Source organism: Wyeomyia smithii, chromosome 2 (assembly GCF_029784165.1).
Source record: "Wyeomyia smithii strain HCP4-BCI-WySm-NY-G18 chromosome 2, ASM2978416v1, whole genome shotgun sequence".
Lineage (NCBI taxonomy): Eukaryota > Metazoa > Arthropoda > Insecta > Diptera > Culicidae > Wyeomyia > Wyeomyia smithii.
In genome coordinates this window covers 202,278,849-202,350,937 of record NC_073695.1, presented here as the reverse complement: position 1 = coordinate 202,350,937, position 72,089 = coordinate 202,278,849, and the positions used below count along the sequence as shown (strand labels likewise).

The 72,089-nt window shown below is 39.0% G+C and overlaps 3 protein-coding genes across 6 annotated transcripts in view; all 3 read right to left on the bottom strand.

Moving 5' to 3' along the window:
* LOC129722787 (sodium-dependent nutrient amino acid transporter 1-like) overlaps positions 1-5,304 on the bottom strand; it is a 15,900-nt gene extending 10,596 nt beyond the window's left edge. For 2 of the 3 annotated variants that reach the window (XM_055676538.1, XM_055676540.1), the window contains exon 1: positions 4,385-5,304. In XM_055676538.1, the coding sequence (XP_055532513.1) occupies positions 4,385-4,793 (409 nt within the window). In that variant the 5' untranslated portion in view covers positions 4,794-5,304. The remainder of the gene's footprint in view (positions 1-4,384) is intronic. The other variant, XM_055676539.1, reaches the window with a different exon arrangement.
* A 23,055-nt stretch (positions 5,305-28,359) lies between these two features.
* LOC129722373 (sodium-dependent nutrient amino acid transporter 1-like) lies at positions 28,360-52,075 on the bottom strand. 2 transcript variants are annotated; one of them, XM_055675769.1, is made up of 8 exons: positions 51,906-52,075; positions 51,688-51,844; positions 30,337-30,643; positions 30,056-30,275; positions 29,727-29,997; positions 29,559-29,662; positions 28,871-29,499; positions 28,360-28,801 (listed from the first exon to the last, which is right to left on the bottom strand). In XM_055675769.1, the coding sequence occupies exons 2-8, from the start codon at positions 51,748-51,750 to the stop codon at positions 28,545-28,547; spliced, it is 1,851 nt and encodes a 616-aa protein (XP_055531744.1). In that variant the 5' UTR covers positions 51,751-51,844; positions 51,906-52,075; the 3' UTR covers positions 28,360-28,544. The 2 variants fall into 2 exon arrangements, with proteins under 2 accessions (XP_055531744.1, XP_055531743.1); XM_055675768.1 differs by having other exon boundaries at positions 51,688-51,855; positions 51,906-51,973.
* Positions 52,076-52,161: 86 nt separating this feature from the next.
* On the bottom strand, positions 52,162-60,122 carry LOC129722374 (sodium-dependent nutrient amino acid transporter 1-like). The gene is made up of 5 exons (XM_055675770.1): positions 59,896-60,122; positions 58,237-58,658; positions 52,838-53,201; positions 52,519-52,780; positions 52,162-52,451 (listed from the first exon to the last, which is right to left on the bottom strand). Exons 1-5 carry the CDS (start codon positions 60,016-60,018, stop codon positions 52,201-52,203), a joined length of 1,422 nt encoding a protein of 473 aa, XP_055531745.1. The 5' UTR covers positions 60,019-60,122; the 3' UTR covers positions 52,162-52,200.
* Positions 60,123-72,089: the final 11,967 nt, after the last annotated feature.

Sequence of the window (72,089 nt, the reverse complement as noted above, 5' to 3'; positions counted from 1 at the left end):
CAGTGAGAAGAGACCCACGCTAAGGTAATCTGAAACGATTTTTCGGATAAAGCACTCAGATGTTCCCGTATTTTCCCCAGGAAATACGGAGAGTGCTTAACATCTTTCATCGATCGGAGAGCCTCAATGGAACTGAGACTGTCCGTAAAGATGAAATAATGGTCCGTGGGCATTTTTTCGATAATCCCTAGGGTGTACTGAATTGCAGCTAATTCTGCGACGTAAACAGAAGCAGGATTATCGAGCTTATGGAAGACGGTTAAATTGTTATTGAAAATACCGAAGCCAGTGGACCCATCAAGAAGTGATCCGTCAGTGTAGAACATATTGTTGCAGTTGATGTTCCGATATTTATTGGAAAAAATTTTGGGGATCTGCTGTGGTGTTTACTATTGAACTATCCAAAAAAAATTATTTACATGATTTTTTATTGTTGGCAAAGACTTGTGTTGTGGTAACATTTTTCAAGTTCAGAAGTTTTGTTTCTATTCGTTCCACTGTTTCTGTTTACCCCGTTTCACGGTACTGAATACAAAATTGATTGATATTTTTAAAATGAGTGCTGGCCTTCGTTGAGCAAGATCCAGTCACTACTTCAAAAGGTTCTGCTTCTTTTGATCTCTTCATTGTTTTGATGAATTTATTGATTTTTTTTTTCATCTGAAGAATTTAGAAACAAAATAAACCAACTTAACGTATCGCAGCTTGTTGTTTTGTATCTGCTTGAACCGATTTTTTGTATGCAATAAAAATCGCTCTTAATTCATTTTATTTTTAAAATAATATTTTAGCAAGAAATACACTCTTTCAATAGCAGGAAATTTATGGATAGTAGCAATGTAGGCATATCTGAACACAATCAGGGAAGATAACGACAAATATCGAGCTCTCTAAGCGCTTTATATCACAAATTCAAAAAAGAAATAGAATAATCAAAGTCACCCCAGTCCACCGTACTCTTCTGCTATAAAATATTGCTTCTGGTCAAACTAATTGAACTCTTTTGGTAGATGGTGGGACGGACGGACGGACCTATATAAGCAGTAGCGTAACGGATGTGGCAATAGCAGCAGCGGGGTGGCCCAGTATCAGCTTTCCGAATTTGCTTTCGGCCTAAACAAATCACTTACCTGTAGGTCACATATCGCAGCAGCAGTGCGGTATTTTTCAGTGTGTGTTGTCAGAGTTCCTAATTTACTCAGTAGTACAGCAGTAGAAAAATCTTTTCTATGGTCGTGGATGTAGCTCACATAATATAACGCTAGCTTAGCATGTGAGAAGTACGGGTACTGATGCCATTGTGACGGTGTGGGATATTGCTTAGTTGAAATGAGTCGATAGCAATGTTTTTTTCCCGATCACAGACATATCTTTCATACTCCAGCACGGAATAGCAACTAATTTGTCTACCACTTCAAGTAGTGAAATATTACTTTGAAATGTAATATTATTCACGTACAATGGACTTCAAGTTAATTTATTGAAGAGTTTCTTGATACGTGCAAGCTATAGTAGACTTTGACTGATGACTCCGAATTAGCGAATTAGCGGAATGGTGCCCACCACTGCTGTTTAGGTTTTTGTGTTAGTTGAAATATGTACCCGATTCTGAGCTGAAATATGTACCCGATTCTGAGCTTTTTCGCGCTTTCACGAGAACAGTAACGTCAGCTTAAAATGTGGCTTAATGCGTTCCTCGGAGCCCCGGAATCGATTTGACCTTGCTTGAAGGGTTCTTTTCACCTCCGTAGATTCCTCAGCGATTACAAAATGAACATTCAATTTGCTACAATTACAACGCGCCATATCGGAAATGACTTTAGCGGTTTTTTTAGCGGTTGCGGTGCTTCGCAAACTGGCTTTCGCTGTCTAAAGAATTGCTATTCAGCAGGAACTGGTAAATCGTATTAAAATTAATTACATCCAATGAAATTTTATACCGCGAACCGTGGTTTTGGTTGAATTTTGTAGTTGATGGAATCAGTCAGTCAACAAACTTTCTTTGAAAAATTTAAAAAAAGTTCAATTTGTAACCGCGGAGGAATGCACGGAAGTAAGAAGAACCCTAGAAGCCAGGTTCGATGCGGTCAAACTGTTCGAGCTGACTTTACCGTTCTCAAGAAAACACAGAAAAGCTCATAATCGGATGAATATTTTAATTTAACGCAAAAAGTTGAACAAAATTCATTACATCACTTACTATCAAGTTTTGTCAAGAAATGATAGCAATGAGGGACCCAACATAGAGCGAATCGAAGTGATCCATCGCATTTGCCTAGTCACTTGATATGGCATCACTCATAATCAATTCCAATTCCACTGAGAGGCATAGATTCTATACCGTGGATCGTATGACATCTTTCGGTTTGAGGAAGAGATCAGCGAAACTTCACAAAGATAGAGCTTTCTTCAAGTAGTATGTCAAATACCGTTTGACTCTTAAAAGTCATGAGGTGAAAATTAGAACAATAACTCCATCTTTTCTCATTTAGAAGATGGAATTGGGATGGATGAGAAAAGTATAAAATTTAAAGTGCTACACCCGTCATTCGAAAATGGCCAAAGCCGAAAGTTGGGTTGGATTTAGGTAATAAAATTTTTTTTTACTAATTAGCAACTACAAACAAGGGTAATTACAGTCGAATCGCTCTATAGCGACATCGCAAGGGACCGTCGTTATAGAGAAATGTCGCAATAAAACGAATAAGTTTTATGAATATGAAGCAAAAGGGACCATTGAGAATGTCGCTAAAGAGGGATTTGTCGCTATATGAATTGTCGTAATAGAGAGATTCGACTGTATATTGAGAATTTTGTGATCAACCTTCTATAAGTACATAAACCTAGTAAAAAATGAAAGAATTTTTCTCTACTGTGGGTGCACCAACGGAAAGATTGGCAAAAGTGTTGGTTGATGTATGTCATTTCCTAATCAATCTGTTAAGAATACATGAGGTTTTATTGAAAATTTAATATCATCGGGCGGTATCAATTCTGACAAGATAATGTTTTTCTTTTGTGTCACAGCGCTCTTCCCAAGTGTCCCAGTGAAAGAAGTCGTAAATCTTTTAGAAGATTGGATTCGCTACCAGCGATGTGACAATACTTAGAAAACTTAACTAGACTCTCGATGGAAGACACTTATTTTTTCATTTCGAGAGGAATTTTACAAACAAACAAAAGAAGCTCCTATCCTATCCATGTGACCTTTCTATGGCGAACTAAAAAAATGATGTGGCCAGGATTGTTAGTGAAGATACGTATATCATAATTTTGGCTTTTTCTAAATTTTAAATACTCACAAAAGTATCCGTTTTACTTTAGAGATGGATTTCGTTTAAAATCTTTTTGCTTGGACGTTTTCTACTGCACTATGACCGTAAAGAAACATTTCCGTCAAACTTTTTTTTGTTCAGGTATTTTGTGCCGAACCAGGTCTGCAGAACCCCAAGTGCCTCTGGCATTCAGTGAATTTAAATCGCTTTGATTCAAAGGTAACCGGTGAAGTTTTTATAAAGTTTCGTAACTTTCCATCAATTAGCTTAAAAATGTTATTATTCTAACGGAACGATATGAATTGCTTTTTGTAGATAAAATATAGTTCCTCCAGTGAATCATATTATCACTTATAACTAAATAAAGTGTTCATGAAACTATATTTATCGACTGAGAAATTCAGAAGACAAATTACTCTTGCCCTTTCCTAGTTTCCTAACAAATTATGCGGGTATCACTGCACTACTCACAAAGCATAACACAATTGTAGTGCATATTAAAATACTCAAGCCAAAATATATTGAGAACAACAGAGCGTACTAGTAGATGACTGAGCAAACGGTCTAGATACACAGTTTGTGATTGGAATTATAAATTAAACAGTCGATAAAAAAAGATACTCTCTATTCCTATAGATAATAATACTTTTCAAAACAGAGCAGATCGTATTTAAGTCTAATGATTGTAATCAATAACACACTTCATTATCTGTAATTAAATCCAGTATCGAAACGGCTTACGCAAACATCTTTTCACCTTGCGGAAGCATTTGTAGATTGCCACCAGGTAAGATTTTTTCTAATCGCCCCCCGTGATTGCAAGGCAATCAAAACCTCTAGCACCTGCTTCCTGAGCAGGAAGCTGTCATAGCACGAGCGCAACAAGCAACCAATCTAAATTTGTTTGATAAATCAATTTACACACAAGGAGCCGCCTGTTTTACTGTCGCCGAGGGCCACATCCAGTCAGGTAGAAAGAAGTAATTTTCCATTCCATTGCTTACAAGTAAGCTATAGAGTTAAAGTGTGCAAATAAATTCCATTAATTTAGGGCTACGTATTTTGCCCCGACCGGCAGCGAAAGGATTGATTGGCCGGCTGATACTTACCCCTCATAATGGGTGAAACGTCGTACACCTTGACGCTGCCTCGGCTGGAGAACTGGCCCATCACCATTTCCAGGTAATACACCGGCCTTCCCACAATGAGCAGCACGATCAGGTACGGAATCACGAAAGCACCGCCACCGTTTCTGAACGCAGTCGAAGGGAATTTCCACACGTTGCCCAGACCTACGGACATCGCAATGCAGGACAGCAGAAACTCGACGCCTTTGTCCCATTTTTCACGCTCGCCACTGCCGGAACTGTTATCATCCGGGGGTGTCTCCACTAGAACGGGAGGTCCACTACCGTTGATGGCAACTCCCGCTGGGGTTGACAATTTATCTGTTCCACGCTCGGTTGGGTTTGCTTCATGATGATCGCCGACGAACGATCGATTTACTACCCCCGACATGTTGGCTTAATGTATTTAGTACACTTTGCAATGCCGACGCTGATGATTATGATAATAATGACGGGAAGAATGCGCATACGTAACACTAATCACTAGGTGTATTCACTGTTAGCTAGCACGAGCGGCGGGTAATTTGTTTTGACACTGACATTCACAACTTTCACGTAATGTTGGGCGATTTTATTTAGTAACGGTGCGTCCGAGAAGTTTTCTTCAGCCACAGAAGGTTTTCCATTCACTTTCATCCGCATGTGTTTTCCACTAGCAAAAAATCACCTTTCTACCCTGAGAAACCACACAATAAAACGATTATAGAACGTCGGCAGAATTTAACCACGTATAACCCATTAAAAGTTGTAACAAAAAGTCCCCGAAACAACTAACTAACCGTGCTAGAACACAGACCACTTATTAGTCTTTGTTCGTTTTGGTCTTACTTTTTTCACCCGGATCGGACGCACTGTGCAACGACCGTTCTGAGTGAACTGCACTAGAATAGTAAGATCGATAGTCGAAATGTACCGAGGATTTATATGAGGGAAGGCCTCACACGAGTAGCGTACGGGTTGTGGTTATCCAACTAATACCTGCTCGACCGGCGGCGGTCGGGTTTTTGTTGACCGAGCTCGCACGCTGTGGGATTGTCCGATTGTCGATCGTCTATTGACTATCGAGACACAGTCGCTCTCTGGTTTGCACCCAGGATAGATAATGAGCACCGTTATAATTAGACTAGGAAAATGGCTCCGGTCTACGCTACGAATAGGGGAATTGGAATTCTTATGACTTCGGCAGCCGGCGTGCTTACCAGAGCAGGGCTTTGTTTCAACGGTCGGCTGACTTATTATATCAACTGGTCATATTTAGTATTTGATGGTTTGTTGTTTAATAAATTTGGTGTAGTTCAACAATATCATTTATACGGTAGGGTTCTACAACAAACATTGCTAAACGATAATTGTTTACCGAAGACAAAACTGCTGCAATGATCAGATTAATACATGGGCCGATCAAATGGAAATCAGGTTGATGTATAAATAAATTAACGATATCGGAACAAACAGCGAAGTTCGCGCTCTGGCCCGGTAGAAAATCATAGCGGCCTCGGAAATTCGGATTAGATCTGAACCGCAATCTGGGAATAATGACATTGGTAACATATTCAGTTCTATTTTTTTTCGCAATTTTCTGTCCTCAACTACGATTTCAATCGAAACTATTTTCAAATCGCTTGATGTCTCGAAAGATTTTAAGATATTTTGTAAAGTTTTAGGTGAAGTTTGTAATCATTTGTTCGTTTAAGTGATCTCCCAAAAAAATTTCTTCAAAATTTATACTTGTTTTCCTAACTCTGAGCGGTTGACACAAATTTTAAACCGTGTTTAGCACGCACTCTGACTTAACCCTCTAGTGCCCAGTGCCGCCTTTAGACGGTCTTCAGTTGAACCTCTAAAAAGCTTCAATCAATTCTTAAAAATTGTTTACAAAAATTCATAGTGATTTTTTCGAAGTTTGTCTTAAAATTAACTTGGGCACTAGAGGGTTAATTTTAATGGTCTTTTTTGGGTTTCTCAGCATTTTCAATGCTCCAGGTTTTGGTTTTGCCTCTATAGCCGTTTCCAGTGATTTGAAACCCAATTTGGAAGCCTTTTTCGTTTGTAGATATTCAACTTTGTTTGCTTTCTTTTCATATTTATTTACGCCGCACAGTGGGATGAAATTAAAAATAGTAGAACATTGATGTTTCTCACGAAACGTATGTTTTTAGCAGTTTCTCAGTTTTTATGAGTAATTTATTTGGATGGTAAAATTTTTTGCTTAAAGGGGGTGTAAACCCAAAACGAAAAAAAATAATTTTTTTATTTCCTGATGAACTTGGTAACTTTTTCACGACGCATTGTAGAACTAACTATTCCGAGCAAGTTTGTAGTAAATTGGAAAATTCTATCTCCTGACCTGACAAATTTATAAGGTATAAAAGTCGAAAAAACAGGCCTCTTCATGACAATTCTGAATTTTTTGATGAATTTTTCAAACCAAATAGCAAATTAAATATTTTCTTCACATTGCTTCTTTTTACCTTTTTTAAAGTCTTTAAGCAATTTCAGTACAAAATAAATATGTTCGGTATCTCCATGAAATAAAGCGTCATAGACATGCTGCTCTGCCAAGCTATAAAAAACATCGCACGTTTCTAGCAAAGAACCAGTTGAGACTCGCTAGTAACAGATACAAACTGTACAACCGATTCCTGTTACATTAAGCGAACTCAAAGAACTTAACGTCGACAACCAAGAAAGTTCTTTTTTTCTGTTTGGTCCATACGAAAGGAAGATGGATTACTAGTATTGATGTTTTTCAGTGATTTGTCTGCTAACACTGATTCGTCCAAGTGGGTGGTATTTGCTGAGCACTCAAAAGTAGCTTTTCCATCTGCATTTGCTACGCCAGATCAGATCGCTGCTGTGTTACGTGATACTCTGCAGGACAGCTTTGATTGTGGAGTATTCCAAAGAGCAGGTTTTGAGCGCAATACAAAAGCTGGAACGCTCCCGAAATCAATGATGAAAAATTGCACGAATGGTGCCGCGTAGTACCTCTTGTCAAGCTGTTTAATCTCACCCTGCAGCGAGGATTGTTTTCTGCACGATAGAAAAAAGAAAGCTCACACCAATTCATAAAAAAGAAGACAAATATAACATAACCAACTATCGAGGAATCACGTTATTGTGCGCTTGTACTAAAATTTTCGAGGTAGTATTCACCATAATACTGTTTGAATCGTGTAAAAATTACATTTATTCCACCGCTTCTTCTGGAGTGCCGCAAGGAAGCAATCTGAGCCAACTTTTGTTTTCACTTTTCATCAACGACGTTACTGTTACTGCGCAAGGTACACAACTCCTCTTCGCGGGCGATGTGAAAATTTTCATGACTGTAGCCTGCCGTAATGACCTACAAGTGAAGACCTGTCGTGACCTACAAAAGTTGCTTGATTCCTTCGGTGACTAGAGAGACCGAAATCTCCTGACTCTGTGCGTAGATAAAATCCTCGGCTTCAGCAGAAAGCCACAACCAATCAGTTTTCCATACAGCTTGTCTGGGCAAGGACTCCAGTGCGTATGCCAAGGCTAGAAATTTTGGCCTAATTGCGGATAGCCAGCTTACAATCCGAACACACTACGAGCAGGCCCGGATTTGAGGGGGGCAAAAGGGGGCAAATGCCCCGGGCCTCCTAGTCCTAGGGCGACCTTTTTTTTGCTTGTCACCTTCCAGAACGTTATCTCTAGATGTTTTAAGAAAAGAGGGCCTCACAAACAAATTTGCCCCGGGCCCATCAGCGTCTAAATCCGGCCCTGACTACGAGGATGTCATCTCTAGAATCAAAAGGTAACTGAGATTCACCTTCAGAACTACCGATGGTTTTCGAGATCCAGTGTGTTTCAGTGTGCAGTTTTCTGTACCAAGGATTGCTAGTACAAGATAATTCTTGACTTTTCGTAGATCGTTTAAATGAAACACTGATGATGTGATAAGGCTTATGTCAATGAGAGTTAAAAGAGGCTGCAGATCTGTTAGGCTTCAGCGAACCCATCAACACGTTTTTGCGTCGTCTAAGGATCCGCTAAAGATAATTGTCTTATTTATTTTACTCATCAAGAGGAGCATTGTCAGATAAAATAAACATAATATAATATAACATAACATAACATAACATAACATAACATAACATAACATAACATAACATAACATAACATAACATAACATAACATAACATAACATAACATAACATAACATAACATAACATAACATAACATAACATAACATAACATAACATAACATAACATAACATAACATAACATAACATAACATAACATAACATAACATAACATAACATAACATAACATAACATAACATAACATAACATAACATAACATAACATAACATAACATAACATAACATAACATAACATAACATAACATAACATAACATAACATAACATAACATAACATAACATAACATAACATAACATAACATAACATAACATAACATAACATAACATAACATAACATAACATAACATAACATAACATAACATAACATAACATAACATAACATAACATAACATAACATAACATAACATAACATAACATAACATAACATAACATAACATAACATAACATAACATAACATAACATAACATAACATAACATAACATAACATAACATAACATAACATAACATAACATAACATAACATAACATAACATAACATAACATAACATAACATAACATAACATAACATAACATAACATAACATAACATAACATAACATAACATAACATAACATAACATAACATAACATAACATAACATAACATAACATAACATAACATAACATAACATAACATAACATAACATAACATAACATAACATAACATAACATAACATAACATAACATAACATAACATAACATAACATAACATAACATAACATAACATAACATAACATAACATAACATAACATAACATAACATAACATAACATAACATAACATAACATAACATAACATAACATAACATAACATAACATAACATAACATAACCTAACATAACATAACATAACATAACATAACATAACATAACATAACATAACATAACATAACATAACATAACATAACATAACATAACATAACATAACATAACATAACATAACATAACATAACATAACATAACATTATATAACACAACATAACACAACATAACATAACATAACGTACCATTACATAACATTACATAACATAACATAACATAACATTACATAACATAACATTATATAACATTACATAACACAACATAACATAACATAACGTAACATTACATAACATTACATAACATAACATAACATAACATAACATTACATAACATTACATAACCTAACATAACATAACATAACATAACAAGAAATAACATAGCATAACATAATATAACATAACATGAAATAACATAGCATAACATAATATAACGTAACATAACATAACATAACTCTATGTCCATGACCATTTTTGCAGGAAACTCCATAGACAACTATGCGTAGATGAGGCGGCGGCCTAGTGTGGTAGGTAAAGTTTCCGCCAACCACGCTCGACGCCTGGGTTCGAATCCCAACGCCGACATAGGTGTCGATAGTTGTGGGGTGGCGTGATCTACTCACAACCAACCCAACTGGTCTAGATTCAATCTCAGCCGACACCGGGAGATTTTCTAAGGCGAAAAATCTCTGAGATCACGCCTTCCATCATATGAGGAAGTAAAGCCGTTAGCGCCGTTCCGTTAATCAACGGGTCGTAAGTTAGGGTCCTGGGTTGAGTCGCCTCCCGGGCGTCAGTGATTGGCACAACAACAGTGGCGGAAGTAGACCGACGGAAATAAGCGAGAATAAAAAAACTATGCGTAGAATAGCAATTCAGTTATACCTCGATTCTACACACCCTCGATTATACGCACCCTCGATTTTACGTACTTAGATTTTACGCACATTTTACCTCGAGTTTACGCACACTTTTTTCAAACACATTTTAAATTCTTATGTTTTCTTCATTAAATTGTGCGTAATGAAGGGTTATATATATTAGACATGGTTCTCTAATAAGGGGCCGGCCATATTGACTGGGATATCTACCGAAAACCGGAAGACAGTAACAACAAGACCTCTTTTGCGTAACAGCGAGCATTTTCAAGGTTGTATACGTGTCTAACGCGTAAAATATTTGACGTCGTACGCACACAATCTCTTTTGGAGTAATTTACTAAAACTTTTATATAAAACGTGTACTGTTACAAGATAGAGGAGCTGTTTTCAATGCCCCCTTAGGATTAGTATGTGGATAAAAATAAATGTGTGAGTCACACATCTCTCTCTCTCACACACACACACACGCACACGCACACACACACATACACATATACGCACACATATACGCACACATATACGCACAAATATACGCGCACACATATACGCACAAATATACGCACATACACACATATATACGCGCATCCACACACATATACGCACATACACACGCATATACGCACATACATACACATATACGCTCATCCACACACATATACGCACATCCACACACTTACACACGTACACACACTTACACACGTACACACTCAAACACTCATTGTTTTAAGTAATTCCTTTCAAGCATTTTACATATGTTCTGGGTGAGTTTCCCACGGCACATTAGAGAACGTCTATTATATACGTAACGCAAATAATTACCTTCTTCGACCCCGCTCCTATGTAACTCTCTTATTTTGGACCCTTAATATTGTTTCTATGAGCTGTCAAGCTTTCCAACCCCCCTTTAGAACGTTACATACTAATTGGATGACCCCTACATCTTTTCTAGCACATTTCCGATCACGGAAGTTAATTTTGGGTTATAAAAAAATAATAAAAATTTTGATTCGATTTTATGCACAATTCGATTTTACGCACATTTCAAAAACGAGAATGTGCGTAAAATCGAGGTATACCTGTATATCAAATTATAATTCTTCTTCACGGTTTTGCTTTTTTTTTAACAATTTTCGACCAAATTTCAAGCATTTCTTACCATCGTCGACAATTTTTTCATAGTGAGATATTCATTTTCCTTCGTTATCTGCTCTATGGTTTGTTATCCAGTAGAGTAAAAATTGTATAAGAATCTGCACATACACACACACACATATACACACACATACACACACATACACACACACATACAGAAAATGCTCAGCTCGTCGAGCTGAGTCGAGTGATATATGCCATTCGGCCCTTTGGAGCACTTTTATACTTTCGGTTTTGCAAGTGATTGCTATACCTTTCTACTGCCGCTATTCGCATAATAGTCCTATGTAAAAGTTGCCAGTCCTGTGTAAATTCTGCGAAAATGGGTCCATTTTGGCATGTTTTTCAAGAATAGCCATTAAAAAAGTGAGGTTTGATTCCCACAACCTCGATTTTAATGGCTACTCTTGTAGAGCATGCCAAAATGGACCCATTTCCGCAAAATACAAGAAAACATAGGACTTTTACGTGGGACTGTTATGCGAATAGTGGCAAAAATATATTACATTCAATTCAAGTAAGAATACCTCTTAAGCAAATATTGCTGCCAGGTTTTGCTAATTCAAAGCTTGTTTTTTTTTCAAACTACAGAACAGAAAACGAAAAACAAATTTTTCTCCGGCCACTTTGCACTGCTTCACAGATTAATTATGTATTTATAAACCGTGAATCGCCTGGTTTCAATCAAATTCGAAGCGCGTTCAAAAAATTATAAATTATTGATATATCATTTTGTAAAACTAATCGAGAGTTGAATTCTCGCAATACCGATTGATTTTTGGTACTTTTTATGATGCGTATCTTGAAAAATGTTTCAAATTGTTAGACATTAAGGTGACATTAAGGGGACGCATTAACTGTTTTCGAGTCTTGTGCATTTGAAAATTCGAAGTAGTGACTCAAATTCGGCCATTTTTGGAAATAAATAATTCCAGTACAAAGCTTTCGTTTCACTGTACTGATATTCTAAAAAGTAAGGATATAGAAAATTTCATTTAAATTGTAATGTAAATATATTCTTAACAAAACTTTGCATATGCTATGCACGATATTTTCAAAGATATTTTTCAATATACATTTTTTCCACTGATTCAAAACAAGTAACAATATCACGATATACATCGATACGTCTGTTTATTGATGCGGTTGTTCCTCAATTGTGTCGGCAAATAATTACATTGCGGTTTGCAAGTGTAAACTGCACCTCGCATTCTGAGTATTTCTACGAATTGTTATCTTCGACAGAATTTGTGCTTGTCAGTTCGTACTATCAACGATCTGGTACCGATTAAGCTGATCATTTCTGTTTGGTTATTCGAATGATGACTTTGGTAGCCCATAATAGTAAAAGTCCATTCTGTTGCTATTTGTTAGGTTGAACGTTGAATTCACTTCCAAGAAGCATAGTTGTAAATTGTGAAATAGTATCGGTTAGCATGATTTAGTTTATTTTAGTACTGTAGAACAGCTACTCATTTCTCAAGTGAAATGTGAAACGAAAATACGATCCAAATTACGCAAAATCGGCAACAAAGTCTCAATGTTCGAGTAATTTTGTATAATATCAGGGGGATTGGGATAAGATTATCCCAATACAGTTTTTGTTCTAATGTAATTAATGATGCTTTCAACGGCTGCGATTATACGAAATGTGATTTAAGATAGCAGATCCTTATAATTCAGATAATGGTAGTCTTTCAACTGTCCAAATCATCAAACTTGTCTCGTTCAATTCCTGTTAGGTACAACAGGCTAATTACCAGTTTAGTTTTATCGCAATGTCTCTTGCGTTCAACTAATTTACGGTATGTCGGTGAACCTGTCAAAATGATCGTAATTCAACGAATGTTTTTAAACGTGACGTGACAGGTTATTAGCGATGACTGTAATCTAATCGATTGAGAATATTCACCTATTCGACTAGGATAAGCAGAACGTGCCTCAATGTGAGATCAATTTTTTCTGGTGTGGCACGTTTTTCATAAAACAACGTGCTTTTATAAAGAAAGTATGCGCCTATCAGAACAAGTTTAATTAACTTTCTTAATTGAAGATTTTGAATCTGAATAATAGTATGTGTTTTTCCACGTGCAGTACTATAAAAAAAAACTTAAAATAAGCAGAGTACTAAAGTTATCCCACAGTAACGACACCACAAGCAATTAGTAAGCTTATTAGGAATGTGAAGATGTGGTTTGCACAGTCTATGTTGTCACAGCTGACTGGACGCTGTACGGTATTTCTGAGTGAAAATAGTTATTTCATCACACCACTTAGACAGCAGAGGAGACTGGGCAAAGATGTATGGAACTTGGTATTCTGGTGTATACCGATGTCGATGTGTATAAGGGTCTCGAGAGACGACCTAAAGTTACTATGGGGCTATTTTAAATTTTATTGATAAATAGTGTTGTAAAAAGTTATTAACATTGAGAAGATAGTCTATCGTAATCTTAGCGTTTATCAAAAAATTCGCGGCCACTCCTGAATGCAACAATGCAACGAACAGCTCTATATCGGTCCCATCATTCGATAAAATAATAACTTTTCAAATAAAATATAAAGGGTGATTTTTTAAGAATTTGGTTTTTCTTTAAAAAAACGCATAAAAATTACAAAACTATATGAAATATTTATTTGAGCCGATAAATTGGTTTATGCCATTTACTCTTTTAAGATAATTTCATTCAAATGTTGGCCACGGGTACGTTTTAAATGGTTTTGAAAGTCCAATTTTGGGTCACTTCTTCGAGCATTTCGGCTGGTATCTCGCGAATAACCAAGGCTGGAATTGTTGTTGGCTTACCCGCATAAACGAGAGACTTAACGTAGCCCCAGACGGCCAATTCACCGGTCCATTTCGTGAGGTGAATTGCTCACCGAACTCATTCCGCAATATGTCCATTGATTCGCGCGATGTGTGGCACGTTGCTCCTTCTTGCTGAAACCACATGTCAACAAGACCCAGCTCTTCCATTTCCGGCAAAAAAAAAATAGAAATCAACGCGCGATAGCGAGCGCCATTGATCGTAACGTTGCGATTTTGATCATCTTTGAAGAAGTACGGACCAATGATGCCTCCAGCGTGTAAACCGCACCAAACCGTGCATTTTTCTAGATGCATTGGCGATTCTTGTATTGCCTCTGGTTGCTCTTCGATGCAAATGCGGCAATTTTGCTTATTAACATACCCATTTAACCAGAAATGAGCTTCGTCACTGAACAAATTTTTTCGGTAAAAAAGTGGATTTTCGGCAAGTTGTTTTAAGGCCCATTCACCAAAAATTTGACGCTGCGGCAAGTCGTTCGGCTTCAATTCTTGTACGAGCTGTATTTTGTAAGGCTTTACATCAAGATCCTTTCTTAAAATCTTCCATGTTGTCGAATAACACAAGCCCAATTGCTGCGAACGGCGTCGAATTGACATTTCACGGTCTTCCACACTGGCTGATACGGCAGCAATATTTTCTTCTGTACGCACTCTATGTATACGTGTTGGTGGGTTTATGTCCAACAGAGTAAAACTGGTTTGAAATTTCGTCACAATAGCTTGAATAGCTTGCTCAGTAGGTCGATTATGACGACCATAAAATGGTCGCAATGCGCGAAAAACATTTTTCACAGAGGACGAATTTTGGTAATAAAATTCGATTATTTGTAAGCGTTGTTCAGGCGTAAGTCTGTTCATGGTGAAATGGCAAACCAAACTGAGTACATTAGACTTTGACAGCTGTCAGAAATTCCGCGTGAACTGTCAAATCTGAATACACGAGAAACCAAATAGCAAAAAAATCACCCTTTACATTGTGTCCACAAAAAAACAATTTGTTGTTTAATTTGATATCGGATATGATGCCGATCGCATGCCTGTTTGAATCAGACACTTTTCTCATAACACAGTGGAAATGTGATTTCACACTGAAAATTCAACGGCCGAATAATTTTAATTGCCAACATTCCCAATTGTTTGAGGAAGAGCTGGCCAACACACCCACCGCTGATTCTGCCACTACTATACAAAGACAGCTTTTCACTAGAGGAAAAAGTAGTGCCGCTGCAAATACCGCTTACGCTGCTACCACTAGTACTACTGGTACACGCTGCTACCATCCGCTGCCGCTACTGCTAGTACGCGCTACTGCTTAGTCAGGACCATCCTAGTGGCCTTCCAATAGTGAAATGATTGCTTTGAGCAGAAGCAGACTCGTATAATGCCCTAAGAGTGCATTCCCGGTTTACTAGGTATAAAAGGGAACCTATTTTAAGTAGCTTGTATTGAGGTAAAATGCCCGCAATGTGTATGGAGACATACAAACATAAGTATATCAATTCGTTTACTACCTTTTCTCTGTCAGTACTTGTTTTCAAATGGTTAAACTGATTTAGATTTTTTTTCAATTGATGTTTATTCAAAGATATTTTGTGTTGAACAAAATTTTATACATTCGTAAGAAAGCTAGTTAATTAGATCTCATCATAGAAACTGTCGATTTTGATCGAAACCCGTTTCTCAGACTGATTAAAATGGGCGTCACTACTTAAGCCATTCTTTACCCCATATAATTCTATCGAACGTGTTAGGGAAGGCGAGCAATGAACGACCAATCAAATCGATCTGCTAAAATGCCAAAATACGACAAGGCTTTTCACTGACGAAAGTGCTGACCGATGCACTTACCGCTGATACTGCCGCTACCGCACAAAGGCAACTTTCTACTAGAGGAAGAAATAATGCTGGAGCATCCGTCTATTTAGTGGCTGTTATGGATGTTAGTAGATGCTAAAGTGCTGAAAATGCTGTCGTTATAATAAGAGAACAAGAATAGTCCCATGCCATTCCCATATCACAAGCAGGACTGCAGCTAATCTAGTCTATTTTGATATTGTTTAAGGTGAAACGATGTTGAAACCACAAACGGCCACCGCTCCAGCCATCACTTCGAATTTTCAAAAACAAAAGATTCGGAAATGATAAATACGTTCCCTGTGAAAAAAACTATTGTATGTTTGCTTTACTGCTGCAAACGTAAAATAGCGTTTTCACAGGTGACGAATTAACTATTACCGAGTCTTGTGCCTTTCAGAAGTGGTGGCTCGAAGTCCGCCAGTTGTGGCTTCAACAGCGTTTCAGCCTAATGCCAAATAATTTCAGCCAATTGCCGCTTGAATTGTGCCTCTAGTTCTAAGTGTAATCGTATTCACCGTTTTCTAAGAGAAGCGCGCAGTCGCTAATGTAACCGTCTAACTCGCCCAAAGTGCCACGTATTCAATTTGTTATATCACACAGAACACCGAGAAGATAAACCTTGAACACTATTTTCCAATGACTTCAAAACAATTGAACAAATTAAATTGAGTTAATTGAAATTTCGAATTTTATATGATAACCAAAAAATTATTTTTGTTCAATCCATATGGTCCTACTTTAAACTTCCGTAAGTGCACTCATGCTTAGACCCTTCTACTTCATTTGGAATATTTTTCTATAAGAATTTTCAAATTCCACAGACGAGTTAATGCTAAAATTTTCATCTGTGTCGTATTTTTATTTGTTGAGAAAATTTTTCTCTTGCTCGAACTTATGTACAAAATTCTCAAGATGTCGTCTCAGCGACTGCCAATCATTTTTCCAATTTGAATTTTCGTTTTGACAACCGATTACAAGCATTCATATTGATAAGTAGAAAATACCTAAAACATCACAAGAAGCTTACAATAAGTAATGCGAACGTTATATGGGACGATATTTTCATATCACAGGAAGAATTTAAACTCAACGCGGAATTTTATCAACCACGAGCGGCAAGTATGCGTAACTTTTTACAGTCATTAGACGTTTTGAACATTGATTGGTACGAAGTGGCCGTCGAGCATGCAACTGACTATAACTCATAGCTGTTTTATTTTACTGGTTTTGATACATTTTCTCGTCACGCTCCAATCGTGACAAAACAACGCAGATTTTTGCATAAATATCCTGAATGATTCACACCTGCTCTTGATTACCTAATGAGAATAAAAGAGAAAAGGAGTGCTTTGAAATGCATGCGTCGCTCAGCGTCTCATGAAAATGTATTAAAGTACAAAAAAGTACTACGAATGTTTAAAGCGGTTCACAGGGAAGCGTATCAAGTTTATATGTCCGATATTCAAAACAGCTTGAGAAGTAACCAAAAATCTTTCTGGAAATTTATAAAAGACAGGAGAAAGAATTCTGGTGTTCCAGAAATCGTGAAATACAACGGTGTCGCTTCTACTGATGCTCAATCACGGATCTTTTTGCGGCGTACTTTGAAAGTGTGATTACCGAGAATACCGGTGGAAGTAGCGAACCGATGTTTAATGACGAAGTAACACAACAGTTGTCACACATTAGCGAAGAGAATGATATTCGAGAACTAGATACAAAAAAGTCCACTAGCAGGAATTTGTGAGACCTCTTACATGGTTATTCAACTCCTCGCTCGCTTCTGGTCATTTTCCGTCAATTTGGAAAATTTCGCAAATTAAGTCGGTACACAAGAAAGGTTCACGCTATGAAGTAGAAAATTATCGTGGGATTGCAATACAATCAGCTGTCCCGAAGCTCTTTGAAACACTAGTGTACAAAGAGCTTTATGAAACAATCGCTCATCAGATTTCTCCAGTGCAGCATGGATTTTTGAAAAAGAAATCCGTCGCTACAAACCTTTGTGAATTTACCACTTTGGTTACGGACTACATCTCCAAAGGGTTTTAAGTAGATTGTATATATACAGAAATGAGCAAAGCCTTCGCCGCTGTAAGCATTGATAGCATATTAAGGGCTGTAGCAGATGAATAAACTGCCTGATGTGATCTGCCATGCAATCGTTTTGATTTACGCAGATGATGTGAAATTGTTTCTCCCTATCTAACATAATGACGACTGCCAAAGATTGCAAAGTGATTTAGAAATCTTTGGAAGATTCTGTACTAGTTGCGGACTACATGTGAATGCCAACAAATGCTGAGTACAGACATTTACTAGGAAAGCTCACCCCGTATTGTACAGTTATGCTTATACAGGTAATGTTGTACCACGTGCTGAATATGTTCGCGATTTAGGCGTAACCTTCGACTGTACACTGTCTTTCACAGAACACATTGACAAAGTAATCGTGGGTAACCTAAAACTTCTCTCTCTCGTCAGAAGGTATGGCCGAGACCTTGATGATTCTCATGCGATACTAGCAATCTACAAAGGACTTGTTAGAAGCTAACTTGATATCGCAAGTGTCGTTTGGCGGCCTTACTACGTAACTCACATACAGCGAATCGAAGCAGTTCAGAAAAAAATCTTAAAGTTTGCGCTTAGGAATCTCGGGTGGAATGGAGAAGAACTATACTGCCCATAATCGCATACCAGTCCCATATGGATTTTCATCGTTTTTGAGTTAAATATCAGATTTTATCTATTTCTTGCTTTACTATCGATCAAGGAAACAAAAAAGAATGTTTTATTTGAAAAGGCCATCATGTGAAATGTGAGGTCAAATTGTCCCATCTTTAAAATAATCGCATATCAGTCCCACCAATTGTTTTTCCTGAGTATGGCCATATATTTTTTTTTCAACCCATATAATACACACTTGGTGGTGTTTTTCAAGCTTTTCACTGTAAAGGGGGGACCCTACTCTGGAAAGTTGAAAAATAATGAATTTTCGTGATATTTTTTCGGATGTTTAGAGAAAGGTTAGGTGTTCGGGCATTTCGGCTATGGATTAAGGTATATTTGAAGATGTATTTTGTGTACCGTGGGTGCAGATATAGTGAGTATTACGCTATTGGCAGTGTTTTTCTCGAAACCATGTTTTTTCAACTGGTGGTAAGTTTTTCTCAGCATCTACTGAACCGATTTTGCTGAATTTTTTTTAACATGTAAAAATTGATTATCTAACTTGTTACGCAGCCGTTTTTTGATATCTGAGTTTTTCAATGTTTTATGATTTTTTAAATAGTGATTTTTCATGAAAAAAAACATTTTTTTACTAAAATGGCCGCCATTTTGGCAATTTTTGGAATTTTCAAAAACGGCTACGTAACAAGATAGATAATATGTTTCTATATACTGAAAAAAAATTTCAGCCCGATCGGTCTACTAGAAGCTGAGAAAAACTTACCACCAGTTAGGTACTGATTTAGAGAGAGCATCCACGTTCCCAGCTGCCAACAGTGTAATACTCACTATATTTACATTCACGACATGGAAAATACATCTTCAAATATACCTTATTCAATAGCCAAAATAGCCAAACACTTCACTTTACTCTAGACAGCCAAAAAAAATATGAAAATTCATGATTTTTCGACCTTCTAGAGTAGGGTCCCCCCTTAAAAAATCATCAAATAATTAATAAATGCAAGGTCATTTTAAATAAATTCAACACAAAAGTTAATTTTAAGTAGACGCTGAAACTGCCACTTTTTTGAAAGTTCGTTCCCGAAAGGATACTGGTTTCGTCAATCAGAGGAATAATAGCCTTGAGCAAAGCTGCTTTCTGTAAGGGTAATTTCCTGTGGATTGTTAGAACTCAGAAGAAATCGTTTTTAGTTGCTCAGCTAAAGACAGTTTGTACCTCTTTTCATCGCCATCGTCTCCCTTCAAGTCACTGTTGAGATGAAATTGGAAACTTCCCTTTATCAATACCACTTTTCCAATATGCTAAGGGCACGGGCTAATGCGGAATAATTTTATTAGCACGTATTGCGAAACACTGAAGACGTAAGAAAGGAAACTATTCAGTAGCATATCCAAGACTTCAACCTTATTTTTTGATTTTTAGACGACGACCTTAAGGTCGGGGTAAGTGATAGGTGGACGTCTCCGACATTCTCCATGCAGCATATTTAGAAGCTGTCAGCGGCCTTAAACATCTGCCTATATTTAAAATACTTGAAAAAAATATGACTACTCCTACACCGAGCGGTTGAAAGTGAGACTGGTATGCGATTATTTTGCTACTTCATGGCCTAAATAATCGCATTTCAGTCACTTCTTTATTTTTCATTGTAATTTTCATTAAAAGGGCAATTCTTTAATGTATGATTGAGGTCTATTTCATTACCTTATCACAAAAAAATTGGAATAACCCACCCCAAACAGGTGAAATACACAAAACTAGAAAAATATCTTCAAGCGCTGTTTTCTCAACTCGATGATTTTCCAGATGGGACTGATATGCGATTATAGGCAGTATAGTAGTAGACTGTCATTTAAGGCCAACCGAGCAGTTTTTTATTCTTCATTTAAAATTTTAAGGACAACGATTAAATTTTTTTAAAAATCATGTTTTGCACAGGAAATTGCACTATTTCAGCCGATATAAAAATTAGAAAACTGTGTAAAACTTTAGGAACCAATTGACCGTCACAATATATTTCATTGCTGTACGGACTTTGATCCAGTCTATATTGCGTGCGTGCGGATTTCGATTCAAAAGTGTTCGGATTTCGATTCAGACGAAAAACTGCGTACGGATTTCGATTCAAAACATGTTCTATTCAAACATGATTTTTTCGAGTTTCAGAGTAGTTTAAATCATTTTGCTTGAAAATAGTGATGAAATATAAGTAGACCTATAAGTAAACATGTCAGTTTAATGCAATATGTAATTTCTTGATTTTATATGGACCGTCGAAGATTATCATGTGCTTAGGTGTACGGATTTCGATCCAGCACGGCTAAGCTGAGGCTACGTCTCCATCCTTATAACGTGCAAAAACAAATGAAAATTCTCTTCACATCTTCTTTTTGATAAAATTCGTACAAACACCAGTTTGGTGGTTCTAGAAGTCATTTTTTTATAAAAAAAAACTAGCTGTTAAATTGAATAATTTTAAACATTTCAAATTCATTGATTCCTTGCGTTTTGTTTATAAAGTTTGAAATGATTGGTTCTATCGGAATGACAACATCCTCGACTTTTGGCTTTTTTACACCACATCTATTCCGGAAATACCCATATTGGGTGGTATTCAGTTATTTTCATTGTTTTCCAGAAACTGAAAGTGGTCATCTTCGAATTCAAATTGGTGTCTAGAATCAATGATTTGCTTCTATACATCATTTAGATTACGGAAATATCCATATGTAGCTGTATTCGGTTATTTTCGGCTGTTTCCCAAAAGTTGCCACCTTACAACTCGAAATGGTGTCTGAGGTCAATTTTTAGCTCCTTGCTTATTTCTGGTTCCGGTGATACACATATCACTTTAGGCTATTTTCAGAAACCGAATGTCGCCATCTTGGATTTCAAAATGATATTTGGAGACAATTTGTGGCTTCTGAGCGTCATTCTGGTTAAAAAAACACCCATATTGGGTGGTATTTGGTCATTTTCGGCTGTGTTCCAGACACCGGAAGTCGCCATCTCGGATTTCAAAATGGTATTTGGAGACATTTTCCGAATAGAAACCGGAAGTTTCCATCTTAAATTTAACGATGGCATCCGGAGTCGAGTTTTGGGACCTTCCAGGGGAGTACCACACCACTATAGAAATTTGTGTTTGATTCGCATAATAGCCCTCCCATCCATAAGTGGGAAAGGTGTCGGACCATCATGAAAATATTTTTTGCTCTCAAAAACTTCCACATGCCAAATTTGGATCCATTTGATTAGTTTTTAAGTTGTGAAGAAATTTAAGGCTCACCCTTGTGGTCCCCGTGGCTCTGTGGTTAGCTAGCTCTCCCATACGGTTGTGATATCGGGTTCGATTCCTGATCAGGTCGAGGATCTTTTCGAGCTGGAAATTTTCTCGACTTAGCACTGGGGCACGGTGTATTGTTGTACTTTTCCTACACATGCAAAATGTGCCAAAAACAATATCGATAACGAATTCTCTCAACTAATAATCGAGTTGATCGAGACCCAGAGCCGTAGCTACTCCGTTTCGCGTGGGGGGGGGGGGCTGAAGAGAATTTTTATTTAATGAAACATTATTTTTTGTGGAGTAAGCAGTTTAAAACCGTTATGTGCTCGACAAAAAAGGATCTTTACGCGTCCAACGGAGTTCTCAGGTACTCACAAATTAAAGTTCTTATACCGTTTGCAGTTTTCGTCCCATTTCGATTGTTTTAGCACCTAAAGATTCAGAAGCTCATTTATTTTCAAATAAGCGTAAGGAGAGTCCCGTAAGAATTTTCTTATTCCGGTTTTCCGGGTTTATATTCCCGGAATTTCCTGGAAATAAAGCAGTGATATAAACTTAATCATTTCTGTCTTAAAGTGGCGAGCCACCTTGTAGTTAAAAACTTCCTTATTAAAGAAAAAAAATCTACAAATTGCTAACCTAAATGAGCAGGTTTACATTGTGTAATTGAGTTTCAGGGGACCAATTTTTTACGCAGGTGTAGCTAGTTTTACTCTAACTGAGTAAAAGCTTCGTACATTAACTTTATATTCATATCGAGCCTGTATTCAAAGACCCAGCCGTAAAAATACTCACCTCAATAGACGAGTAATGGAAGAAATACAGTAGGGCGCCAGTGAGATGTATGAAAAAAGGTCATTCGAATATCGTTTAGCGGTAGGGTTCAAAAGTCCCCATGCAAAATTTAAGCTAAATCGGCCTTTAGGAACACGTCCCTTAAAGCGATCAATGTTTCAACTTTCTGACTGATGAAATGCACAGGTAAAAGTTCATGATATCGTCGATATCGATTTTTTTATGCCAAATGTCTAGAAAATGCATGAAACGTCGAGCTCTGGTGTACCTTATCGGAAAAAAATTTTGTGGATGATTTTTTTCGAGAAGACGAAACTTTTGAGCCCTACCGTTAAACGAAATTCGAAAAATTGATTTTCATTGGCACCCTAATACACAGGTTACGGCCAGGTATTTGTATTGTGTATCTTTTGGTTCAAGAAGCAAATGTAGTCATGAAGGTAGAAACTCAAATTAACTGAAAATATGATGGAACCCACAACTTCCAAATTGTGTATCTCCCATTTAATTTTTTCAAATGTCTTGAGGGTGCGACCATGTGCGATCGAAAAACTAAGAACAGAATAGAGTTATTAAAAGTTCTACTCTGAAGCAACAAATGCATTGAAGGAATTACAGCGTTATAAATCCAGCTTCGAGAGTCGCCGACCGATGTCAACCAACGATACTGAGAGAATCTATTCGCGAAGAAATACTGAGAGAATGGAGCGATTCAACCGTCAGCCCAAATTCTAAATTTTACGATAGGCTTTGTTTGACCAGTGTTTACCATCAGACCAGGTAGAGTGTGGAATGCCTAGTTCAAAGTCCGGTCTGACTACAATTTTTATAGTCTGATTTTATTTCGGACCGAACCGGAACAGAGTTGTTCGGGCCAGGTAACGGTCTGGGTTATGCTTCCGAGATGTTAAAAAGTCTGGCCAAAATATATTGAACCGAACATGAACATGAATCACAAGATCATATTGCAGGAAGTTACTGGATACTGGCTCACCAAAAGATTGAAGAACTTATTCTTTATGCCATATTTGCTCGACCAAAAAATTCACTGATACCGTTAACATTGAAAAAACTGGTGACTATTCAATAATGCTTATTGCTAATATTTAAGATTTTTCTTTTGGATTTTTTCACCTAGTATCAATCACATACATGAGAAAATTGCGTGGTGGGGCAATACAAACGCGTGAGGGGGCTAAGCCCCCCATAGCCCCCCCGGTACCTACGGGCCTGTCGAGACCGCATTAGCCCCCCAAGCTAGCGTGCGATATTGTTGTTTTATTGTATGAGCCCTCTCTTCCAGAAGACGGAGGGGTGCCGAACCACCATGAATTTCTTTTTGACTCTCAAAAACCTCAACATATCGAATTTGGTTCCATTTACTTGATTATTTCTCGAGATATGCAGAAATTAGTGTTTCATTTGTATGAGACCCCTCCCTTACAGAAGAGGGAGGATCGTCGAACTATCTTAGTCACCTCTCCCGGCCCCTAAAACCCCTATATACAAAATTTCACACTGATCGGTTCGGTAGTCTCCAAGCCTATATGGATCAGACAGACTGACAGACAGAGCTGCATTTTCATATGTTTAGATAGATTAAGAAGAAATAACATGGAAAATTAAAGAAGAAATCAAACAGTATTTTTAAAATAGTGGTTTAGTATGTACTAAACAAAATTATCGGATATAACTAATGTTTGAAACGACTACTGAGAGAAATGTTAATTCAATGTTTTTGTTGCTTGCTTACCATATCAAAAAACAATGTTTCTTGAGCAGATTCATGGAAATCATGATTGATTCATTATTTTCATGAGGCGTCTTGTTCCCATAACACAAAATGTAGCTAGAGCACACAGAAACTATAGAAGTTATTTACTGATCACCCATATGTAACCAGAGGATTTTTCCGGAGTGTGATACGACATGAACTAATATTTTTGATCGACTATTTACCATCAACCTTGCTCGTTGGTTTTGTCTCCAATGAAATTTTTTGAAGTAGAATACTTCTCTCAGGAAGTTCGGCTACATAGGGATGTGAAATGAAAATCTAAAACCGAAAAAAGTGAAAAATATGTCCAATTTCAAATGCTAATAAATCGGTTAGTATTCGATGGATTTCCTTCGTTCTTGCAGCAATAGATTGGAAAATCTTCTAAGATTCTTCCCAAAATAAGATAATTGTTATTTTATTATTCACACTGTTGTACTATTGAAAATAGTCAAGCCTTGTCAAAACGAAAAATTCGACCTCTGATTGGTCGTTATATGCTTGCTTTCCAAGCACGGTCGACAGGATCATATACCTTGCAATTGAAAACATGCTATTTGGCCTATATAAGAGCCTGTTTCAGCCGGAGCCGCTCATAATAGTTCTAGACAGCGACAACAGCAGTCGTCCTTCCTTAGCAGCAGCACTAGACCTGTGGTTGGTCACCACGTCTCAGGAGCAGCGCGGTTTTTCTCAGCGTGTGCCGCCAGACAGCCATTATTCCCCCCGTGTTGGGGCAGCATGAAGATTGCCATCAGTAAATCCAATTTTGGAAATCAAAATGCCTTTTTAAGGCAAATAATCAAGTCATTGAAAGTTAATAATTTTTGTCAACGCAAGCAAGCATTCTGTGTTGCATCCTAGCAATTGAAATCTGTCGCACCCGTCGAATTTACTAAATGTGAAATAGCTTCCACAGTGCATGTTGTCCGTGTATCTTAATTCCCCCAATGTTAGGGCAGCTCAAAGGTTGTAATTAGCAACCGATTTTGAACCGCAAAATGCTTTTTTCAAGGCAAATAAAAGAATAATTGAAGGTTAATAATTTTCTGGCATCAACACAAGCAGACATTATGTGCGGGATGCAATCAAATTCTGTTGTAGATGTCTAATTTTTACTTTATTTAGTAAACCCCCACTGTAGCGCAAAGGCTGCGATCAGCATAACCGACATTGAATAATAAACTGCCCTGTTAGAACGCATTCACAAAAGCAGTTAGTTCGACTATGCAGAGCTAATATGAAGTCGCTTCAATCAATCAGCATAAACAGAATTTCGTCGTCTCCCAGCTGCCAAGTTGCAACATGATGCAACACGCAACAGCGAGCAAACGAAATCGTTTGATGTTACCAACCGCAACAAGATACGGGTTAAAACCGTTGCGTGTGTGAGAGCACCATCGGTGTTTATTCGCTGGATACAAAAATCAAATGCGAATTTTGGAATAATTCGTCTAAAGAACATAAGGAAATGGTAAACCTGAACTGAAAGGCGTGGCCTATTACGTAGCACCCTTCGGCTATAAAAGAGTGTTTCTGGGAAAACTAGCTACATTCATTAGTCGAAATGTGAACTGGATGGACCGTCCACATCGTTGACAGCAGTAACAGCAGATATCGGCACTCAGCAGTAACAGACCATAGCAGCGGGTCGCGCCTGTGGCTGCCTTCAAATTAAACAAATCACTTGCCCTGTGGTTGGTCACCACGTCTCAGGCCTCTGCCAGGCTGAACGCCAACGCGAGCGATCGGGCGAGATTTTCGCGGTACATCAGCCGGCACTTCCTCTAATGGAAAAGTTGGATCATTTTGTTTAGAAGAATATTACTGTCGGTAATAATACAGAGATGCGATTGCATCATATCCGATATGGAATTGACCAATTGTTCTTTTGAGGACAAATAAAACATTTTATTTGAAGAGTTAATAGCTTTGGGTACCAGTAGCAGTATGGTTACAGCCTCAGCGGTAGGTGCAGCCGGTTCTTCCCTAAGGCCGATTTAATAAGGAAGTAAATGGAAGCGGCACGGCGAAACAGTTCGGGTGTTCTTAGACGCGCGTCATTTTTCGTACGATAGCGGCGGTATTAGCGGTAGATGCATTTGCCAACACCTACTCCAGTAAAGCCGTGTCTAATTTTCAGTGTGAAAACACCTTTTTATTGTGTTGGCCGTGCGCATTAGGCGTCTGCCAGGCTAAACGCGATAAGCGGCGCGAACCGATACGCCGGCCGTAGGTTAATTTACAGCCGTAAGTAGAGCTGTGTAAAAGTATTCTACTTCAACCTTGCGGTCGTGGCTTTGCACACAACCCTCCTGTGATTTTTTCATTCAGCTAATGCGAAAGTATTCCACTCTTCATTTATGGCAGTGCCGTAGACCCTCAAATGCCTCGGAAGTAGTAATGATTGCACGTATGATATCACTCGTATGTATAATTGCTCATCGTAAAATCTATTCTAAACGTCAAGAAGGTAGTTATTACAGGTGGCAGAATGCCGTTCATCTACAATGTTTGCTTAATGACGAGCTCTCGAATCAGTTGGAATCTATTTCTGAAGCGTTTCACAGCCAACACCAGTGTGAAGCTTCGACATGACAATGAACAATGTTGTACATTTTTGGTGTATTTATGTTTGCTCAGTTGCGTCTATATTATGGTAGTGAAGTTTAAGCTCAATGCAGGATGTATTTTCTCAGTGGTGGTCTTTTGACCATGACCAGGGTTATTTTTACTTCACATTTCAAAATGATACATGATACATTTGGGATGGAAATATTCAGCCAGAAATTTTCAATTGCATACTAATTGGGCATCCTTTAACCACATTATTTGACATTGAAAGAGTTTTACAGCATTTGAAGGGGAGATCATCGCCTTTTGTTGCAAACTTATTTGTATTCCAAAGTGCGCCTATACAGTATTCCCGTCAAACTGGATTCCCCATTGAGTGTGTCCTTGATTGTTATTGGGGAGTTTTTGTGGTGAAACACTATACGACTGCCCTAGCTGGGTTTACGCAAATCTTATAACTTGCAGTTATTACATGATCTTAAACGTGTACGAGTGGATGCAAAATTACTCAAATCTCTCCATATCGCAAATTACGTCACGTATAAAAGCAAAAAACTTGGAATATGTATGAATATATGAGGACAATCGATTTTTTTCAAGAAAAAAAAAAGAGTCGCCTTGTCACTGGAAAATAAATCCCATATATATTATCACTAGATCACAAATCAATCGATTTTTAAACTTCCCTATCTGCGTGAAATCATTTCACCGTTCAAAATGGCCGTGAAATAACTCCACGCGAAACGTCGCTTTTTCCGTTTTTACTTCACTCTGTGACACTCATAATAACCCAGATTTCACGACAGATGTCAATTTGCGACGTTTTTCTCACTTACGAGAGTTCCGTAATAGGTTTTTAATCACTTCACTCTGATTTCACCGCGAAGTGACTCCCGTAATAAACACCAATATAATAAAATTGTGCAGTGAATCTAGGTTCCACTTCAAAGTTCAAAGTTATTTTGATACATGAAAATGAAGCGCTCTTTAAATATTACCATTGATTTGATATTCATTTTTCGAAAGCCTATGAAACTGGCATATATGAGGCTAAATATTATGTACTTAATGAGATGTATCAACAAGGAAATTTCATTTTGGTAATAAATTTTGCCGTGGCAGTTCGGGAATTGTTTTATTTGTTGTTTTTATAGAAAATGTATTTTCAGGTACAATTTAATTTTAATTTAATTTACGTTAAACAAAAACTATATCAGAAGAATCGATTGATTTAATATTGATATGATACGATGAATTCGTGAATAAAGTTCAATATATTCGAATTTCTATTCAGTTGGATCGTGTTTAACATAGTTCAGCTAAAAAGTTTCCGCCTGATTGCGTGGCTGACATTTCGATCGCGTGGCGTCGTTGTGTGGTGCTGCTCTAGCTCTTCCTGATAGCGAAGTCGAGTCTCCACCATCTCCGGACCCCATTCGGACAGCGGACGGAATGACTTCCTTACGGACTCAATCATCGAGTCCAGTGTCTTTGAACTGAGCCGCAATGCCGCGTACAAAGCCCAGCCCGGCAGCTGGAGAATGGCGATGATGTAAATGCACCAGCCTAGAACTGCAATGCAGCGGAACGGAGTGGTATAAAATAAATTGAAATTCTCGTAAACATTTCATGTCTACTAACCATTGTAGCCAGTTGGAACCGCAAAAGCTTCGTACTCGACGAAGCTCAACAGCAGGATGAGCATCGTAACCAAGGGAGTTACAATGCCCCAACATATTCGCCAAAACAAACTTGTGCTGCGGTTCAACATGAACTTGATGTCCCGACAGATGCGATCCACTCCGTAGATCCAAGCTAGGGTCACCAGCTCGAAAACTGCCAGGGTCAAGGTCACATACTTTGCACCGTAGTAATCCAACAGATCAAGCAGATCTAATCCACCGGGGGTCAAGTACATCAGCCCAAACAGGAACCCTGTTCCAACGACTCCTATTACGACATGCCAGTTCTTTAAACCCGGACACTGGTCACGAATTGCCGTCACAATGCTGGTAGTCACACCTAAGTTACTGCCCAAACCAACGATAAAAAGCATCAGGAAGAACAGTGCCGAAAAGAGCTGGGGCAGTAGATCAAATTTGGCAATCGCATCCGGATAGGTCATGAACGTCAGACCTGCACCACTTTTCACCACTTGCTGAATGTCATGCTGCTCAGTCACATAGGCCAGATTTCCGATAACTCCAAACACGATGCAGCCAGCAATTATGGACGTAAGGGTGTCCAGCCAGGAAATAATCATCGCATCTCTAATGGAGTAATTCATAACTCACATAACTTTCTGATGCATATTAATAAGTTAACTTACTTGTATACATTGTTGGAAAAATTATTGAACGATGCGTACGCGATAATGCCGCCAAAGCAAACCGACAGCGAGAAGAAACATTGTGTAACAGCTTCATACCACACCTGTGTGAAGAAAAACCAAGAGTAACACGTGCGAATTTCAGAGAATATCTACAGGCGCACTCACGGTAACGTTTAACAGCTGATCCCACTGTGGCGTCAGAAAGTACAAAATTCCATCAAAAGCTCCCTCCAGTGTGCAGGCGTGAATCAGTAGGATAAGAATGATAACGTATGGGAAAATGGCCAAAAAATAGGACGCTTTCCCCGAACTCTTGATGCCTTTTATGAGCATTGTAGCCACACACAGGCAGGAGAAGGCGAGACACAATACCAGCTTCCAATCGGGTGTTCCGATGCCTTCGTAGAGAGAGTTGTTTTTGTGCATCACCGAGTTACTGTTGAATAATATTAGTTCATGTTAGTTATAGTTATTTTTACATTGTCCTAACTCACAGAAAATATAGCTCAGCGGATGCCTTCAGTGGAATACTAGCGTTCGATGTGGTTTGCCCGACGAAGTCGGAATCTATGCAGTTTGGCCACGTTGGATCACATTTAGCCCAAGGCAGTTCAACGCTGAAAGATGCCACCAAATAGCGGAAGGTGATGGCTAATACTGGTGTATAGTAGGTCATTACGACAAACATGGCAATGGATTGGCCTATCCCTATTCCTAAAATTTGAATAACTCGGTTGCAATAGACCTTTCTAATTTTCAATGGCACCACAATTACCTCGCATAGCAGGACTCAGATCGTACAGTTTTACGCAACCTCGGCTGGAAAATTGACCCATCACCATCTCGAGATAGTAGATCGGTCGTCCGACGATAAAAAGAACCACCAGGTAGGGAATCAGGAAGGCACCTCCGCCGTTCTTCAGTGCGGTGTAGGGGAACTTCCACACGTTGCCGAACCCAACGGAGTACGCTATGCAGGACAGCATGAACTCGACATCTTTGCCCCATTTATCTCGCACTGGAGTGGATTCCTTTTGGTCACTGGTTGGGATTGAGACGATTGATGCATTGTAACTGTTTTGCTAGAAAAATACGATTTCAAAAGAGAATTTATTATTCAATAATAACAAACATTAAATGAAGTTTTACTTGAGAAAAAAACCCTCAACGAACTCGGACGCATCTCCTCAATTCCGTGGTCCAATACTTGCCAAGTTATGCTCCACTGGGTCCAATCACTTTGCGGTTCGTCGTGTACCAATGAAATTTCTAGCGAATGCTAGTTTTGCACAGTAGTTGTCCGGCATTCGTGCAACATGTCCTATCCAACGTATCTTTCTGGTATTGATCATCTTCAAGATACTGGGTTCGCCAGCGAGTTTGCCGCCACTCACTGTTCTTCTGCACGCCACCGAAGATAGTTATTAACACCCATCGTTCGAAAACTCCGATTGCTCGTAGATCATTCTCGAGCAATGTCCACTTCTCATGCCCATAGAGGACAACCGATCTTTTGAGCGTCTTGTACCTTATATGAGGGCAGCTATTCGGCCGCAGATGCTTATGGAGCTCACAGTAGGCACAACTTCCGTTGATATTACGCCTCCGAATCATAAAACTGATAAGCAAAGCCTTGGGTGCTACATTCCGATTCGAAACTTGACCTTCTGTTTACTATACACAGACTTCGCAGTCAACCGTGCGGAGCCAGCGCTACGATCCTACTGACGCTAACAGTCTCTCCCGAGTCAAGACTCGAACCTACAACGACTGGCTTGTTAGGCCATCGTACCTCGACTGGGGAGGTATATACAACTGATATTTTTGTCTAAAGTTATCAGTCAACCAAGGTAGACAAATTCGACGATTACCTCGAACTCTCTGTCGTCGATCGTCATACTACTGCCTGAGCGGGCTCAGTTCCACCAGCCAGCATGTACTTCGTTTTGGACATATTATCTTCAATATAGCCATCTCTGTCGCACGCTTAAGTCTGATGTACTGGTCTGCCTGCGTTTCAAATGCTCTGCCCACATAATCCACGTCATCCGCAAAGCTGATAAATCGACTGGATCGGTTAAAATTCTGAACGCCGCTCATCGCATAACACCTTCTAGCGCGTTGTATAAAAACATACCGGAGAGATTGTCGCCTTGATGAAGTCCCCAGCGGAATTTGGATGGACTGGATATCCCCATACAGTACCGGATTCCATCGACGGTGGGCTTGATAAGTCGGTTCAATTTCCCAGGTAAGACTGTTCTCGTTCGTAATCTTCCTTGTTTACCGACCTTTTACAAGGCCAGCTTAATAATTTTCCACGTTTGCAGCTTGATAAGTTTCGTTTCAACAGCGTCTTTGCCGATTACTACATCGAACCACTCATTTTGTCAATTTTATTTCACATAACTCAAGACGTTTTCTGCTACGTCGTTGATGGTTGTTTTTATGGTGCTCTGACAGTCTTGGAGAGGGGCTATAGCCAGCTCACTCTTTTCTAGTAGCGCAAGAATGTTCGAGTAGTTTTCGGCGACTTCGAATTGCTTCCTATTATTGAGTGCTATTGATAACGGAGAATTTTGGGTGAATAAAGATCATCACTGGGCAGTCTGAATCGTTGTTGACGCCTCGGTAAGTTCTGAAGTCGGTGATATCTGAGAAGTACCGACCATGAATCAACACGTGGTTTTTTTGAAGTAGAATACTTCTCTCAGGAAGTTCGGCTACATAGGGATGTGAAATGAAAATCTAAAACCGAAAAAAGTGAAAAATATGTCCAATTTCAAATGCTAATAAATCGGTTAGTATTCGATGGATTTCCTTCGTTCTTGCAGCAATAGATTGGAAAATTTTCTAAGATTCTTCCCAAAATAAGATAATTGTAATTTTATTATTCACACTGTTGTACTATTGAAAATAGTCAAGCCTTGTCAAAACGAAAAATTCGACCTCTGATTGGTCGTTATATGCTTGCTTTCCAAGCACGGTCGACAGGATCATATACCTTGCAATTGAAAACATGCTATTTGGCCTATATAAGAGCCTGTTTCAGCAGGAGCCGCTCATAATAGTTCTAGACAGCGACAACAGCAGTCGTCCTTCCTTAGCAGCAGCACTAGACCTGTGGTTGGTCACCACGTCTCAGGAGCAGCGCGGTTTTTCTCAGCGTGTGCCGCCAGACAGCCATTATTCCCCCCGTGTTGGGGCAGCATGAAGATTGCCATCAGTAAATCCAATTTTGGAAATCAAAATGCCTTTTTTAAGGCAAATAAACAAGTCATTGAAAGTTAATAATTTTTGTCAACGCAAGCAAGCATTCTGTGTTGCATCCTAGCAATTGAAATCTGTCGCACCCGTCGAATTTACTGAATGTGAAATAGCTTCCACAGTGCGGGATGCAATCAAATTCTGTTGTAGATGCCTAATTTTTACTTTATTTAGTAAACCCCCACTGTAGGGGCAGCGCAAAGGCTGCGATCAGCATAACCGACATTGAATAATAAACTGCCCTGTTAGAACGCATTCACAAAAGCAGTTAGTTCGACTATGCAGAGCTAATATGAAGTCGCTTCAATCAATCAGCATAAACAGAATTTCGTCGTCTCCCAGCTGCCAAGTTGCATCATGATGCAACACGCAACAGCGAGCAAACGAAATCGTTTGATGTTACCAACCGCAACAAGATACGGGTTAAAACCGTTGCGTGTGTGAGAGCACCATCGGTGTATATTCGCTGGATACAAAAATCAAATGCGAATTTTGGAATAATTCGTCTAAAGAACATAAGGAAATGGTAAACCTGAACTGAAAGGCGTGGCCTATTACGTAGCACCCTTCGGCTATAAAAGAGTGTTTCTGGGAAAACTAGCTACATTCATTAGTCGAAATGTGAACTGGATGGACCGTCCACATCGTTGACAGCAGTAACAGCAGATATCGGCACTCAGCAGTAACAGACCATAGCAGCTGGTCGCGCCTGTGGCTGCCTTCAAATTAAACAAATCACTTGCCCTGTGGTTGGTCACCACGTCTCAGGCCTCTGCCAGGCTGAACGCCAACGCGAGCGATCGGGCGAGATTTTCCAGGTACATCAGCCGGCACTTCCTCTAATGGAAAAGTTGGATCATTTTGTTTAGAAGAATATTACTGTCGGTAATATTACAGAGATGCGATTGCATTATATCCGATATGGAATTGACCAATTGTTCTTTTGAGGACAAATAAAACATTTAATTTGAAGAGTTAATAGCTTTGGGTACCAGTAGCAGTATGGTTACAGCCTCAGCGGTAGGTGCAGCCGGTTCTTCCCTAAGGCCGATTTAATAAGGAAGTAAATGGAAGCGGCACGGCGAAACAGTTCGGGTGTTCTTAGACGCGCGTCATTTTTCGTACGATAGCGGCGGTATTAGCGGTAGATGCATTTGCCAACACCTACTCCAGTAAAGCCGTGTCTAATTTTCAGTGTGAAAACACCTTTCTATTGTGTTGGCCGTGCGCATTAGGCGTCTGCCAGGCTAAACGCGATAAGCGGCGCGAACCGATACGCCGGCCGTAGGTTAATTTACAGCCGTAAGTAGAGCTGTGTAAAAGTATTCTACTTCAACCTTGCGGTCGTGGCTTTGCACACAACCCTCCTGTGATTTTTTCTCGCTTATTTACCTTCGGTCTAGCTCCGCCACTGTTATTGTGCCAATCACCGACGCCCGGGGAGGCGACTCCATCCAGGACCCTAACTCACGACCCGTTGATTAACGGACCGGCGCCAACGGCTTTACTTCCTCATGCGATGGAAGGAGTGATCCCAGAGATTTTTCGCCTCAGAAAATCTCCCGGTGTCGGCTAGGACTGGATCTGGACCAGTTGGGTTGGTTGTGAGTGGATCACGCCACCTCACAACCATCGACACCTATGTCGGCGGTGGGATTCGAACCCAGGTGTCAAGCGTGGTTGGCGGAGACGGGTTGATTTGGCATTCTTGGAGACAGCGGAAGCGAAGTCCTAGGACGTTGGTCAATTAATGCTTACTGAACTTTCCAATCACCAGTTCGATTTCCTCCCCCTTGGTGACCTGAATGTTGTAGTCCTTAACGACAATGATATTATGTGTTGGGCAGCGGTCGTATTCGCGCCCCCAGCTACGTGTGAAATTATTCTTTATATGGAGTTCTGCAGCTCTGGTAAATAGTGTAACTATCCCGGATCGAACGTACCATAGAATCTGTAAAGGGGATCCTGGTAGGGCCTCTAAATTCTAGCTTATGCGCCAGATGACCAAAATCATCTGCAAGAATTACGGATCAGTTTGCCCTGCCAGCTCAGTACAACCCTACTGCAGGATCCACCTCTTAAAAGTCCCGACTATCCCAAAACTCATCGACCTCAATTCGCAAAGCAGGAATATTTCCCAAATTCAACAAAAATATTCTATTTAACTACGATATGATTGTTGGAACCATTAAAAGTTGTTTTATTATTTTTTTTTATGAAAAGTGGTTATATTCGCAGGCGATAAAAAGAATGATAAGGTTGAAGTTATTCTAAGTAAATTTCTATTATCACAAAACGAGATTTATTTTACTATTGTCCCTACACCTTTCTCCTATCCCAAGAATCCAGTTCCTTTACGTGACGTCACTATATGTTTTCTTTTTCCCTGTTACGTGAGTCTCCCTATCTGTGCAAAATCTCTTTTCCACTTTTGTTTTTACAATTTCTTCATGCCCTACTATTTCCCTATGGTGGTGGTGGGGGGGTGTCGGTGTTTAATAAAAAGGTCCGGACGTACTTACAGCATGTCTCGATGCTACAGGTTACCTGGAACGAGCAGGTCGTTCTCCTGTCGGGTCGAGTGTACTACTGTTCGGTCGCCGCGATTGCAGTGGTGACGACACGAGGTCCCATTCGGGTAGAGGTGTCAACGGGTGGATTACTCGGCGTATCCACCGGCTCCGATGGGAAGGCTTTGAGCGGCTGATCAGGACTGATTAATCTTCTTTCCCGGGACGTGAGTCTGGACGATTCGCACTGGCTGTGGTAGTCTTTCCCCGGACAGACCACTCGCGACTCTTGGCATCCACGTGTTGGCGGGGTGGTGCTTCGCGAGGCCGAACTCCACTACCGTTGACCACGCACTCTGGGTGTACCCTTAGTGGCACGCAGCCACGAGGCGAAGGATACCACCAGGGGATCGCCCTAGTCCGATCAATTGCACCGCGATAACCACAAATGGTAGAGGTTCGCGTGCTGGCCGAGGTGGGCCGTCAATCTGCGGGTCGTCCGCTTTTGAAGAAGCGAATATCCTGGCCAAAACTTCCCAACGCTTTTTTTCGTGGTCGTCAGTAAACGACTCACGAAACTGTTTTTTTGAAGTAGAATACTTCTCTCAGGAAGTTCGGCTACATAGGGATGTGAAATGAAAATCTAAAACCGAAAAAAGTGAAAAATATGTCCAATTTCAAATGCTAATAAATCGGTTAGTATTCGATGGATTTCCTTCGTTCTTGCAGCAATAGATTGGAAAATCTTCTAAGATTCTTCCCAAAATAAGATAATTGTAATTTTATTATTCACACTGTTGTACTATTGAAAATAGTCAAGCCTTGTCAAAACGAAAAATTCGACCTCTGATTGGTCGTTATATGCTTGCTTTCCAAGCACGGTCGACAGGATCATATACCTTGCAATTGAAAACATGCTATTTGGCCTATATAAGAGCCTGTTTCAGCCGGAGCCGCTCATAATAGTTCTAGACAGCGACAACAGCAGTCGTCCTTCCTTAGCAGCAGCACTAGACCTGTGGTTGGTCACCACGTCTCAGGAGCAGCGCGGTTTTTCTCAGCGTGTGCCGCCAGACAGCCATTATTCCCCCCGTGTTGGGGCAGCATGAAGATTGCCATCAGTAAATCCAATTTTGGAAATCAAAATGCCTTTTTAAGGCAAATAATCAAGTCATTGAAAGTTAATAATTTTTGTCAACGCAAGCAAGCATTCTGTGTTGCATCCTAGCAATTGAAATCTGTCGCACCCGTCGAATTTACTGAATGTGAAATAGCTTCCACAGTGCATGTTGTCCGTGTATCTTAATTCCCCCAATGTTAGGGCAGCTCAAAGGTTGTAATTAGCAACCGATTTTGAACCGCAAAATGCTTTTTTCAAGGCAAATAAAAGAATAATTGAAGGTTAATAATTTTCTGGCATCAACACAAGCAGACATTATGTGCGGGATGCAATCAAATTCTGTTGTAGATGTCTAATTTTTACTTTATTTAGTAAACCCCCACTGTAGCGCAAAGGCTGCGATCAGCATAACCGACATTGAATAATAAACTGCCCTGTTAGAACGCATTCACAAAAGCAGTTAGTTCGACTATGCAGAGCTAATATGAAGTCGCTTCAATCAATCAGCATAAACAGAATTTCGTCGTCTCCCAGCTGCCAAGTTGCAACATGATGCAACACGCAACAGCGAGCAAACGAAATCGTTTGATGTTACCAACCGCAACAAGATACGGGTTAAAACCGTTGCGTGTGTGAGAGCCCCATCGGTGTTTATTCGCTGGATACAAAAATCAAATGCGAATTTTGGAATAATTCGTCTAAAGAACATAAGGAAATGGTAAACCTGAACTGAAAGGCGTGGCCTATTACGTAGCACCCTTCGGCTATAAAAGAGTGTTTCTGGGAAAACTAGCTACATTCATTAGTCGAAATGTGAACTGGATGGACCGTCCACATCGTTGACAGCAGTAACAGCAGATATCGGCACTCAGCAGTAACAGACCATAGCAGCGGGTCGCGCCTGTGGCTGCCTTCAAATTAAACAAATCACTTGCCCTGTGGTTGGTCACCACGTCTCAGGCCTCTGCCAGGCTGAACGCCAACGCGAGCGATCGGGCGAGATTTTCGCGGTACATCAGCCGGCACTTCCTCTAATGGAAAAGTTGGATCATTTTGTTTAGAAGAATATTACTGTCGGTAATAATACAGAGATGCGATTGCATCATATCCGATATGGAATTGACCAATTGTTCTTTTGAGGACAAATAAAACATTTTATTTGAAGAGTTAATAGCTTTGGGTACCAGTAGCAGTATGGTTACAGCCTCAGCGGTAGGTGCAGCCGGTTCTTCCCTAAGGCCGATTTAATAAGGAAGTAAATGGAAGCGGCACGGCGAAACAGTTCGGGTGTTCTTAGACGCGCGTCATTTTTCGTACGATAGCGGCGGTATTAGCGGTAGATGCATTTGCCAACACCTACTCCAGTAAAGCCGTGTCTAATTTTCAGTGTGAAAACACCTTTTTATTGTGTTGGCCGTGCGCATTAGGCGTCTGCCAGGCTAAACGCGATAAGCGGCGCGAACCGATACGCCGGCCGTAGGTTAATTTACAGCCGTAAGTAGAGCTGTGTAAAAGTATTCTACTTCAACCTTGCGGTCGTGGCTTTGCACACAACCCTCCTGTGATTTTTTTATATTTAGCTCTGCCTCACTAATAATTTGATTTTTTCTGACTCATGTTTTGATTTCGTTTACAATTTAATCAATCAACTGGACTCACGGTTTTATAAAATCAAACAAATAACTTTTTGTTAGGTCAAAGATTTTATTTTTGGAAATCACTAATAAAAATAACCTTTATGGTTCACTGACTTATTTTTTTAGAAATTTCTGACTTGTCTGTTCGGCGGTCTGAACGGGAAAGATAGAGTTATTTTTTCTCTCGTTCAGCCAAGCCTCGAATTTTCTTAATTTCTTTTAATTTCCGTTTGTAAAAATTCTTGACGTTGATTTCCATACGATAATTATTTTCGTTTACTGATCAGTGAAACCAACCTTTTCCTAGACTGTCAAAATATTAGTATCTAACACCCCATCAGTAACTCCCTCTGATTCGAGCACTCATTGTCTACCTTGCAGGCGATTTAACTCCCACCATTTGATAGGGTTCTCTATGAAACTAGCGGCACGCTCGTTTCAAATCTTTCCAGCACACATCCTGAACCTCTATGATGTCGAACTTGCGGCTCTTCAATTCATCACGCGGTGCTTTCGATGCAATTAAAAGATCGGCAGTTTCATATTCTCTATTTCCAATCGTGCTTTCAGCCTGGCTCCGAATTTAGTTGTTTTCGATCATTGTTAGTTTGTTTTTTTGCAGGTCTCGCAGAATGTGGTACAGCTATTTGGTACAGCTGAGACCATGGTGGTGGAGAAAGCGATCTCGTCAGTGCGACAAACGTAGAAGCTGTGCTAGCCCCAACGATAGGCGAAGTTAAAGGTGCCACCAAGCGGCTGAAAAACAATAAATCGGCTAGAAAGGATGGCCTCGGAGCGAACCTTATTAAGAAGGGCCCGGAGAATTTAGGATACAAAACATGGGATGTCGTGCGATCACCGTCCTGAATGCCGCCTACAAAGTACTTTCCCAAATCATTTTTCGCCGACTCTCACCGCTAGCCAACAGATTTGTGGGAATTTATCAGGCCAGCTTCGGGGAAGGATGGTCTATGACGGGCCAAATCTTTAGCATACGGCAAATCCTCTAGAAATTCCGTGAATACAAAACCCCCACGCACCACCTATTCATCGGCTTCAAAGCCGCGTATGACACTATCGACTTAAAAGAGCTATGGAAGGTCATGGACGGAAACGGCTTTCCGGGGATGTTGATTAGACTGATAAAGAGCAACGGTGGATGGGACTCAGTGTGTGGATTTCGGGTGGATTGTCGGATTCATTTGAATCCCGCAGGGGACTTCGACAGGGTGATGGTCTCGCCTGCCTGCTGTTCAACATTGCTACAGGGTGTAATGAATCGAGCGGACATCAACACGCAAGATACGATATTCAACAAATCCTTTGAATCGTTTACTTTTTTAATGACATGGATATTGTCGGCAGAACAACTGCGGCGCTGGCCAAACAGTACACCAGATTAAGCAGCGAGGATTGGTTTGCAGATGAACACGTCTAAATTGAAGTATATGCGAGCCAGCGGAAACAAAGCCAACCGACGACGCCTAGGTAGTATCAATACAATCGACGGCGAATAGTTCGAGGTAGTTGACGAGTTTGTCTATCTTGGCTCACTGGTAACTGAGTACAGTGATACCAACCGTAAGATCCGGAGGTGTAGATTCAGCGGAAGTCGTGCCCACTACGTCGAACAGACTAAGCCCCCGTACGAATTATAACCTGTACGAAACGCCCATAAGGCCGGATGTTCTCTACGGGCATGAAACGTGGATAACTCTCGAGGAGGACCTGCGAGTGCTCATAGTTTTCGCACGCCGGGTACTCAAGACGATCTTTGATGGCGTGCAGGAGAACGGAATATAGAGGTGGAAAATGAACCATAAGCTCGCGCAACTCTACGACGACTCCAGTATTCCAAAGGTGGCTAAAGCTGAACGGATACGCTGGGCACGGCATGTTTCAAGAATGCCAGGAAATTCCCTGTGGAGATGGTGTTTGTCTCGAACCCGGTAGAATATGACCAGTAGGCTGGGACACGGTTATATGAGAAAAAAAGCGATGGTGTTATTTTTTCGCTCCCTTGCACTTTTCGAGTTCCTTATGAGTCCTATAAAAACTGAGTAACTTTTCAGATCGATCGGTGAAACGCCCGATTTGCGCCCGATTTTTAAAGCTTCCTTATGATTTTATATGGGAAAACCCACTTTTTCAAAACTTTTTCTGCAGACATGTCCAGTTGGCTCCTAAAAACATATCAATACATGATATTTGAAGGAAATTTTCCTGGAAAAAACTGTTCTGAAGACCGCAAAGCGCTAGTTTGCTTGTGAATAAAGATATTCACCCCAGACTGATTGAATATCTGATAAATGGTTTACCATTGAATTTTACTAGCAATACAGCTGCAGCAGGTTGGCAAATGGCTGGACACGTGTAACATGAGACCCTAATGCGGCCATTCACCTCTGTCCAGCAACTCCTATCCCAACCTCCACGTGGTGCCGACCGCAATACGAGTAACCTTAGCGGAAATCGGGTTAGCAACCCCCGGTGGAAACAATGGTCGTATGCTGACTGGGAAGAGGGTCTTACGCGGCTGTATCCCCATAGGGGCGGCGTACAACAGCGTCTGACTCGGAGCAGGCGGCTGAATTATGGAATGCTGTATCCCGCCAACTACACCTAAGATGGCAGCCCTATCAGCAGGATGTAGGTATCGCGACCCTGGTAAGGTAGCATACCGAAACCTTTTGGGTACTTGGAACATCCGATCTCTCAATGAACCGGCGCGGGCTGGCTTGCTTGCTCGAGAACTACAGCGACAGGGAGTCGAAATCGCAGCGATTCAGGAGGTTCGGTGGCCAAATTCCGGAGAAAGGGAATTCCGTGCAGTAGACCCTATTTCACGCACTTCTTTCAAGTATAACATCTACGACAGTGGCGGCAAAGCAGCGGAACGGGGCGTCGGTTTAGTAGTGCTGGAAAATCAGAAAACAAGCTTCAGCGAATCTATGACGAGTGCCCAAAACACGACGTAAAAGTCGTCATCGGAGACGCAAACGCACAGGTTGGGAGGGAGGAATTCTTCCGTCCGGTCATTGGAAGGCATAGCCTCCACTCGTCAACCAATGAAAACGGCCTGAGGCTGATTAATTTTGCCGCGGCCAGAGGAATGGCCATTTTGTAGCTCCTATTTTCCACGTTTGAATATTCGGAAACACACCTGGAGGCATCCAAATGGAGAAGCCTGCTCCCAGATCGATCCAAACTGATTGACGGTCGGCACTTTTCGGATGTTACTGATGTTAGGTCTTTTCGGGGACCAAACATTGACGCTGACCATTATCACGTCGTCTGTAAGATCCGCGCACGGTTGTAGAACGTGCTGAAATCTCGCACAGAGAGGACGCGCGTTTTAACATTCAGCGGTTGAAGGCTGATGGCGTTGCAGCAGAATACGCCAGAGAGTTGGATCAACGGATCGCAGAACAGCAGGAGGAAGGAGTGGAAGATATAAATGGGCTGTGGAGCAGCATCCTCGGCGCCATCGAAACGACTGCGAGAGAGGTGGTAGGTACGACGCGCGGAAAACAGCCAAATGGCTGGTTCGACGCCGAGTGCCAGATGAGAAGAACCGTGCCAGGAGCCGCATGCTCACTGTGGCTACGCGTCAGAACAGAGAGAGATACAGGGTGGCAAGAGCTGCCGAAAATAGAACCCACCGTCGGGATAAGCGCGAGTACGAGGAGCAGGTGCTCGCCAGCGCAGAGGACAGCTATGCTCAAAACGACGTGTGGAGATTCTATAGAACTGTCAACAGAGTCAGAAGCAGGATTTTCCCTGTGCCAGTCATGTGTAATGACAAGAACGGCAACCTGTTTACTGATAAACCGACAGTTGCAGCCAGGTGTAAGGAGCATTTTCAGGCCCTATTGAGCGGTGAGGAGCCGGATGAGCAGAGCAGGAACAGGATTACGATTATGAGTGACGAACAAGCTGTGGAGCCACCAACACAGGAGGATTCGAAAAAGGCGATTAGTGAGCTGAAAAACGGCAAGGCCGCTGGGAAGGACGGTATCCTGGCCGAACTTCTAAAAGCGGGGAGCGAGCGGCTGTACTATGCGATCCACTAGATAATACTAAGGATCTGGCCGAGGCATATCGAGGCATAACGTTGCTCAACTCCGCATATAAAGTGCTCTCCCGTATCCTGTTCTTCAGATTGAGACCGTTAACGGAATCCTTTGTTGGCGAATACCAGGCTGGTATTCGGCAGGGGCGTTCCACGACGGATCAAATTTTCACCCTGCGACAGATCCTCGATAAGTTCCGGGAGTACAACTTACCGACTCACCATCTGTTTGTGGACTTCAGGGCGGCATACGACTCAGTGAAAAAAATCGTGCGTGCGGATAGCTGGCGAAACATCAGCCGCATTCGTAACGTTGGATGGACTGAAGCAGGGGGTGCGCTCTCCAACTTACTGTTTAACATCGCTCTTGAGGGTGCAGTACGAAGAGCAAACGTGGAAAGAAACGGTACGATTATTACGAAATCTCACATGCTTCTTGGTTTCGCGGACGACATCGATATCATCGGTATCAACCGTAATGCCGTGTAGGAGGCCTTCGTACCTTTTAAGAGGGAAGCAGCGAGATTGGGGCTTGTCATTAACTCTGCCAAAACGAAGTACATGGTAGCTGGCAGGGAGCGTGGAAGTCCCCGTGGTGTTGGTGCTGAGGTGGAGATAGATGGGGAACAATTTGAAGTGGTTGACGAATTCGTTTATCTTGGTTCGCTCTTGACATGTGACAACGATATGAGCTGTGAAGTGAAACGACGAGTTGCAACTGCGAACAGGGCCTTCTACGGACTACGTAACCAGCTAAGGTCCCGTAGTTTACAAACTCGCACAAAACTAGCGCTGTATAGGACGCTGTTGCTCCCGGTGGCCCTTTACGGACATGAAGCATGGACGCTGAAGGAAGCTGATCGACGAGTGCTCGGAGTTTTTGAGGCGGTAAACTGGAAGATGGAATGTGGCGCAGACGCATGAATCACGAGTTGTACCAGGTATACAAACATGCTGATATAGTGAAGGTTATACAGCAGGCTTCAGTGGGCTGGACATGTAGCCAGAATGCCTGACGAGAGAGCCGCTAAAACTATCTCCAGTAGAAAACCAGGAAGAGGCCGTCGACTCCTTGGTAGGCCTCGCACGCGGTGGATGTGCGCGGTGGAAGAAGATGCACGATCTGCTGGTGTACGAGGAGACTGGAGAACGGCTTCCCAAGACAGAAGAAGCTGGACATCTCTAATTCGTTAGGCCCTAGACCGGTGAACGGTCCGTTAGCCAACAAAGTAAAAGTAAAAGTAAGTACTGCTGCAGCATGCTGCTGTTGCAAATTCAACCATGTGATGAGAAATGATTTCGCTTAAATTTATCTTGGAGGCTCCCCCGAAGATACTATGAGCAAAAATCACACTTTGAAAATTAATTCCGCGCGAAACTATTTCTCATACTTAAGCAAGTTTGCAATAGCAGCAGTGTTGCTAGAAAATTTCAGTGGTGAGCCGTCCGTCAGACATTCAATCAGTTTGGGGTGAATAGCTGTTTCTACAAGCATCGTAGCGCCTTACGGTCTACAGATGAGTTTTTCCCAGGAAAATTTCCTACAAATACTATGTATTGATATTTTTTTAAGAGCCAACTTGACATCTCTAAAGAATAAGTATTGAAAAAGTGGATTTTACCATATAAAGTCGTATAGAAACTTTAAAAATCGGGCGCAAATCGGGCGTTTCTCCGATCGATCTGAAAAGTTACTCAGTAATAACCTTCTTCACCGGGCTGTCGTCCAATACCCTTGCGACATGTCTAGTCCACTGCAACCTGCCAATCTTAGCCAATCTAAGCGAACTTGATCAAGGAAATAAATATTCATTGGCCAAATCCGCTGTTTTGAGTTCAGAAGCTTGATAAACCACCAAAAGCTCTAAAGTTAAACTACGTCTAAGTTTCGTCTAGTTTGCCGCTATTGTTTCATCAATTGTCATTTTGTTTTTAACTTCAAATATGTCAACCTCTTTCCAGATTATAATTTCCTCTGATGGCCGAAGTCCAACTACAAGTTTCAAGCTAACTGTTTTTTGAAGATTCAGCAGCGCCCCAGCAATTTCACTAAAGTTACGGAACGGTCACCACTATCGGTGTTATTCCAGAATGTTTTGTGATGATACTTACGTCAGCTGCATAGGCTGTAGTGAACTCACTGAAAGATGTCACCTGTATTCGGCAGTGACGAATTTGGGATACTATAGTTTGTTGAACGTAGATAGTATCTATTCTTGACATCGAATGCCTTTGAAACTCCCACGGGTCATTCACTGTTGTTTCTACTGTTGTTGTCACTGCAAGGTCTGTTAGAGACTCCCTTACAGCAACTAATGCTTGTGTTTGTAATGATTGTGCTAATTGTGCTAGTGGCAGGCAGGCTTTGTTTTGCTCATCTTCATCTTAAAGAGAAAGAGTTTTCTTCCCTCTTAACAACTGCAAGCTTACATTCAATGTGCATCACACCATCTGCTGTAGATAGAGCGCAGAGTAATAGTTTCTCTGACGGAAAAACGCTCCTAATTTTTTTTTTCTTCATCTATAGTTTATTTGACACGGCACAAATACAATTCAATGTTTAACGGCGGTTCTTGTCGTTTGGTTGGATGTAGGCGGAAGGGGATAGGACTATACTGGGGCGTGGATGGATTTCAGGAAAACGTATATAAGGGACATGTAGGATAGGTCATGGCTCGCCAAGACATCACGAACAGGAACAGCCGGCTGCCTACTTTCGGCCTGCAGGGAAGCTATTAATCTAGACCTGGTGTCACGGTGTACAGGGCATGACCAAACAACGTGCTCTATGTCGTGATAACCTTCACCACAGGCACAGATACCACTCTCCCCGAGCCCAACACGACGGAGATGCGCGTCAAATCTATAGTGATTGGACATAAGCCGGGACATCACGCAAATAAAATCCCGACCTACATCCAACCCCTTGAACCACGGGTTCGTCGATACCTTGGGGATTATGGAATGTAACCACCTTCCCAGTTCCCCCTTGGTCCAAGAATTTTGCCAACTGATGATCGTATTCTGACGTACAAATGAGAAAAATTCATTAAAGGCAATTGGTCTTTCATAAATTCCACCGTTTGTTGCGCCCACCTTAGCCAAAGAGTCCGCTTTCTCATTACCCGGTATCGAGCAGTGAGAAGGGACCCACGCTAAGGTAATCTAAAACGATTTTTCGGATAAAGCACTCAGATGTTCTCGTATTTTCCCCAGGAAATACGGAGAGTGCTTAACATCTTTCATCGATCGGAGAGCCTCAATGGAACTAAGACTGTCCGTAAAGATGAAATAATGGTCCGTGGGCATTTTTTCGATAATCCCTAGGGTGTACTTAATTGCAGCCAATTTTGCGACGTAAACAGAAGCAGGATTATCGAGCTTATGGGAGACGGTTAAATTGTTATTGAAAATACCGAAGCCAGTGGACCCATCAAGAAGTGATCCGTCAGTGTAGAACATATTGTTGCAGTTGATGTTTCGATATTTATTGGAAAAAATTTTGGGGATCTGCTGCACGCGTAAATGATCCGGGATTCCGCGAGTTTCTTCTATCATGGATGTATCGAAAAACACAGTAGAATCAGAAGTATTTGATAAGTCGACACGATTTGGAATATTCGAAGAAGGGTTAATATTTTGGGACATGTGATTGAAATACAATGTCATAAAACGGGTTTGAGAATTAAGTTCGATTAACCTTTCAAAATTTTCAATCACGGGACGGTTCAAGACCTCACATTTGATTAGAATACGAGAAGACAGGCTCCAGAAGCGGTTTTTCAATGGTAGTACTCCAGCTAAGATCTCCAAACTCATCGTATGGGTCGATTGCATGCAACCCAAGGCGATACGCAAACAACGATATTGTATTCGCTCCAGTTTGATCAAATGTGTGTTTGCTGCGGAGCGGAAGCAGAAACACCCGTACTCAATAACAGACAGTATCGTTGTTTGGTAAAGCCTTATAAGGTCTTCTGGGTGGGCTCCCCACCATTGTCCGGTTATTGTACGAAGAAAATTCACTCTTTGTTGACATTTTTTCATCAGATACCTCACGTGACAACCCCAGGTGCCTTTAGAGTCGAACCAGACACCAAGATATTTGTGTACCAAAACCTGAGAAATCGTTCTACCCATTAATTGTGTTTGAAGCTGAGCAGGTTAATGCTTTCTAGAAAAACTACTATCTCAGTCTTCTGCGGAGAGAATTCGATACCTAGCTGTAAAGCCCAAGCAGACAAATTGTCCAAGGTATCTTGCAATGGTCCTTGCAAATCGGCAGCTTTGGCTCCTTTAACAGAGATTTCACTGTCGTCTGCAAGTTGTCTTATCGTGCATGAATTTGCCAGACATTCGTCGATGTCATTTACATAAAAGTTGTAAAGAAGGGGGCCTAAACATGAGCCCTGGGGGCGCTCCTAATTTGACAGAGCAAAAATCCAATGAAACTCTTGTAAATTGCTCATCCGCGCACGCAGGAAAAATGAAATAAATTGCTCGGCGACCAACTGAGCATTGCGTTACCGTTCTCATCGCTCTGGGGTGCGACAAAAACAGTATAAAATCAAGCTTTCTGCAGAATACGCACCCATGGTGAGTTGTGAATCTTTCTATAATATTAAATTCGAAAACGGTTAGGATGTGGCTTCAATGTGAACCTAATTGTTTTGATATTTGGCCAACTTCTCTTCTAGTAAGGGAACATTCATAAATGACGTAGCATTTGAGGGGGGAGAGGGGGTTTGCAGTTTCGTGACGAAATGTGACGAGGGGGAGGGTGGGGGTTCAAGCCAAGCTACGTAGCAAACATGAAACTAAGAAAAAAAATGGATTTTTTCTAATTGTTCTTTTTTATCACTGTTTTGTCTGCTTAGAGTAATTTTTATTCCTTCCTTGTCTTTTCTTGTTCATTAATGACTCAAGGTATGTTTTGGATAATAAAATTTGCAAAAAAAAATTTATGTAGGGGGGGGGGGGGGTTGTTATAAAGCTACGTAATTATCTAGAGAGGGGTCCTGACTTTGTGACGAAATGCTACGAGGGGGGGGGGGGGGAGGTGGTCAAAAAAACCTAGAATAAAGCTACGTCATTTATGAATGTTCCCTAAACGAGAAGCTAACGAAAACTTCTCCCTCTTACTGAGAGAGCAAATAAATGTTTATCCCTAACACGTGATGATAAAGAGTGAAAAGAAGCTCTGCGACTGAAATACTCTACGCCTAAATGTGGATAATTACTCACTCTGTGTGAGAGAAAGTCTAGTTCTCCAAGGGGTTTGGCAGGTAGAAAAGGAAATTTGGTCAACAATCAAGAGAACGGAAGAAGCCTGGTGGCAGGTGTGTTCAAAGCGCACAGTGGTCGGAAAAGGCAATTTGACGAACTTAATTCTTTTGTGCTTAAACGGTTGATGTTAGCCAAAGATAATGTTCAAAAGAATTGTTCACAAAAATATAACGGAAATGTTGATGAGAAAACTTTTTGATCATGGCCTACTATCATAAAAATAAAAAGTCTAACTTTTGATACAGCGAAGATACATGAATAGTTTCTTTAGCAAAGTTGTAGAACTTTTCAAAATATAAAACTTTGCAGAACATGTTAAATTTCATTGACGTCAATTTATTGGAATACAAAGCATTTTCGATGTCAACCTCCTCAAATTTAGTTTTTCTAGCATAACTTTTTAAATATTGTTTTTTCAAGAACATAATGTTCTAGACAAATATGACCAACATGAAAACACAGGTTTCTTTCGAAGACAGCATATTGCTACAATCGTTCTATACTAAGTTAGAGCGTTTTTTTTTTCGTTAAATTATTTCCCAGTTTCAAATGCATATAGGGGAGAAAAAGGCAAACCGGTGCACATCATCAAATTTTTTTTTTCAAAGCTTAGACCTGTACTATAAGCTTGTTAAACTTTGATACTTGACAATTCATAAATGGATGAGTAGAGTTATGTTTTAGGTATGTATGTTTTTGGGGTTTTCTATACAAAAATGCACAAACTACCTGATTAATGAACGATGATTTGTAAATTAATGAAACATTATCTCACAAAACTTTCAAAATTAGTGAGAACGTTAAAACCTGTGTTTTTATGTTGGTCATATTTGTCTAGAACAATATGTTCTTGAAAAAACAATATTAAAAAAGTTATGCTAGAAAAACTAAATTTGAGATGGTTGACAGCGAAAATGCTTTGTATTTCAATAAATTGACGTCATAGAAATTTAACATGTTCTGCAAAGTTTCATATTTTGAAAAGTTCTACAACTTTGCTAAAGAAACTATTCATGTATTTTCGCTGTATCAAAAGTTAGTTTTTTTATTTTTATGATAGTAGGCCATGATCAAAAAATTTTCTCATCAACATTTCCGTTATATTTATGTGAACAATTCTTTTGAACATTGTCTTTGGCTAACATCAACCGTTTAAACACAAACGAATTAAGTTCGTCAAATTGACTTTTCCGACCACCAGACGTGTCCTGTCTTCAACACATGCAAGGCCTTTGTGCATCATATTTTCACAAAGGCGGCATACTTATACCTGGTTGACATATGTATATACAATATATGCTGTATCTGTGGATACTCATGCACGACGAAATTGCCCTAACGATCATTTTCTGTATTTGGAAATCGCGATGTCTTGCACGTATCTATCTTAATGTTTAGCACGTCTCCGAATGTCAGATGTTTGCATGTAGGGGTAAACGGGGTAAGACCGCCCCCTTAAGCAATTCTGTTTATAGAAAAAAAAAGTTGCGGCTGCAAATTCATTTTTTCTTCGCTAAGAGGTACTTCTCTTCAATACCCGCATTTAAAAAATAAGCATTGAAATTTTTTTGTTTATTTTCCACCTTTTTTTTATTTTAAAATTTCATTGAAATTGTGCAGATCTTTAATTTTTTGAGGATAACAAATATTGTTAAAGCCAAAACGGTTGATTTTATCGGTATAGTGTCTTCGACAAAGTTGTAGATGGAACTTTTTTTTTTTGAACAAAATATGCAATAAAATATGCACTGTGAAAAATCTGAAAAAAAAAATTTTCTCAGTTTTAACTTTTTTTTTGTTTTTTGATTATCCAAGTTCAAATCAATGTTTAGGTAACTTTTTGTGGTTTGCAAAATAAATGTATTTTTTAGAATTGGGATTTTCCAAGATATTCAATTTATAATATACCTGTCTTTAAGCTAAAAATAAAAACTCATAAACCTGTCTGTATGATTTTTTGAAGAATTATGTATAGAGTAACAATATTAATTATTAATTTTTTTATTTTTATTTTTAATTTTTTATGTTTTTTTTTTATAAAATGACCAACGACTCTATACAACAAACAAACCGCCCATAAAAATTTCTTCATAAAATTTGAGCTATTATTTCTATTACTCCATGATCAAACAACCATCAAATTTAAGCTTACCTTCTACTTAAAATATTACCTGAAAAGCTTCAACCAAATCGAAAATGGTCGATTAACATCGATGTTTTATGTGGCTTGAAATTGCTTTACTGATCCTGTAAATATTCCTTATGTAGTGTCGAGGCATTTGGGTCTTGAAGTAAAACAACAAACAGTTGTATACGTGGCGGTTTTACCCCATGTATTGTGGGCGACCTTACCCCCAGTGGAACATTTTCATATTCCACCGAAAAAGTAGTCAAAATTACAAGATTACTCAAGGCCTTCGATATTTTCGAAAGAAGACATATTCAGGCAAGCGATTAAACGTATATTCACGAATAAAACAATAGATTTTTAGACAGGAAAACCTTAAGTCTCGTTGCCGCAAAACAATAGCGCATTGACTGGTTGCCAGCTGAAAGGTTGTTTTTGATTATTTATGAGGCCTTTCGCGCACTATCAAAAAAAGAAAGGGGTGCAAAACGTTATGTAATTATACTGTAATAGACATGTTAAAGAAATTTTGCAATTATTATATAACTTGGTAGTAAAACTACGGTGGGCTATCTTACACCGCTGGGCGGACTTACCCTGTTTACCCCTACAGGTCGAACTCGATTATTTGAAATTTTAGACTCGATTATCCGGAATTTTATTTTTTTGGTGTCCGTTTTCAATTTTAATTCCGAAACTTTGCCTTTACCATCCCTTCTGGCATATTTATTACCATTTAAGTCACTTCCGGTATGTTTGGGACATGTTCGAATTAAGTGAAAATAATCAATGTCCAATTTATTTTTTTTTTGCTTCTCAAGATTTTTCGCTTTTCGCCTCAGAAATAATTTCTGGTTACGCCACTGCATCATACAAGTAAAATAAAGAAAAGAATTTTTTTTTATGTTTGTTAATCGCAAAATTTCAGTATTTTTTGTGTGATTCGATTATTCGGAAAACTCGATTATCCGGAATGAATTTTTTTTTTTGATGTTCCGGATAATCGAATCCGATCTGTATTGTGCAATCCAATCTTAACCCTCTATTGCCCAAATTGATTTTTAGACGGACTTCGAAAAAATCACTATGAAGCTTTATGAACATTTTTTAAGTTCTTATTAAAGCTTTTTAGAGATTCAATTCTGGCAACTTTGAAAATACCAGGATGAAATCCGTTTTTATATTTTTCTTGTAATATATATTTTGTCTTGTAATGATACCAAAAAATGTTTCTTAGTTAGCTTTTATGCAATTACGTGATAGATTATGAAAGCCTCTTTTTTTACTTGGATCAAGTCAAGATATTAAGATTGTGATCCCTTCCATGTTAGCGGTTCTCAGAAAAATAAAGTTATAATAAACTTCGTAGTTAATTATTGAGTTATAGTGCAATTCTAATCAATTTTACTATGTGCATTATTACTCTGCTGGTTAATTGAAATATTTACGTCACCGGCAATAAAAATATACTTAGAGGACGTAAACCAATCTTTAAAAAAAAATTTAAACTCGTTCTATTCTCACGGTAAATCTAGATGTATCTACCTGATTCATGTCATCGAATTTTCTTAGTTTCGATCCATTTATAACCATAATCTAATATTCGATAGCATATCGATTCATATCGATAGCCTAGATTCCAACATTTATTCAAGAAACAGTAACCGATAAACTCGCGTTAGTCATAAAGCTATTTGCATAACTACTCCGTTTAATTGATCGTTAAAAAAACAACACGCAGATCGTACGCGAAGCACCTCAGCGAGAATTGCAAATCTAGCAAAAATCACCCGCAAAAGTCACGTGCTTCCCCGATCCATCGATACAACCGTCTCGGCAGGCTTTTTCACTTTCGCGGGGATTTCCCGTGGCGATTCAGGTTTCGAAAGACCGGTAAAAGCCGTGAGCTAGTTACCTTTACGATCTCCGACAGAATTTGTGGAGGAAAGCAACTTAAGATGGAAGCTTGCTAAAAATTCGGCGTTGGAACTAAAATATTTTGGCAAATGTATAATCTGCGCTGCCTTAGAGCATAGTGTCACTGAACTCCACTTTTTGAACCAAAAAAAACCGTTTCGCCATCGGAATTATGCGAACTATACTTACCGAACTACTTTTGCTGATGTCAAGGTTGTCCTGGGATTCCCCGATGTAGGATTGGTCATGCATGTCACTAATTGCTACGTCCACTTGAATGTGATGAGGAAATAATCAAATCTCTCCAGAGTGCAATAATACAAACGTCGTCTGAACACATGAATACCTGGTAAGAAACTGTTATGACTGGCTGGTGTTTGCTCTTGGCGCGATGCAATCTTGCTTACCAGTTGTGGCGAAGGAGCTGAATAACGAATCGCATCTGGTTTGGAGCGTTCGACAGAAAAACCCTCAGCTACTCAACCCGTTCCTGATAAGGCGACACTGCTGACACAAAGCTCACTGTCAATAGTAATATCTACGGGCAACAAACCTTGCGTATGATCTCGGTACTATTAATTTGTTGCGGCCTTTGTTGATTTCGGATTGATGGAACTCTTGAAAATTGTATGACATGAGATATAAACTAACTAAGATGAAGATTTCTTTTCACTACAATGTTTATTGTAAATGAATGGAAATTTATTTGTGAAACTTTTTAAAAAGTCTAGTAATTATAGCCTTACTATCTAAGCCGGTGGAATCTTCGCATCGACGGAGAGCCATTTCATAGTCGTTTTTCAGTGTCGCGCTTTCGGGACCCCAATCCTCGGTGGGTTCAGCAGCGAGAATAAATTTACGGACAATTCGACGCTCCGGTCGCTTCCACATCGCATACGCAGCCCAACCAAGAACTTGCAGCACTGTAAATGAGTAGAGACACCAACCGAACACTGATGTACGTGCAGAAAACATTATTGAAAATCAGTTTCTCATAATATACCAGTGGCAGGCACTTGCCATTGAATCCCAACGGAACCTCTTTCAGCTGGTATCTGCTTACTTCTAGTATAAAAATAGTTCCAACCACGAGTAAGGTTAGGAAAGTCCAGCAAATTTTCCAAAAGATTCCCGTTTTAATACCCAGCATGAACTGAATATCAAAACAGATTCGGTTGACTCCGTAAATCCAGCAGAACGTGACTAATTCCAAGATCACCAGGGTAAGCGTAGCGAACGTAACTCCATAGTAATCTATCAAATCAAGCATCGTCAATCCGCCCTGCAAGGTAATAATCGTAAAATAAAATCACTTCTAATAATTACACCCCCAACTTACCGGCGTAATATAAACCAAACCACTACAAAACCCGCCGACCGATATGACTAACACCGCTTTCCATGTTGTCACCTGGGGATACCTATCGCGGACCGATGTCAGGATGGTGGTCACGATGCCGGTGTTGCTGCCCAGGCCCAGCAGGATGAACATTAGGAAAAACATCACCGCAAAAAAGTTCGGCGCGAAATCCATCTTGGCGATCGCATCCGGGTAGGTGATGAAGGTAAGCTGCGGTCCGGACTTCATCACCTGGGGCACATCCCGGTGTGTAACGTGTGCTAGGTTTCCGACCACACCGAACACAATCACGCCGGAGATTATCGAAGTAAGAGTGTCCAGGATGGATATGATGGTGGCATCGCTGCGAATTTAAAAATGAATTGAATGTTTAAAATGAATTGAGAAAAAGATACAGGAAGGTTTGAAAATGTTACAAGCAAATGAAACGTGTCCTAATTGCGAAAGCAAACAAATCCTAACAATTGAAATTACAAATTTCTAACAGTGTTGAGAAGTTACCATTTGTGATTGGACTTTTTACTAATATTAATCGTAAATGCTTAAGCTACTAACACAAAAACAAATGAAACTTGTTGGAGAACTTATATTAAGAAATTGATCAAATTACATTAAAAAAATTTTTTTTTGCGTTACTAGAGTATAGAACGTCTTCGGCAGTTTTTTTTGCAACAATCTTATGCAAAAGAGGGCCGAAGAAAACCACTGACGAAGACGTTCGATACCCTAATTAATTACCACATCACATTTTCGGTTTATTGAGATCAAAGTTCATATTTCTCACTCCTTACTCTTCACTCTTTACATTTACTATATATTTTTCCCATTTTTGCCCGTTTTACTCTTTTCGCTATTTGAAATCTTTTTTTAAATTTTACTCATTTTAATATTTTTACTTCTTTTATTCTTTTTACTTTTTTTGCTTATTTAACTTTTTAACTTATTTTACTCTTTTTACTCTTTTAACAACTTTTACTCTTTCTCCTGTTTCTACTCACTTCAATCTTTTTACTTTTTTTATTCTTTTCACTCGGATGCTCGTTTTATATTTTTACTTTTTTTTGCTTACTTTACCCATTTTAATTTCTTACTCTTTTAATTCCTTTTACTCTTTATTTCTATTAATTTTATTCACTCTGTTTGTCCTCGCTACACTATTTACTCTTCTTATTTTGTTTTCTCAGTTTACTATTTTGAATAGTTTTCCAATTTCGCTAATCTATTTCTTTTTGTTTTTTTTTTCACTTTTTTATTATAATTTCTCTCCTTATTCTTTTCACTATTCATACTCGTTTTATTCTCTACACACTTACACTTTATACTTCTCCAATATTTATTTTTAATTTCACTCATTTCAATATTTTTATTTATTTTCTTAGTTTTATTCATTTTACCTATTCACCCATTTAACTTTTTTACTATATCACTGTTTGTACTATTTTACTCTTTTAACTCTTTTTACGTCTTTTATTCATTTCACTCATTGAACTTTTTCAGGCTTCTAATTTGTTTTCTCTATTTTTACTCTACATAATCTCGTTTACTCGTTCTATTCCTCATTCTCTTTTGGCTTTTTGTACTCTTTTAACTCTATCTACACGATTTACTCTTATTGCTCTCTACTCTTTTTTTATACTCTTTATACTCGTTCTACTCTTTTTACTGTTGTTAGGCTTTTTCCCTTTTGTCTCTTTACCAATTTTTCTCTTTTTACTTATTTTGTCTTTTGTTTTTCTTTTTACTAATTCCACTCTCACTATTCTTTTTATTGTATTCCTTCTCTATTCTATTCTACTCTGTTTACACTCTTTGCTCCTTTTACCCTGTTTACTGATTGTACTCTTGCTACTCTTACTAATCTTTTCACTCTTTTCACTCTATTCACTTTTCTCACTCCTTTTCCTTTTTTTTCTCTCTCTCTTTACTCAATTTACTCTCATTACTCGTTTAACTCTCGTTTATCTTAACTCATTTTACTTGTTATACTCGGCTTATTTTTTTACTTTCCTCACTCGTTTTACTCTTTGCACCCCTTTTAATCTTTTACTTTTTTTACTCTTTTCACTCTTCCATTTTGCTCTCTTCACTCTATCTACTTATTTTACTCTTTTTACTCTATTCAGTCCCTTTACTCCTATTATTGTTTCTAGTCTTTCTGCTCTTTTTACACCTCCTTCTCCTTTACTTCTTTTACTCTATTTTTCTGTTTTTTTCTGTTCTTACTCTTTCAACTCTTTAAACCGCCTCTAGTCTCTTTACCCTGTTTTCTGTTTTCACTCCTCTAACGCGTAATAGTCTTTGTACGCTGTTTAATCTTTCTCTCTTGTTTACTCTTTTCACTCTCGTTATCTATATTATTCTTTTGACACTATCTATTCATTTTACTTTATTCACTCTCTTTACTCTTATCAATGTGTCTATACTTTCTACAATTTATACTTCTTTTACTCTTTTACTTTGTTTATGTTTTTACTCTTTTTCTCTTCTAACTCTTTTTACTCTCTATACTTTTTTTACCTCTTTTTGCTTTCTTTACCGTTTTTACTCGTTTTGCTTTTTGTGCTCTTTAATTCTTTCTACTCTTTCTACTCTTTTTACTTTTTTTATTGTTTTGATTCTTCTTATTTTATTTATCTTTTTATTACATATACACTTTTTACTCTGTTTTACTCTTGTTTATTTTTTTAATCATTTGACTCGTTACACTTTTTTTTACTCTTCTCACTCGTTTCACTCTTTTTAATCTTTTTACCTTTTTCAATGTCTTCACTCTCCCAATTTACTCTTTTTACTCTGTTCACACTCTTTACTCCTGTTTCTATTCTTGTTTACTCTTGTTACTTCTTTTACTCGTTTACTTAGTTCATTTTTACTCGCTTTACTCGTTTTCTCTTCTAAATCAGTTCACTTTTTTTACTCTCTTTACTCTTTTTGCATTGTTTACTCTCTTTACTTATTATGCTCTTTTTAATCTCTCTACTATATTTACTGTTCTTTCAGTTTTGGTTCAGTCTACTGTTTTTTGCTTTTATCTCTTTTTTTACTCCATTTACTCCTTTGTACTCCTTTCGCAGGTTTTATTAATTTCACTTCTTTTACTTCTTTTATTCTTATAACACTTTTCACTTGTTTCACTTTTTCACTCTTTTAATTTGCTCCTATTTTCACTCTTCCCTCTCCTTTTGCTCTTATTACTAATTTTACTCTTTATACGCCTTTTACTTTTAGTTTCTTATACTATTTATACTCTCTATTATTTTTACTGTTTTGACACTTTTTTCAAAAATAACTCTTTTTAATCGTTCTACTCTTTTTACTCTTTTACCTCTTTCTCTTGTTTTACTTTTTACTTTTTACTTTTTACTTTTTACTTTTTACTTTTTACTTTTTACTTTTTACTTTTTACTTTTTACCTTTTACTTTTTACTTTTTACTTTTTACTTTTTACTTTTTACGTTTTACTTTTTACTTTTTACTTTTTACTTTTTACTTTTTACATTTTACTTTTTACTTTTTACTTTTTACTTTTTACTTTTTACTTTTTACTTTTTACTTTTTACTTTTTACTTTTTACTTTTTACTTTTTACTTTTTACTTTTTACTTTTTACTTTTTACTTTTTACTTTTCACTTTTTACCTTTTACTTTTTACCTTTTACTTTTTACTTTTTACTTTTTGCTTTTTACTTTTTACTTTTTACTTTTTACTTTTTACTTTTTACTTTTTACTTTTTACTGTTTACTTTTTACTTTTTACTTTTTACTTTTTACTTTTTACTTTTTACTTTTTACTTTTTACTTTTTACTTTTTACTTTTTACTTTTTACTTCTTACTTTTTACTTCTTACTTTTTACTTTTTACTTTTTACTTTTTACTTTTTACTTTTCACTTTTTACTTTTTACTTTTTACTTTTTACTTTTTACTTTTTACTTTTTACTTTTTACTTTTTACTTTTTACTTTTTACTTTTTACTTTTTACTTTTTACTTTTTACTCTTTACTTTTTACTTTTTACTTTTTACTTTTTACTTTTTACTTTTTACTTTTTACTTTTTACTTTTTACTTTTTACTTTTTACTCTTTACTTTTTACTTTTTACTTTTTACTTTTTACTTTTTACTTTTTACTTTTTACTTTTCACTTTTTACTTTTTACTTTTTACTTTTTACTTTTTACTTTTTACTTTTTACTCTTTACTTTTTACTTTTTACTTTTTACTTTTTACTTTTTACATTTTACTTTTTACTTTTTACTTTTTACTTTTTACTTTTTACTTTTTACTTTTTACTTTTCACTTTTTACTTTTTACTTTTTACTTTTTACTTTTTACTTTTTACTTTTTACTTTTTACTTTTTACTTTTTACTTTTTACTTTTTACTTTTTACTTTTTACTTTTTACTTTTTACTTTTTACTTTTTACTTTTTACTTTTTACTTTTTACTTTTTACTTTTCACTTTTTACTTTTTACTTTTTACTTTTTACTTTTTACTTTTTACTTTTTACTCTTTACTTTTTACTTTTTACTTTTTACTTTTTACTTTTTACTTTTTACTTTTTACTTTTTACTTTTTACTTTTTACTTTTTACTTTTCACTTTTTACTTTTTACTTTTTACTTTTTACTTTTTACTTTTTACTTTTTACTTTTTATTTTTTACTTTTTATTTTTTACTTTTTACTTTTTACTTTTTACTTTTTACTTTTTACTTTTTACTTTTTACTTTTTACTTTTTACTTTTTACTTTTTACTTTTTACTTTTTACTTTTTACTTTTTACTTTTTACTTTTTACTTGTTACTTTTTACTTTTTACTTTTTACTTTTTACTTTTTACTTTTTACTTTTTACTTTTTACTTTTTACTTTTTACTTTTTACTTTTTACTTTTTACTTTTTACTTTTTACTTTTTACTTTTTACTTTTTACTTTTTTCTTTTTACTTTTTACTTTTTACTTTTTACTTTTTACTTTTTTCTTTTTACTTTTTACTATTTACTTTTTACTTTTTACTTTTTACTTTTTACTTTTTACTTTTTACTTTTTACTTGTAACTTTTTCCTTTTTCCTTTTTACTTTTTACTTTTTACTTTTCACTTTTTACTTTTTACTTTTTACTTTTTACATTTTATATTTTACTTTTTACATTTTACTTTTCACTTTTTACTTTTTACCTTTTGCTTTTTACTTTTTGCTTTTTACCTTTTTACTTTTTACTTTTTACTTAATTTTTTCTTTTTACTTTTACTTTTTACTCTCACCCACTACTGTTGTAGAGCAATTTCTTATTATTTTAATTCCAAAAACGTCAAATAGCTTATTTAGAATAACTTGATAGTGACAGTTCTATTATTTTTGTCATAAGCTGAGGGAAAAAATTACCGGTAAATGTTGCTTGAAACTGTTGCTTGAAAATGTTGCTTGAAACTGTTAACGAAAAGAAGGGCAAGCACAGCCGCATAGTAGCCCACTATCGTGAACATCGTGATGGTTTGTCCCACTCCTATACCGCGCATCAGTGGGCACACATCAAACACTTTCACACATCCTCGGCTGGAAAACTGACCGAAAACCATCTCCAAGTAGTAAATCGGCCTACCGACCACAAACAGTACAATCAAGTACGGTATCAGGAACGCGCCTCCTCCATTCTGGAGTGCCGTGTAAGGGAACCGCCAAACATTACCGAACCCAACCGAAAGCGCCACACAGGACAACAGAAACTCTATGCTAGTGCTCCATTTTTCACGTTTGCAATCATCCGTCGAAATTTCCCCGAGTACACCTCCCTGACTGCTGATGCTCTGCAAAAGATTAAAAAATTGTACAATCAGTTCATTGAGTTTCTTGATTGGTCGAAGAAAGTACCACAAGGGGACGACACGAGCCTGGGCGCGTGCTTCATTCAATCGAACCGGTCGTTCGTCGTTTTGAATGAATTGTCTGCAAGCCATTCATTTGACACTTTACACCCGCAGTCCACTCTGCTCTGGCCGTTCATTTAAGTGGTTGTAAGGTCTGGCGCCGGCCAACGTTACAATTGGCGGCTCTTCAAAGAACATAAACGTAAGCTAGTGTCACTTGTACTTTTTATCGGGATTACTACCGTAGTACGCAAGTCGTTCGATAACGTTTGATTGGTTTTACGTCAGTTGACGTAACAGAATAAATAAACTTTTCTCGAAGTTATTATCTTAGATATATCAAACGCACTCGTCGGCAATTGAAGTAAACACTTGAGAGACTATTGTTTTAAGTGTTTTTAAAGTGAAAGTTTAATGAGTGCTTCTTACATCAATGTACTCATTTTGAGTTAGTACCATAGCATCAGCAAAGCTTCCTTCCAAACAGTTTAAAAAATCCTAGGAACGAGTTTTCGAATATTTGAATGTTAACATCATTTTGTTATAAAAATCATGAACTTGAAATATACTTTTTCATATGGTAATCGATATCGGGCGAAAACCTCAGTTTGGGTTCCAGCCAAAAATAAGAACGTCATCTGACTCCGTTCCGTGGTCCGGTCCGAAATCTGAGAACATAAATTGGCGAGTTATTAGAAAGCGCTATTTTGATGACCGGACTGATTACAACGCTTTAAACGGATGTGTTGTTAATCCTAATTATTTTTAACAGTTACAAATCAATGATGGCATTTTGAGACTCTCCAACCCATGCTTGTACGATAATAATGAAACCCCTTATTGTGAGAGAGTGTCGCTTCTTATGAGTTTGTAGTTGATTTGCACCAGTTTGTCACCGGTGAGATTTGCTCTGTTGGCATAACAAAACACTTTGCAAATAATTTGTTCTTAAAAGGAAATGTAGTTATCTTTCTTATTTATTTGTACTCCTGAAAAATTCGTCACTGTTTTCTCGCTGAGGTTTTTCTTTTAGAAAATACGTTGCATCATTGTTCAGTCAATAATCATAAAAATTCATGAGATTTTCGTTTGTTTTCAGATACGATATAATTGGTATACCTACTAATGAAATATTCACTGCTTAAAACTAGCATTCAGAATCAAAACACCACTATACCTTAATCCCATTTAACTGTACGTTCTTTACACCGGAATCGATCGCTACGGTAGTTGTCGCATCACCTAATTTCTCACTACTTTTGACCACTGGTTCAACGGTTACTGAATTTTGCAGGCTCATATTCAAAATGATTCGCGAATTACCAGCAAAACACTTCCACTTTCGTTCACCTCCACCGTTCAATGGCCGTTACTGTCGGTTACTAACTAGCGGGAGACGCTTCGTGTGGTTCTATCAATTGTTCGCACTAGCGTTTAATAGCGCTGACTTGACATTGCATTAGAATGGTTTCTCTTATGACAACTAATTGTGTGATTTGATTCATACTCCCCAAATAGAAAAAAAAACAATTTGAAAATTTCATAAACAATTTAGAAAAAAATCATTGATTCAAAAATAGAGAGCACACAACAGCTTTTCTTTTTAAAAATTTGAGAATGGGTTTTGTATTGAACAATTACTGATCTAAGTGTTTTTTTTTTCAAATAAAAATTAATAAAAAAACTTTCTTGCGTTTGTTGTACTTGATGTACACTTTTTTGCGTAGTATATATTGTATCATATTATTATTTTTTTTATAATTATTATTAGTTATTTATAGCTAACATAAGTTCAATGAAGTTATTAATGGTAAAACCAACTCGAGCTTACAACATCATATCCATTCTCAAATCAACATAAAAACTCATTGTAAGGTGTGGTGTTACAGAGTTTACAATACAGATTGCATTCAAAATTCTGGTGGAAACAATAAAAAATAACAATAATAATGACACATTAATTACAACTAATCTGAGACATTATTTCTAAGAAATCTGTTGCGCTAGTAAGGAAGAAAAATTGAACAAATTCGAACCATTATTGAACATAAAGCACATCGCTTGAACTGGTTCATGTTTTCCATAGTATGTACGATGGAACACAGTTTTCAAAAGTTTTGATATCTACGAGGCCTGGAGCTAACATTCTCAACGTTGAATAGTTTAGCGACGAACACAGCTTTTGAAGCGCTCCTCTTTTAGACCAAAGTGTCGATATTCAACAGCTTGCATTTTTTTCACATGATTATAGGTTAACTGGGTTAGACCAAGGAAACTGTCTTAGGATATATCTTATTAATCTATGTGTCACGACGGCCCAATTTATTTTAGCGTCTATTCTCCATCGCTTATTCCCGTCAAAAGAGATGCAGATCCATCCAAAATGCGCTTGAATCTACGTTGGGGAAATGATATCACACTCACACTGTCGTTCTCGAAAAACGATATTCTGTCTATCATATAGCCACATAAAGTGCACTAGGTAGCCTCGGTAGTGTAACAAAACTGGCTATATCAAAGTTTTATAGCGCTTTTTTGGCTGTATTGATCAATTAAGTTAAAAATAATAGAGCGATTCCAACTCCCTTCGAAAATCTCAGTAACATCTTCTAGGGTAGGATTGGTAATATATTGGGAACATCTACTAGATTCGGTAAATGAACATTGTTTCCACCGACCTAATATTTATTTTGCATGGCTGCTATTTTCATACTATACTTACTTTTATAAGTTAACCTCTACTGGACCTTCCCTATAATGGATCACTCATCAGTTAACTAAATTTATGCGAAAACTCGAGGGATTTGCAGAAAACTTCCATCGGGATATATCTTATCCAGCAATATGCATCACAAACATTCATTGATTTTGATTAGGTTAGGAGAAATTTAGTTAATCTGACAGGTGTTACACTATGGTTTAGTTTAGCCCACACTATGTTGTACACCTTCTATTCAGGATTTCCAAGTTTGTAAACACGAGCTCCATACAGCAAAGGCCGTGTCAAAAATGGAGCATATTAACGAGAAGATGCAAGAACACAAGCAATATGAGTCTGTAACCTGTGCGGTTGCAATTTTAGCATCGAGTGGAAAATTTACCTAATTTTGTGTAACGCCACTAGAGCGTGTACGCGTAAAAGTAACCCTCATTTTGGGTATTGCTGCGAGAGAGTGTATATGTGAAAATTACCCGCATTTGGACACTCCCGCAGCAGCGTGTATTTATTATGACAGTTCTCACCACTTGCGCTGAATATCGTTCACGTAAATTCGTTTAAATTCGTTCGTTTCTTCGTTTGTGAACGATATTGTCGCGTTTAGTAGAGTCGATAATTTTTTTATTGTATTTGTGAATCGATGTTTAGGGTTAGATAGGCCGGAGTTTCCCTCTAGCTGCGGAAAAGTGGTGTGCTGAGTGCTGACTAAGACGTCACGGCGGGTTTGTTGTGGTCGGCAACATAGACAGCCATCGCGGGAATGAATTCAGTTTAGCCTCAATCTCGGTACGGGACACACGTCGCGTTTTGTTTTGGTTCATTTTTGTGCGCGGTTTTAACTGTATTTTTTTGCAGTTGGTGTTCCGTTTTTGTGTTGTTTGCAGTGAAGGTTGTTCCACTGCCAAGTCCAGTGAAGGTTGTTTGCTCGCCGGGCAGGGAGAGCAAAGCGATTAGCTACCCCCGGCTAAGTGTAAAGGAGCAGAGAAGACACCACCCCGCTGAGGACCGTTGAAGCAGAAGTGGATGGTTATTGCCGCTGTCTGACCTGCCGGAGCAGCTTGGACAACAACAACCCCAGAAGTGCTGCCACCATCAACAGCTAGAGGAAGGAAGGAATAAGTTTTTGGTTTATTTATTTTGTTTTCCTCTTAGTGTTCTAGCAAGGATCCGAAAGTCCGATAGAGGTACACGCCGCCCTGCAAAATAGGGTCTGCCGGGCAAAATAAAGCAACCCGAAAAGTAGCCAACTGCCTTCTGCAGTTGGTGATATTAGTGTGTAGGGTAACCCCCACTAATAAGTCACAAAACTTTTTGGCCACGTGCATAATCAATCTTTATTAGTTAATCTGACAAGTGATCCACCTTTGAAACGGGGTCAACTATAAGTCAATTTAACTTAAATGTTTCTCGTGATTCTTATCCAGATTGGCTGGATATTAGGGTAAATTAACCTATAGTGGACCCCTTTATTTTATTACCCTATAGTGGACCACCCGTCAGATTAACTCCATTTCTCTTAACACAAGTCGGGATTCAAAAATGTTTGTGATGCAGATTGACTGGATAAGATGTTTCCCGACGGAAATTTTCTGAAATTTCTACGAGTTTTCGCATAAGTTCAGTTATTCTGTCAGATGGTCCACTATAGAAAAATTGAGCTATGGTAAATTTACCCTTTAGTGGACCACTCGTCAGATTAACTCAATTTCTCCTATCATAAACCGGAATTTAGGGTAAACTAACCTATAGTGGACCCCTTTAATTTTGTACCTTGTAGTGGATCACCCGTCAGATTACCTCAATCTCTCTTAACATTAATCGGAATTTATAAATGTTTGTGATGCAGACTGGTTGGACAAGATGTTTTCCGATGGAAGTTTTCTGAAAATCCCTTGAGTCTTTGCATAAAATGAGTTAATCAGGTGGGTGGTCCACTATAGGAAAGAGGTCCACTATAGGTTAATTTACCCTAAAAATGTTTGTGATGCAAACTGGCTGGTGAAGATGTTTCCCGATGACACTTTTCTGAAAATCCCTCGAGTATTTGTAGGGTAAAGTAGCCTATAGTGGAACCTTTTCCTATAGTGGACCACCTGCTAGGTTAACTCAATTTATGCGAGAATTCGAGGGATATTCAGCAAACTTCCATTGGATAATATCTCGTTTAGCCTGTCTGCATTACAAACATTTATAAAATTTGATTTATGTAAAAAGGAATTGAATTAATCTGACAGGTGGTCCACTATAGGTTAACAAAGTAAAGGGGTCCACTATAGGTTAATTTACCCTATAAATTGAAATAATCTGGCGGGTGGTTTACTGAAGGAAGTGGTCTATTCAAAGCAGTTCAACCCTAATCTGACCGGTGATTCAATGAAGGACGTGGTCCATCCAAGGTAATTTTATTTAATGTGGTAGTCGATGCGATCAAAAACAGCTTTAAACCTGTAGGCCTACCTAGTCCTGATATTTTTGACTGATCAGGGTGTTGCTCTACCGTAATGTAAGGTCAAACTTCTTTGGGTGGACCACGTCTTTTAGCGGACCACCGGTTAGATTAACTCAATTTATGCGGAAATTCGAGGGATTCTGGAGATACTTCTCTCAGAAAACATCAGCTAGGGAAAAACTATCTTGGATGGACGGTAGACGTCCTTTAGTGGTCCATCCAAGATAGTTTAAATTTATGTGAAATCTCGAGGGATATCCAGAAAAGTTCCGTCGGGAATCATCTTATGCAGGGTAAACTAGCCTAGAGTGGACCACTTTCCTATAGTGGAATACCCGCCAGATTAACTCAATTTATGCGAAAATTCGAGGGATTTTCAGAAAACTGCCATCGGGAAACATCTTTCGCAGTCAATCTTTATCACACATATTTATAAACTCCGGTGTACGTTAAAGGAAATTGAGTTAATCTGAAGGGTGGTCCAATATAGTAAAGGGGTCCACTATAGGTTAATTTACCCTAACTAATGTGCATCAAATTTAAAAGAAACATTTGTAAATTTCAAGTAACCGGGTCTATATGTTGTACCCTATATCAAGAGAATCAACAGTTTTTCGTCAGGGTGGTCCACTGAAGGAAGTGGTTTATCCAAGGTAGTTATACCCTATGATTTTACTTTAGTAGGTCACCAATGAGAATCTCTAACATTTTTCCATCAGCTCACAGAGAGTGATAACGCGGTGTTCCGAAATGTTCCAATTACCTCCTTTTTTATAATCTGAAAAGATATGTGATTTTTCCGATATTCGAGAGCTTAACCTATAGTGTACCCCACTCCTGAATTAACCTTTAGTGAACCACCTGTCAGATTAACTCAAGTTCTCTGAGCATGAATCGGAATTTATGAATATGTGTGATGCTGATAAGATGTTTCCCGTTGCAAGTTTTTCGAAAATCCCTCGAGTTTTCGCTTAAATTAGGTAAATCTGGCGGGTGGTCCACTATAGGAAAGGAGTTCACTATACTTTTGTAGTGGCTTGCATAAAGCATTTTTATGTACAACTGATGGCATCTCATCCGGGCTCACCTTATTAGTCGTATTCAACTTTAGAAGAGAGGCTTTGACATCGGACCGCGCTCCAGTCTACCGCCCTATATTTACCTGGAACGACCGCTTGACAATCTCCTCCACATCTACACGCTCGCGACACATGGGGATCACGCGTGCCCAAACCTATGCAGATGCTGTCTAAAGCAGTCACAGTCCGACAGGATGTATGACGCTTCTCGATCATCCGAATATCCCCGGGATTAGTCGGTGCGACCTTCAACCTTTTGTGGAATTGAACCATTCTTTAGCTATTTGACATCATATGAGAAAATACCGTGATATGCTCCTTGCAGGTATAGTCAACGTGAGCTTATTGTCGACCATATCTCCCATGAGTTTTGACGATCGCTTTGCGGAAAAAGTGCATTGATCACTACCTTTTGCCCTTATTGCGGATGTTAACTACAAAAATCTCAGTCTTATAATGCGCTAATTTCAGTTTTCTAGAGTGCATCCACTCCTCTAGCTCGCGTATAAAGTGCGCTGCCTTCAACTCGGCCTTATAAATACACTGGTAATTAACCTCTATTTCAGATAACGTGCAGCATTCAGCCCAACTTTGGCTGCGTCCTGTTGATTACCATGAAATATGCCCCGAGACGTGGTAGAAAATCCCGCCTTGCTGACCCCCTAACGGGCAGGAACATAAGAGATTGCTACAAGCGGCACTCGGGCACTCACCTCGGAGGGTTCAGTGGGGACCCAGGTGGCTGACTTCCGGCTAGCATCAGCAGATGTGAACCTGGCACTAAAGGAAAGCAAGGTCTGGGCAAGGTCGGCTGGTTAGTATGCCCGCTGGGTATACTCCAACAACCAAACGTTTGCTTCCGGTACTTTAAGAGAGTACATAAGTCGTGGACCTGCAAGAGACCCGACAGGAGCCAGTTATGCAGGCGTTGCGGTGGTGTAGACCATAAAGTGAAAGATTGCGGGAGTCTCCCAGGTGCATGGGGATGAGATCAGACACTTTATGGGAGGCCCCAGGTCCCCATCCGATAAGCCGACGCAACTGAACCTGAACCACTGCTACGCGGCTCAGCAGCTGCTATACCAAGCGGTCTCTGAGTCGCTGTCGAATATCGCCATCGTATCGGACCCCAACCGCATCTCTTCCGGAAACGATAACTGGGTTGCGGATAAGTCCAGTATGGCGGCCGTATGGACGACGGCCAGGTTTCTGGTTCAGGAGGTTGTTTCAACCTCAAACGAAGGATTTGCGGTTACCAAGGTGAACGGAGTGTTCAGATGGTCGACCAGTTATCCATGGAGCTAACGGACCTAACGCCGTTGGTGGTGGCGGGAGTTTTCAACGCTTGGACTGTTGAGTGGGTTGAGTATCTCAGGCACAGATCAGGGATGGACGGCCAACCTGCCGAACATCCAATCCGTGAACGATGACAGCCGTGTCGAGATCGAGGTAGAGCAGCGGTTCTCAACCTGGGGTACGCGTACCCCTGGGGCCTTCAGGGGGTACACGAAAGAAAATCAGTAATGGCAGAGAAAGCAATTTTTCTTTATAATACTTCATTTATTGTTCAATCTTGCTCTCAAAACATGACTGTAGGCCATCAAACAAACCTTAGTTCAATTTGAAACCTGAACTAGACTACCACAACATGATCTACCATTATTTTCTCCCACTCTGCGAGAACATTCCAAGCCACGGGGTACAATCGATATCAAAAATATCGCCAAGGGGGACGCGGACAAAAAAAGGTTGAGAACCGCTGAGGTAGAGGTTAGAGTTACGAATGAGGAACTCATCGTTATCGCCAACTTCCTAAAGGTGAGCAAGGCACCGGGACCGGATGAAATCCCTAACCTGGCAGTTAGGCTGGCGATAAAAACGGCCCCGGGCTGTTCTGGGCAGTCATTCAGAGCTGCCTGGATGACTGCATTTTTCCGGAGAGGTGGAAGCGGCCTAGTTTGGTCTTATTGCCAAAATCTGGGAAACCGCCAGAGGACCCATTGCCATGCAGGCCTTTAAGCCTACTGGACACTGCGGGCAAGGTGCTTGAGAGTATTATCGTCAACAAACTGGTGTGGTACACGGAGGGTGTAAACGGTCTGGCAAGTAGTAAGCTCGGTTTCCGGAACGGCGAGTCTACGCTGGATGCCATTCTCGTGACGGAGACGGTGGAGGTAGCACTCCAGCGCAAGAGAAGTGGCATACGATATTGCGCAATCGTCACGCTTGACGTGAATAATAATTATAGCGCTTAGGCTCAGGAGCATCCATGTACCGGTGTCGCTGTGCAAGATTCTGGAAAATTTCTTCCAGAACCGAATAGTTGTTTACAACACGGAGGAGGGTCAGAAGTGCATCCCAATTACCGCAGGAGTTCCGCAAGGCTCCATCCTAAGACCAGTGTTGTGGAATGTCATGTATGACGGGGTGTTGAAACTCAAGTTCCCTGCAGGAGTTGTGATCGTTTTTCCAAATAATGTGTTTTTCACGTCGTTTTTTTTTCAATAATGCGTTTTTTACACGGTTTTTATACACGGTACGTATGCATCGTGTGAAAATAAATACTTTACTGTATTTCGCTGACCACCACCCTACCATTTAGGTGCAAATTTACAAACAGGCGCAATCACGTATATAAAAAATGGGTGACAAATGTTGGCATTTTCCAGACTGTAGAGTCTGCAGTTGACAAATGATCGAACGCTAAAAAAAGTTATGATTTACACTCGAATTACATAGACTTACTGGTTTCGAAACATTAGGAGCTATGTCGCTTTCGTAGAAATTCACAATGCTTCAATAAACTTCCTTTATAATGACAAAGTTAGCAATTAGGTTAGTTGTCAGATTATTTCTTTCTTTTGACAAGTTGGTTTATATCCTTGAGAATGATAAGTCCTCATTTCTATAGTGTTGAGATCAGTGCTGATAAACGTCATTTTCCCCAGCAAAATTTTCGAAAATTACAGCCAATCATTTTCAATATTCACTTCCAATGATCGCAGCACTCTTTCAGATACACTAGATTTTCGTCCTAGTAACGTGCTGTCATACTCAGATGAAATAGACCGCGCGCATCGTTCACGGTTACGGAATAAAATTTGACGACAAATCCAACCAAATGATTTTCACCTCAAAGCGAAAAAAAAAACAAACAGTCCACTCAAACAAAACGAACCTCACCGAAACACTTTTTCACTGACACTGACCGATGCCTTGACAATTTTCGTTAACTGATAAAATGATTTCGTTGTCTTGCTTCCATCGCATGAAATATAATGAGGTGTTTTGACAGTTCACTTCCATGCAAAAAGCGGGAAGGGAGAACTCTGAAAGGATTGTAAAAAAATAACGTTTATGGATGCTTTTTTTCACTTTCACTCAAGAGTGTCAACAAATATCAACCCTGGTTGAGATATTCAGATGTCACCATATCGCACGTTGGCGCTGGCTAATAGCGGTCTCGATCAACTAGATCAGTTGAGAGAACTCGTTTTCGATATTTTTTTGGGCACATTTTGCATGTTGTAGGATAAGTACAACGATACACCGTGCCCCAGTGCTGAGCCGAGAAAATTTCTAGCTCGAAAAGATTCTCGACCTGATTGGGAATCGAACGCGACATCACAACCGTGTTTGGGAGAGCTAGCCGACCGACATCGCTAACCACAGAACCACGAGGACCACACTTATTTAGAATATTTCTTATAAGATACAATATCTCGCACAATGTCAAATCTGAACCACTTTACTGTAACTTGATAAATATTACTGCTGGCACTGATTCACACTGTTGCTGGTGAAGGCAGATTACTTTTATGACAAGTCTGGGGTATTACGCAAGCTGTAAATGGATAACTGCGAGCCCCTTCTAGCGATATATGCTCATTTATACAGGGTACAAAGAAAACAAATATAAACCTAGTTCTAGATGGCAAAATATTCATGTTTGATTTTGTAATTGAACGTTGGATGGATATTAAACATGTATTGATCGCCCACGCATTGTCCGCGATTTGTCAGAACCAGCTGAATTTTTACAAAGATGCCGCAAAAATGACCCTCCTGGTGATCTTACTGTTTAATGGATTAGCCATCAATTCGAGAAAGAATTTCGAAGATGTCATGCCTCCCTGTTGGTGGACATTAGCACAGAATTTCAGTGATTTGATTCAATGATCTATCGTGCTTCTTATATTTAAAACAAAAATATTCTTTTCGTAGTCATTATCTCTAATAAAAAAAAAAACTTTATTGTTTGCATATAGCTCTTAGATGCCGCCACACGAACGCTAATTCCCTTAGTTTCTAAGTCTTAGTTGATTGTAAAAAGCATTTTTTCATCACTGAATAGTAGGTTATGAACTATTCGGGCATGACGGAGTAGTTCAGCCTAACCTATAATACCTATAATTGGGATATGTGTTTGTTTCATTCAAAATCTAATGTTTAATTACACACGCATACGCGTAGCCTACATTTCAAATAGGGAGGAGCAAGTTTTTCTAAACTATAAAGGTGCCGCCACACGGACGCTAATTTCCTTAGTTTCTAAGTCATAGTTTATTGTAAAAAGCATTTTTTTCATCGTAACGCGGGATTGTACTGTCAAAAGCTATAACATAGAGACCCTGAACTACTCCGTCATGCCCGAATTGTTCATAACCTACTATTCAGTGATGAAAAAATGCTTTTTAAATCAACTAAGACTTAGAAACTAAGGAAACTAGCGTCCGTGTGGCGGCACCTTATGAATCAATTTTGCAGATAGGCTCCAACAAACCCATCCCAAAGCATGAAAATAAAGATCAAAAATCGGGTTAAATGGTTATGGACTCTGTATTCTGGGTTGTGCATAAACAAATGCAAAGCAAAGCAAAGCCTTGCTTTACTGAATTACTGAAAACTACAGAAACCCAAGGAAAACAATCTCTGTACCGATCTGTACCGATTCTATTCAAAGAACCACAATACAATTGAAGATACACCGATAAAAACTTGTTCACAACTAGACAATGCCTCTGATGAATTCATTGATAAAATGACTTCATCATATCAAGCTAGTTGTCCTGTTCAACATAGATCATCAAGCAGAGATGTTCCTTGGTGGAATGAGAAACTAGCAGAATTGAGGAAAAAACCTAGACAATAGTTCAATCGGGCAATAGTCACTTTAGACTGGGATCACTACAAAAAATCCCTGACTGCATACAACAGAGAATTGAGGCGTGCCAAAAGACAGGACTGGAGACAGGTCTGCGAAGAGATCAATAACGCTCCAACAGCTGCGAGGCTGCACAAAATTCTCTCAAAAGATCATTCAAATGGTCTTGGCAATCTAAGGAGAGAGGACGGCAGTTTTACAGTTGATTCCGCTGAAACTCTGGAAGTAATGATGAGAACTCATTTTCCAGGGTCAACACCCATATCCAGTGAAGTACAGGACTTAGAAGAGGCAGGACTTTTATGGTCAACTGAAGTCTATCTTAAAGCCTGTGAAATCTTCACACCTGGTAGGGTTGAATGGGCATTGAGTTCTTTTCAACCTTACAAATCTGCTGGAAAAGATGAAATCTTCCCAGCACTACTCCAACAGGGAAAAGAAGCTCTTATTCCCCAGTTAACTGAGCCCTTCAGAGCCAGTGTTACCATGAGTTACATACCAAAAGCCTGGAGAAGGTTCGAGTTGTCTTTATTCCTAAAGTGGGGAAAAGAGACAAAACGACTCCCAAAGCCTTTAGGCCCATCAGTCTCTCCTCTGTTCTATTAAAGACAATTGAAAAAATTATGGATGACTTTATCAAGTCAACAGTCTTGGTGAAGTTTCCATTGAGCAAAAACCAATTTGCTTACCAATCAGGTAAATCTACAATAACAGCGCTACAAGCGTTAGTTAACAAAATCGAAAAGTCCTTTCAAGCCAAAGAAATAGCTCTGGTTGCTTTTCTCGATATAGAGGGGGCATTCGATAATGCATCCTATAGCTCAATGCGTTCCGCAATGGAAGCAAGGGGCCTGGATAACTGTATTATTGGATGGACAATGGCGATGCTAAGAGATCGAGAAATTTCTGCTGATCTTGGAGGTGCGCAGCTAAATATCAGATCTAATAAGGGATGTCCTCAGGGAGGAGTACTTTCACCCTTATTGTGGTGCTTAGTTGTAGACGAACTCCTTAAAAGGCTAACAGAACTAGGATATGAAGTAATTGGATACGCAGACGATGTAGCCATAATAGTTCGTGGGATGTTCGATGACACGATCTCTAATCGGCTACAAACTGCGCTCAAATCTACTTTAAAATGGTGTAGAGAAGAGGGTTTAAATGTTAATCCCTCCAAAACTGTTATAGTACCTTTTACCAAAAGAATAAAGCTAAATTTAAAACGGCCTATTCTAGATGGTGTTCAAATTCAGTTTGCAGAAGAAGTTAAATACCTCGGAGTAACTTTAGACAAAAAACTGAATTGGAATTCTCATCTAGACAAGACTATCTCTGAGGGTACAAATGCCCTTTGGGTTTGTAGCAAAGCCGTGGGAAAAACATGGGGACTACGACCAAAAACAGTCCATTGGATTTATTCGGCAATTGTTCGTCCGAAGATTACATACGCTTCACTTATATGGTGGCCTAAAATTAATGAGGTAACCGCTCAAGCGAAGCTTGGTAAACTGCAGATGCTTGCCTGTATATCAATAACTGGGGCAATGAAAAGCACACCATCAGTTGCTTTGGAAACCCTTCTTTGTATGCTACCTTTGCACAAATATGTAAAGCAGCAGGCTGCAAAAAGTGCTCTGATATTTAAACGTTATAATGAGATCTCAGATGGTGACCTTGTGGGACACTTTCGAATCCTTAAGGAATTCAGACTGAATTCTGATGTTAAAACAATAGAAGATTGGATGACAACGAAGACAAACTATGACATCCCCTTCAAAGTAGTTGAATCAAGCCGCTATGAATGGGAGTCAGGAGGGCCGAGTCTGCGTCCAGGTTCTGTTGTGTTTTACACCGATCAAAAATGAGTAAAAATACTGGAGCCGGGGTGTTTGGCCCTGGAATTAGTAGAGCTATACCAATGGGCCACAGTCCAACGGTATTTCAAGCAGAAATTCATGAT

What these genes read in the sequence shown, in the direction of transcription:
- LOC129722373 (XM_055675769.1), bottom strand. Translation starts at nt 51,750, where the DNA reads ATGCATGACCAATCCTACATCGGGGAATCCCAGGACAACCTTGACATC. An exon ending in ACATCAGCAAAAGTAGTTCG is followed by an intron (nt 30,644 to 51,687) that starts GTAAGTATAGTT and finishes GTATTTTTCTAG; the next exon opens with CAAAACAGTTACAATGCATC. An exon ending in TTTTCCAACAATGTATACAA is followed by an intron (nt 29,500 to 29,558) that starts GTAAGTTAACTT and finishes TTACTCCATTAG; the next exon opens with AGATGCGATGATTATTTCCT.
- LOC129722374 (XM_055675770.1), bottom strand. Translation starts at nt 60,018, where the DNA reads ATGAGCCTGCAAAATTCAGTAACCGTTGAACCAGTGGTCAAAAGTAGT. An exon ending in GTTTGGTTTATATTACGCCG is followed by an intron (nt 52,781 to 52,837) that starts GTAAGTTGGGGG and finishes ATTACCTTGCAG; the next exon opens with GGCGGATTGACGATGCTTGA. An exon ending in GGTTCCGTTGGGATTCAATG is followed by an intron (nt 52,452 to 52,518) that starts GCAAGTGCCTGC and finishes CACGTACATCAG; the next exon opens with TGTTCGGTTGGTGTCTCTAC.